General features: G+C 36.6%; 5 protein-coding genes across 7 annotated transcripts; 3 read left to right on the top strand and 2 right to left on the bottom strand.

Moving 5' to 3' along the window:
• The first annotated feature begins 8402 nt into the window (after positions 1-8402).
• On the top strand, positions 8403-11464 carry LOC138894932 (small ubiquitin-related modifier 1-like). Its single transcript, XM_070179670.1, has 3 exons — positions 8403-8744; positions 10554-10703; positions 11202-11464. The coding sequence occupies exons 1-3, from the start codon at positions 8541-8543 to the stop codon at positions 11265-11267; spliced, it is 420 nt and encodes a 139-aa protein (XP_070035771.1). The 5' UTR covers positions 8403-8540; the 3' UTR covers positions 11268-11464.
• Positions 11465-14583: 3119 nt separating this feature from the next.
• LOC108946727 (uncharacterized) lies at positions 14584-16118 on the bottom strand. The gene is made up of 3 exons (XM_070178424.1): positions 15330-16118; positions 15052-15228; positions 14584-15000 (listed from the first exon to the last, which is right to left on the bottom strand). The coding sequence occupies exons 1-3, from the start codon at positions 16116-16118 to the stop codon at positions 14584-14586; spliced, it is 1383 nt and encodes a 460-aa protein (XP_070034525.1).
• Positions 16119-27704: 11586 nt separating this feature from the next.
• LOC138893764 (uncharacterized) lies at positions 27705-28624 on the bottom strand. The gene is made up of 3 exons (XM_070178423.1): positions 28433-28624; positions 27900-28228; positions 27705-27714 (listed from the first exon to the last, which is right to left on the bottom strand). The coding sequence occupies exons 1-3, from the start codon at positions 28622-28624 to the stop codon at positions 27705-27707; spliced, it is 531 nt and encodes a 176-aa protein (XP_070034524.1).
• A 4220-nt stretch (positions 28625-32844) lies between these two features.
• Positions 32845-37454, top strand: LOC104105777 (probable beta-1,3-galactosyltransferase 4). 3 transcript variants are annotated; one of them, XM_009614165.4, is made up of 11 exons: positions 32845-33207; positions 34223-34283; positions 34402-34469; positions 34579-34790; positions 34892-34955; positions 35298-35370; positions 35477-35597; positions 35696-35783; positions 35875-36000; positions 36085-36194; positions 37067-37454. In XM_009614165.4, exons 1-11 carry the CDS (start codon positions 33083-33085, stop codon positions 37213-37215), a joined length of 1197 nt encoding a protein of 398 aa, XP_009612460.1. In that variant the 5' UTR covers positions 32845-33082; the 3' UTR covers positions 37216-37454. The 3 variants fall into 3 exon arrangements, with proteins under 3 accessions (XP_009612460.1, XP_009612461.1, XP_070033359.1); XM_009614166.4 differs by having other exon boundaries at positions 37128-37314; XM_070177258.1 differs by lacking the exon at positions 36085-36194 and having other exon boundaries at positions 37067-37314.
• Positions 37455-41410: 3956 nt separating this feature from the next.
• LOC104105778 (CASP-like protein 2D1) lies at positions 41411-42792 on the top strand. Its single transcript, XM_009614167.4, has 3 exons — positions 41411-41904; positions 41986-42097; positions 42268-42792. Exons 1-3 carry the CDS (start codon positions 41741-41743, stop codon positions 42538-42540), a joined length of 549 nt encoding a protein of 182 aa, XP_009612462.1. The 5' UTR covers positions 41411-41740; the 3' UTR covers positions 42541-42792.
• The last annotated feature ends 28863 nt before the right edge of the window (positions 42793-71655 follow it).

The following is a 71655-nucleotide window of genomic DNA, read 5'->3' as shown; positions in this document are numbered from 1 at the left end:
AACACGCACATCATCTCCAGTCGAGCAAGAGCTAGAGCCCCCTATTCCAGCCACTATCAGCGGTCGGGGCCGATGTAGGGGCCCAGGCAGAGCTCAACCTAGAGCACGTGAAACAACACCCATTGTGAAGCCTCAGATTGATCATGAGGAGGAGGTCCCAGTTCAGATCACACCAGTCAAACCCACTCAGGTCCCAAAGGGATTCATTATTAATCTCATACTTCAGGATGCTCTAGACCGCCTAACTGGACTCACTGAGAGTGTGGCTCAGACCGAAGTATTTCCCGTGGCACCAACCGTTTCTCAGGCAAAGAGAGGAGAACACACTCCCACCACTCATACTCTGGAGGAGATGTTTCTCCTATATATACTTCGGCAGCTCCAACAGTTGGGGTAGTTCAGCCCGTTGTTTGTACACACCCTAGGGAGAGGCCTACGATGACTTCTAAGGGATTGATGAGGTTGGATAAGTTCACCAAGTTCTTTCGTGTTCATTTTATAGGTGCACATTCAAATGACTCACAGGATTATTTGGACCGTTTCCATGAGTTATTGCGCAACATGGGTATTGTTGAGACCAATAGGGTCGACTTTGTAATGTTCCAGATGACTTATTCTACCAAGTGATGGTGGCAGGATTTTGAGCGGAGCAAACTAGTCGGTTCACCTTCACTACATGGGATTAGTTTTTGTAGCTATTTCTGGAGAAGTTTATTCTTTTCACTCTAAGAGAGGAGTACCGTAGGCATTTCAAGCAACTCCAATAGGATGGCATGACCATCACCTAGTATGAGACCAGATTTGTGGACCTAGCCCATCCTGCAGCTATTTTGATCCCTACTGATAGAGAGAGGGTGAGGAGGTTTATTGATGGTCTTACTTTTGGCATCAGGCTTCAGATGGCCAAGGAGACAGGGGATGATATTTCTTTTTAGAGGGCTATAGAGATTGCTAGATGTATCGAGATGATTCACAGTCAGGGTAGAAAAATGGTATCTAATAAGAGGCCCCGTCCTTTCGGTGGCTTCCATGTTGCCTTGTCTGGAGGCATAGGTTTATTTGGTAGAGGCCATCATCCAAGGCCAATTCAGTATGCTCTTCAGATATCCAATAGTGCTTTCGGCAGTCTTGGTCCGGAGCAGCCAGCATTCACTGCATCATCAGCTCCTATCACTGCACCACCGCTACAAAGTTACTATAGTGGTTATCCGGGCCGTCAAGGCCAGTCTCAGCTTCAGTAGCCCTAGCAGTCGAGAGAGTGCTTTGATTGTGGAGGTATATGTCACATCAGGAGGTATTGTCCTAGATTGATGAGCAGCAGACCTCAACAGGGTTCTCATACTATTATGCCGACACTAGTTACCCCACCACCCGCATAACCATCTAGAGGCGGGGGTCAGGCTTCTAGAGATGGAGGTCAGGACATTAAAGGCGGAGGCTAGCCAGCTAGAGGTATTTCGAAGGGCAGAGGTCAGAGTGGGTGGCCCCAACCCCGTTGTTATACATTCCAGATAGATCATGTTTATCGCTCGTGTGTGTTTTCTCTCGGGAGCTTTGAGACTAGTGTAGATGTTCTACTTCTTGACATGGTGGACTTTGATGTTATTTTGGGCATGGATTTGTTGTCACCTTATTACGCTATTTTCGACTATCACGCTAAGTCGGTGACCTTAGCCATGTTGGGGTTACCCCGATTAGAGTGGAGGGGGACTACTGGCCATTTTACTAGGGTTATATCTTATGTGAAGGCTCGGCGTATTGTCGAGAAGGGTTTCTAGCATATTTGGAATATATCTGTGATCCTAGTGCGAAGGTTCGTTCCATTGATTCAGTACTAGTTATACGCGAGTTTCTAGAGGTGTTTCCTGCAGATTTACCGAGGATGCCACCCGACAGAGATATCAAATTCTGTATTGACTTGGCTTCGGGCACTCAGCCCATTTCTATTCCATCATATCGTATGGCCCTAGCTTAGTTGAAGGAACTGAAGGAGCATTTGCAGGACTTCCTTGATAAGGGATTCATTAGACCTAGTGTCTCGCCCTAGGGTGCACCAGTGTTGTTCGTGAAGAAGAAGGATGGTTTGATGAGGAGGTGTACATATTATCAGCAGTAGAATAAGGCCACCATAAATAACAAGTATCCATTGCCAAGAATTGATGACTTATTTGATCAGCTTCAGGGTGCCAAGGTATTTTCTAAGATTGATATCAGATCTGGCTACTACCAGTTAAAGATTAGGGCATCGGATGTCCCTAAGATGGCTTTTCGGGCTCGTTATGGTCATTATAAGTTCCTAGTGATGTTATTTAGCTTGACAAATGCCCCGATAGCATTTATGGATCTGATGAACCGGGTATTCAAGACCTATTTGGATTCTTTTGTGATTGTCTTTATTGATAATATTTTGGTCTACTCCCGCAGTCGAGAGGAGCATGAGCAGCATATGCGGATCGTACTTCAAACTCTGAGAGATAGTCAGTTATATGTCAAGTTTTCAAAGTGTGAGTTTTAATTGGATTCATTTGCCTTTTGGGGCCATGTTGTATCTTCTGAGGGCATTATAGTGGATCCCAAGAAGATTGAGGCAGTTTAGAACTGGCCTAGACCTACTTCAGCTATAGAGATTCGGAGCTTCTTAGGTTTGGTGGGTTATTATCGCCGGTTCATGGAGGGGTTTTCATCTATCGCAGCCCCATTGTCTAGATTAACCTAGAAGGGTGCCCCATTTAGGTGGTCTAATGATTGTGAGTTGAGCTTTCAGAAGCTCAAGACTACTTTGACTACAGCTCCAGTGTTGGTGTTGCCTATGGGTTCGGGGTCTTATAGTGTATATTGTGATGCGTCACGTATTGGGCTTGGCACGGTGTTAATGATGGACGATAGGGCGATTGCCTACGCATTGCTGCGACTGAAGGTTCATGAGAAGAACTACACCATTTATGAATTAGAGTTGGCAGCTATTGTTCATGCATTGATGATTTGGAGGCATTACCTCTACGGCATGTCGTGTGAGGTACTCATAGATCATTAGAGTCTACAACACTTGTTTAAGATAAAGGACCTAAACTTGAGGCAGCGGAGCTGGTTAGAACTGTTAAAAGACTATGATATCACCATTTTGTACCATCCCGGGAAGGCCAATATGGTGGCCAATGCCTTGAGCATAATAGCTGAGAGTATGGGTAGCTTTGCATATATTCCAGTTGGTGAGAGATTGGTAGCATTGGATGTTCAGGATTTGGACAATCAGCTCATAAGGTTAGATGTTTCGAGGCCCAGCTGAGTTCATGCTTGCCTGGTTTCTCGGTCTTCTTTGTATGAGCGCATCAAAGAGCGTCAGTATAATGATCCCCATTTGCTTGATCTTAAGAACATAGTGCAGCACGACAATGCCAAGGAGATTTCTATTGGATATGATGGGGTGTTGCGGTTTCATGGCCGGATTTGTGTGCCCAATGTGGATGGGCTTCGTGAGCTGTTTATTGAGGAGGCCCACAGCTCGCGGTATTCCATTCATTCGGGTGCCACCAAGATGTATCAGAATTTGAGGTAGCATTATTGGTGTAGAAGAATGAAGAAATAAATAGTAGAGTATATGGCTCGGTGTTTGAATTGCCAACAGGTGAAATACGAACATCAGAGGCCGGGCGATTTGCTTCAGAGACATGAAATTCCCGAGTGGAAGTAGGAGCGTATTACCATGGATTTCACTGTTGGGCTCCCAGGGACTTTGAAGAAATTTGACGTAGTATGGGTCATTGTGGATAGGTTGACCAAGTTTGCATATTTCATTCCGGTGGTGGTCACTTATATTCGGAGCAGATAGCTCAGATCTATGTCCGAGATTTCATTCGCCTTCACGGTGTGCTAGTGTCTATTATTTCTGACCGCGGCACACAGTTCACATCATATATCTAGAGATCCATGCAGCAGGAGCTAGGCTAACGGGTAGAGTTGAGTATAACATCTCACCTCCACACAGAAAGGTAGTCTAAGTGCACCATTCAGATCTTGGAGGATATGTTACATGCGTGTGTTATGAATTTGAGGGTTCATGGGATCAGTTTCTACCGCTTTCCGAGTTCGCATACAACAAAAGCTACCAATCGACTATTTAGATGGCTCCTTATGAGGCCTTATATAGGAGGTAGTGTCATTCTCCAGTTGGTTGGTTTGAGCCAGGAGAGGCTAGGTTGTTAGGCACTGATTCAATTCGGGATGCCTAAGAAAGTCAAGTTGATTCAGGATCGGCTTCGTACAACCCAGTCTAGAGAGAAGAGTTAGCTGATCGGAAGGCTCGTGATTTAGCATTAATGGTGGGAGAGAGGGTTTGTTGCGGGTTTCACCCATTAAGGGTGTGATGAGGTTCGGAAAGAAGGGAAAAGTGAGCCCTAAGTATATTGGTCCTTTTAAGACTCTTAAGAGAGTTGGGGAGGTGTCCTAAAAACTTGCATTGCCACCCAACTTATCGGCAGTTCACTCGATGTTCCATGTTTACATGATCCGGAAGTATCATGGTGATCCATCTCATGTATTAGATTTCAGCTCAGTCCAATTGGACAAGGATTTGACTTATGAGGAGGAGTCGATGACTATTCTATACCGGCAGGTCCGGAAGTTAAGGTCTAAAGTTATCCTTCTATGAGAGTGCAGTGGAGAGGTCAGTCAATCGAGGCAACTACGTGGGAGTCCAAGTCTGACATGCGGAGTAGATACCCACACCTTTTCACCAGCCCATGTACTTTTCTATGTCCGTTCAAGGACGAACCTTTCTTTTAGAGGTGGAGAATGTGATGACTGTATAGGTCACTAGTCCTTATTTCTGTGTTTCGAGACCTCCGTTAGCTTCGCTTAATGTTTCTTGGTCTGCGTGTGCGGTCCGTGTCGCTTTTTGAAAAGCTCTTATGTGAAAATTTGAAGAAAATATAATTTTTGGCTTTAAAATAATTTGAGTTGACTACGATCAATATTTTAAGAAAATGACCCTAGATCGATGTTTTGACGATTCCGGTAGGTCCGTATTGTGATTTTGGACTTGGGCGTATGCCCGAAATTGAAATCGGAGGTCCCTAGGGTAATTTGACTCATTTTGCCAAAAGCTAGTAATTTGAAAGTTTGGAAATTTTTTAGGTTTTACCATAGGTTTAGTTCTTAGATATCAGGTTTGGATTTTGATTTTGGGACTTGGTATAGATCAGTTTTGCTATTTGAAACTTGTCTGCAAAATTTGGTGCAATTCGGAATTGGTTTGATATGATTCGGATGCTTAGTTGTGATTTTAGTTGTTCTTGAGTTCCCTTTAAAATACCATTCATTTTGCTGCTCGATTTGTAGTTATAGATATTATTTTGGTGATTTGATCACGCGAGCGAGTTCGTATGATGTTAATTCACTTGTGTGCATGTTTGATTTGGAGCCTGAGGGGGAGTTTCAGACGCGTTTCGGATGACTTTGGATGGTTTGACGTCTGCTGGTGTATTTCCAGTTCTGGTGTTCAATTGCAGATCTCGCATTTGCGAGGTCTGGCTCGTATTTGCGAGGTCTGGCTCGTATTTGCGAGGCTTGGCTCGCATTTGCGAGCCTCGCTTTTGCGGACAAAAGTTCGCACTTGCGAGCAGGGCTTGGGATGGGTGATCTCACATTTACGAGGATTGTGTTCGCTTTTACGAACTGTGGCAGTTCGCTTAAGGCAACTTGTTTCGCATTGCAAAACTTTTGGTCACATTTGTGATGGGTGGTTGTTCGCATTTGCGAATAATTTGTCAGAATTGAGGGGATCACATTGGTAAGCAACTTTAATCCATTTCTTTTCAATTCCCCATTACTTTTCATGAGATTTCAATATCAAGTTTAGAATTTTCATGGTAGAAATTAGGGATTTAGGTAGAAATTACGAATTATGTAAAATTAAGATTTAAACCTCAAATTGAGGTAGGATTTCGAAATAAATCAAATAACCGGACTCGAGAGTGAATGGATAATCGGGTTTTGGTTCGAATCTCGAGTTTTGACCAAGCAGGCATGGGGTTAACGTTTGTTGACTTTTAAAAAAATTATCAAAATTGAATCTCTTTTAATAATGGGTAGTTTCTAAAGCCTATTTTGAATCGTTTGATCAATAATTTTCTAGATTTGGTTAGTTTGGAGGCTTGTTCAAAATTCAAAGCCGTGGTTGATTGATTGCTTTGATTCGAGGAGTGAGATAAGTGTTGTTTCTAACGTTGACTTAAGGAAATTAGGATTTGCTGAATTATTTGTTATGTAAATTATGTGGGAAAATAGCGTATATGCAAGGTGACGAGTGTATTTACGTCATCATGGAATTTAGAATGCGGGATTTGGATATTTATTTCTTGTTTTTGCTTATTTCATGATGTGTTTTGTTTCATGTTTTAATTGTTACATGTCTTTACTTGGCTTCTATGTTATATTCGTTACTTGTTATTTAATTGTTAGTTGTCTTAATTTGTTCGTTACTCATATGATTTCTACTTATTTGTAACATGTTTCTACATGACTTAATTGCATATCTTAATTGTCACATGTTTAACCTGCTTCTAATGTTTTAATATCATTTATTGCACTCTAAAATATTGTTTCACTTGTGTTAGTTGTTTAACCGTTAGGTATCGATATATTGGTAAAGTTGAGATTTTCATATGTTCGAGATTCTCCGATTATTTTGTGGCTCTTTAATGTCTTGTAGATTTACCTTTTTGTTGTAGATATTTTATAAATATTGTTGCTGAATTGTGTATGTTGATGATTAAAAATGTTCGGGAAGCGGGTTGTACGCCGCAAAAATTGAAAGGTAATGAAATGAAATGAAGAAATAAGGACAGATTATGATATGAACGGATGATGATATGGTGGGATTGGGTTGCGCGCGGCAACGTATTCAATATAGTGTAATTATTTGTGATTGTTGAGTTATCCTCGGTATTATAATATGAGAATTAAGACTTTGTTATTCTAGGCTCTCTGATAGTTGAATTTCGGGTTTGTTTTCATGAGTTAATTGTTCTATTTCTATTTCCTGTTTTCTTGTTATTATTATTATTATTATTATTATCATTTCGTACAGCTTATTTGTAAGTGACTTGCCATAGCCTAGTCACTACTTTATTGAGGTTAGGCTTGACACTTACAGAGTACATGGGGTTGCTTGTACTCATACTAATTTCTGCATTTCTTGTACAGATACCGGAGTTGATCCCAGAAGCGCGTAGTGAGATTGCTCGGATTCAGCTACTTGTGGAGACTTGAGGTATAGCCGGCATCCGCATCCCTGAAGTCTCCTTCCATTTCATCATTATTGTTTATTTAGATGCAATTAGTTGTACTTGTTCAGACTTTATCTGTAGTACTCTAGACGCTCATGTATTCGTGACTTCAGATTCTGGTATATGTTTAGATTACGTTATTCAGTATTATATCACTCTATTTTCGGCTATTACGATTATTATTGTTAATATTTTGATTTGAATTGTTAAAACTAGTTAAGGAATTTAGTTCATGTTGGCTTGCCTTGCAAGTGAAATATTAGGCGTCATCACGGTCCCGAGGATGGGATTCCGGGTCGTGACATAGATAAGCAGTTGCCATTGATCATCTAACTAATCACAAAGCAAGAGATGTTAAGCACTCTAGACACCATAACTAATGCTAAACTCTTGGACTTATGTTTGGCACATGAATTTCACTAGTCATTGTATTATATAAGTTAATACGATGACTATATTTAAGAGAGTCAGTTTATTAATAAGATTAAATAAATGTGGGGATATAACTATTAAATGTACGAATTCAACTTTTATATATGCATAGATAAATTACTGCAGTAAATGTCAGATAGGGTAACCTTGAAAAGTATAATAAGCAACTTATTACAATAAAGTTACAATATGTCAAATTGTGAATAATGTAAACATATATCACATTGTAAGTGAATGTAATTCAAATACAAACCATGTCGAGAGTCAAATAGATGGAGGAAACAAAAAAAACTCCCACTCATGTTATAAAGTACCGTGGTAATAGTCCATGAGCTTACAAATCAAATAAAGAAGGGAATACCATCAAAAGTTGCGGGGTGAGGTAGAGTAAGTACATTTCATCTTTAACTAGAGTGTCATGAAATCATGAATTTACATTTTATCTTTAACTAGAGGTCTCATATCAGGTCTTATAATAACTGATTAAATATGCCGATTTACATAAAAAGCCTCGACCAATTTCTTTGTTGTTCTTATTAACAAAAATTTCAAATACATGATAAGCACGGCTAGAAAGGGAAATAAGATAAATGATCCTGGTTTTTATGGACAAAAAATCATCAGACGTTGTCTAGATTTAGCATGCTTATTAAATACAGGTCATATCCACACAGAAATAAAATCTTCCGCCAGATTACAATATTAAAAGCGCATTTGACCTTTCAAATCTTAAGAGTATAAGAGGAAGCTCACCACAACAAAATGTCTCTGATCCAATTAACGTGACATATTGGAGAGAAGTGAATTAGAAAGAGAGGAAGAATGTCGGTAGTCACTGGAGGGGAGAAGTCGGTAATCACTCAAGAGAATAATTTGCCTGTCGCCATTAAAGAGGACAGGAAAAGAAAAACATCGGCAGTTACTCAAGATCAGGAGAAGAAGAACGGAAAAATGTCAAAAACCACTCAAGAGGAGAAAAAGCCCGTCGAGGAGTCACCTTACATTGTCATTCATGTGACGGCACAGGTGTTTTGTTTTTCTCCCTTATTTTTTCTTCCTATGATACATGTTTAATTTATTCTTTCCTTTCGTCACTTTTCCCTTTTTGGTTTGATCCCCTTGTGTGTGTGTGTTTGTGTGTGTTGTGGTTGATCTCTTGATTGTTGATCTTCTTATGTTTGATGCTTCTGGTTATTTTCTGCACTGTTCTATTCGAATATGTCTTAAAAGTAGAAAATTCTCCATTTTAGTCATGAACTACACGTAGTAAATCTGAAACATGGGTTGCCTTAACTCATGTCTATGCTAAAATAATTAAATCGGATAATGACTAGATTCATTCCGTAGCACCAAGTCGATCCTTACTGAGGTTCTCAGACATCTTTGTTTTATTTTAAGTGTTGGGCAAATGATCAGGAGCACCCACACTCTATATCACCTTTCTGTTAGCCGTTTAGGGCACATCTAGATGGATGCATTATAGAGTTTATAGAAGATGGAGGGGCGTGAAGTTTGCCATTCCTCACCAATGTTCTATATTTTTTCCCGGGCGATGGTGGTCGGCAATGGTAATAAATAGGATAGGTATAAAATTTGGTGGTAATAAATCACCTTTCTGTTAGCCATTTGAAATAAACAATTCACAAGTCTTGGCGGGTCGTTACCAGTTCTGATGAAGGGACAAGACTTGTCTTGCCACAAGTTCTGACGATCACAAATTGTATCATAACTTTAGTAGAAATTGATAAATCTTAATGATTCGTCACAACTTAATTAATTGTGTAGAATTATCGCCTCGTTTCTTACTTGTTACAAGATATTGCACCCTGAGAAGAAATTTCTTGGTTAACTTCTATGTAGTATGTTGCTCCTGCGATGCACCATAGGTTCAACTAAAACTATTATGAGCTCTAGATAACTGTTTATGGTGCTGAATCTTAGGCTAAAGTATATGCGTTTAATTTAACCATAAAAAATTCTTTTCAAAATGGAGGTCTAAGCAATTAAGATTTCTCAATGTGGGATATTAACAAATATGTCGTAATCTAGCTGTTTATTGTTACTGCTTGCCGCAGCATAACTAAGATCCACTGATTGCTTCTTACGGATTTTTGTCTTTACATGACTTAATGAGTTTACATGTGATTTTATATTAGAGGAGTTTGAACGTAATTAGGTGATTTATTTTCTTCTTCTTCTCCCATGTTGTATGTTTTCTTATCTACCTCTCAATATTATGTGCACTATACTACTTGGGAAAAATATTAATACTACTATAACCGGATAAGTAAATTGTATGGACTTTCTGAAATTGTAGTACTTTGTAATAAATATCGATATCTTTATAATTGACAATAAGCAAAAGAGTCGAGTTCCACTTTAGTAACATCAAATATCTCGATCAAGAGAAACTAGGTTTACTTCTATATCATTACTTATATATATGGATGAAATTAGGTTTACTTAGCTTCTTCTTTTTCATTGATTATATACATAAAATTGAAAAGTAAGTTCTATGCGGATGGAGTAAGACATTTACACACTCAAATCACATAAAAAGTAATTACAGATAACTTTATTTACAATAAATGATAAATAATTTATTATAACAAGCTAATATGCTGGCAGTGCAAAAAATTGGAGTTGTTTCTTCTTCATACTTGTGCAAGCTATTTTTATTGATAGATTTGTGTTTTTTATCTTCTTTCTTTTTGGCTTGTCCATATAAATCCAAGGAGAATATGATATTTGTTCACTTGATAATTTTTCAGAAAGATGAAAATAATATAGTCACCCGTCTCTGGACTCTGGGTCTAAAGTTTACAATTTTTGTAGGATGGAGGTAAATTATTTTTCAAACTTCAGGTAACTACACCTTTGCAGAAACTTATGAAGGTTTACTGCGACAAAAAATTTATGAATATGGAACAAATTGTATTCTTGTTTGATAGCAAGAGAATCAGAGGCAAACAAACTCCAAAAGAGGTTTGTCTCTTCCTCTCTCTCTCTCTCCACCCCTCCTCTTTCTACGGAAAAAAATTTACTTACATCCAGTACAACAAATTATATTAATTTCTAATGGTCAAGTGTAAATTGAGAAAAATATATTTCGATTAACCATAGTTAATAGTTAAAATTGCATGTAACTAAAAAAACAAATGTAAGGTATTCATTCATTTGATATAAGTAGTTACCCTTTCTCACCCCTTAAAAGCGAATCACCAAGATATGGTGGATCCAGGGTATTGATTATCATTTCAAGTGAACTTCGTAACTTTTAAGGAAACCTTTAATATATATATATATATATTAAAAAATCCCCTAAATTATTTTTTTAATCTTTGATTGTGAATCTAATTTTTAGTTATATATTAACTTCATGTCCTTGTAAGAATTAAAATTCATAAAATTTAAATTTTGAATTTGTTTTTGTGTTCACATAACGTTTTTTTTCTAATTACTTCTTCTTTTTCTTATTAACAGCTAGAGATGATGGATGGGGATGAAATTAATGCTATGCTGCATATGAACGGTGGAGGTTTCGCTTAGCTTTTTAGTATTGGCTTGGATTCTATTAATGAATTTGAAGCAGTATTCAATACACATTGAGCCGGACTATATGGAATTCCCAGAACTAGTTAATTAGTTATTGATACTGGTAATTTAAACCAGTACTAATACATGGATCGATGTAGAAACTTGCATGCAAGTTTTTGATCTTTACTTACAGTTCATTACCTTTTATAGACCTCTTGAGTCTTGACTTCTGAAATTAGTTTGTGGTGTGTTCAGTTCCATGGTCTTCGTTGTTCATTTCTTGTGCAGCCGTACAACAATTTTAAAATAAAGCATAAAATAAAAGAGAATGTGATAGAATTTAAGGGTCCACCAAACTATATAGAGAACCAGGTTCTCTATTAATTCTCACAGAACAGACGCACACAGCAGTAAGTAAATGGCATAATGGAGTTTTACGTGGAAAATTCCCGGCTCAATGGAATTAAAAACCACGACCTACCCTTGTAGGATTTCAACTTCACTACTGAGCAACTTTAGATTACAACCTATTGTAACCTAGGAATTAACCTCTTAATCCCTCACTAACTTATAACACTATATTACAAGCCACTGTGTAATAACTCTATTACAAAGACTTTACAACTCGACTAACTCTAGCCAAGGCACAAACACAAAGGTTTATGATTTACAAAAATTTCCTACACAATGCTTCTAACTAAGCTAAGTAGGAATTACAAGTAGAGTGCTTTAACAAAGATACAACACAACTAAGGACATGTAATAACTTCAATACACGGAATTGGTCCTTGGTTATGTTGTTCTTCATTCTTGATGCCCTTGAGGATCACTTGCAGGATTGACACAGACTTGAGAGAATGCTTGATGAGTTCTTGAATGTGTAAGTCATTTGTTTTTCCTTTGCTTGATGTTAATATCTCATTTGTGACATCACTTGGATGATGCAAGCAAGTTAGGTAAAGGGCATTCCCTATAAAGTTGATTGTTGCACTATTCCTGTACTGTAGCGTGTGCAGGCAGCAACTTTATAGCTGTAAAGTTGACTTTGTACAGTCACCTCGGGAGCTGGTAGAGACCTGTTCCCTCTGCTGTTCCTTTGACTCTCAAGAGTTGAATAGTGTTCCCAACTAGAGACTTGTTGGTCTTGAGTTCTTGAGGATGTGTAATAGGTTCCTTATCTGGTTCTTAACAGTAAGTTTGTTAGATCATCAAAACATAACAGGGATACACATATAACCTATCAATTTTCCCATTTTTGATGATGACAAACTTATAATTCAAGTTCTCCCTGAGAACCAGAATGACATTCGCATTTCCTGTATTCACCCTGAATCTATTCCCCATCTCTGTTCCCAATCTTGTTACCCCTCAATTATTTTTCCTCCTTTTGGCATCATAAAAAGATCAGTAACAAGCATTAAGCAAAAAGAAGTCCAGCTTGGTTAACTCATGCCACATGTGTGCACACAAACATGACTAAAACTAGAACATAAGAGCGATGCATACACACTAAGAAGAAATTCAGTTCCCCCATCATACTCATTTCTAACTCACTTCCCATGAGTTTTGCAAATTCTTCACATAGAGATTCAACTGTTGCTCCAAAGATGATGTCATCAACATAGATCTGCACAATGAGTAGGTTCCTTCCTCGTTTCTTCAAAAAAAGAGCATTGTCAATTTTTCCTCTTATAAAGCCATTTTCTAGAAGGCATTTTGACAACCTTTCATACCAAGTATGGGGAGCCTGCTTTAAACCATACAAAGCCTTATCGAGTTTAAAAAATGTGCTTCCAAACTCATCAAGTTTGTTTCTGAATGCCCATCTAGTTCCTATAATAGTTCTGTTAGCAGGTCGTGGAACCAGGTTCCACACACTGTTCCTCTCAAACTGATGGAGCTCTTCTTGCATAGATGTAATACAATCTGCATTTTTCAATGCTTCCTTGATATTCTTAGGCTATATTTGAGAGAGAAAGGCTGAGAAGGCAAGTGAGTTTCTTGTCTTTGACCTGGTTTGAATTTCTGAATCAAGAGGAGTGATTATGTTTTGAAGAGGGTGTGAGCTCTTGCACTTCCAGTTGGACACCTGAATCATATTAAGAGAGGATCCAGGTTCTTATGGATTTGATCCATGTGTCATGTTCCTCACCTCAGCGGCTGGAGTTCCATGTACAGCATCCACAACTCTGTTTTCTGCTTCAGTTATTGTGATTGAGGGACCAAGTTCTTCTATGTCGGTTGGAGTCTCATATTTAGTTCTGAGGAACAAGGTCCATGTGAATCTAGAGTAGTCATCCACAATGACGAAAATGTACTTCTTTCCTCCTCTACTTGGTACTCTCATAGGTCCACATAGATCCATATGGAGGAGATCAAGTGGCCTTGAAGTGCTTACTTACTTTTTGAGCTTGAAAGAGGATCTGACTTGCTTTCCCTTTACACATGCATCACACACCCTGTGATCCTTGAATCTTGACTTGGGCAGACCACGAACCAGGTCCTTCCTGACCAATTTGTTCAGCAACGTGAAACTTGCATGACACAGCCTTATATGCCATAGTTCAGCATCATCATCAACAGTACTCAAGTAGCTTGTTGCCTTTGTTGCAGATCCAAGAGACACACAAAAAGCTGTACTTCAAGCCATTCACGTAAAACATATTCTCGATTGAGTGAGTGAGAGACTTCCCAATTCTTACTACTCCCAGAATGTATCCCTTTTTGTCATTTTCAAAGGATACACTCCCTCCCTGCAGGGCCTTCAGTGAAAGGAAATCATTTGTACTTCCAGTCATGTGCTTCGAGCAGCCGCTATCCATGTACCACTTTTGACTGCTCCCTTTCACTGTTCCCTGCACAAGAAAATCAAGGGTTAGACTTAGGAACCCAAATAAGTTTGGGTCCCTTGTAATGAGGAAAGGGGTGAATAAGGGCTCTTTTGGTCCAAGCAGGCATTATACGGTTTTTTATGTGAAGGAGCAAGTTCCCTAGCAACAGTTACTTATTCAGGAAAAACTTTATTTTTCTGTTGAGACTGAATTCTGGCCTTACAGTTTTCTTTAAAGTGCCCAGTGTTACCACAGTGAGTGCAAAGCCAATTGTCAGGTACAGTAATATACTTGCTATGAGGGTTGTAGGGAGTCTTTTCCCTTTGGAACCTGATTCCCTGCCTGTTTCCCCCATTGTTTGTGTATAAGGCAGTGATAGCATTAGAGGACCAGGCCCACTTAAGTAATTTTTCAAGATCACTCTTCACTCTTCTTAGTTCTTCCTGAAGTTGTTTGTTTTTCTCAAGCTCAGCACACAAACTAGATTTCACTGATCTTTACTCATTTTTAAGCATAAGGTGTGCCTCACTTGCAACTTCCTTTCCCTTTTTAGTATTCACAGGCCTATTTTCCCTTCTTAGTTCCTCAATTGTTTCCTTTAGGTCTACAACTACTACCAAATCTCTCTCGTGCTCTATGTTTGCAATTCTCTCAGTCAAGGTATCTTTTTCCCTTTTTAAACTCCCAATGGTCTCTCTTAGATCACCCGCAACCACCACTAGATCATCTCTCTCGTATTCTATTTCTCCTAGTTCCGTGGTTAGTGCATTTTTATCATTAATGAGACTGTGATAAGCATCGATTAAAATATTTTCCAAAGATATAATCTTCTTTTGAGAATAGGATTTCAAATTTCTTTGAACATCTAGAAGGTTTACCTCATCATCATCGTCGCCATCTCCATCATCATCAGACTACGCCATCAAGGTAAAAATAGAGTCATACTCAGCTGCTTCACTTTCCACTGCCATCATAGAGCTGTCACCTTGCCCATCATCTTCTCTGGATTCGCTGGAAGAGTCTCCCCATGCAACAAGAGCCTGTTTCACAACGTTGTCAGCAGCGTCTTTTCTTTTGAATCTTTTGTCAGGAACCTGGTTTCTCTTGGCTACTTTGTTAGTGTTGTGTTTGTATTGATCGTGCTTGAGAAGAGGGCAATCCTTGATGAAGTGTCCTGGCTTGCCGCACTTATAACATAGGTCATAACCTTTTGTCTTGCTGGAGCTGCCCTTTTTCGGAATACCTCTATTTTGCGGACCGTCTTCTGAAATCTCTTTGTCAAGTAAGCCATATCAGCATCTTCACTACTTGATTCATTGTTGTCTATCTTGAGTACCAGGTTATTCTTCCTTTTGGGCTCTCTTCTCTCATGATCCTTTTTCTTTTTCATTTCGTAAGTCTTTAAATTTCCAACCAGCTCGTCTATGGTCAGTGTCTGCAAATCCTTCGCCTCAGTGATAGCATTTACCTTACTTTCCCAAGAGCTGGGAAGCACGCTTAGAATCTTTCTTACAAGATTATTTCTGGGAATGATTTCACCAAGAGAGTGCAGCTCATTGATGATGGAAGTGAATCGAGTATGCATATCTTGAATGAATTCATCGTCCTTCATTCTGAAGAGCTCATATTCAGTGGTGAGCATGTCAATCTTGGATTGCTTCACTTGAGTGGTTCCCTCGTGAGCAGTCTGTAGAGCTTCCCATATTTCTTTTGCAGATTGACAAGCAGATATCATGTTGTATTCATCAGGACCTATTCCACAAACTAGAATTTTCTTAGCATGAAAATATTTCTCAATGGCTTTTCGATCAGCATCATTGAACACCTTTCTTGTCTTAGGAACTGTCACGGCTGGATCTCCAACCTTCTTTGTAGGGACAAAGGTACTGTCACATATAACGCCCCACAACTCGGAGTCTTCAGCCATGATGAAGTCGTGCATCCTTGTATTCCACCATCCGTAGTATTGACCATTGAACCTAGGTGGCCTGTAAGTAGACTGACCTTCTTCGAAGTTTGGTAGAGCAACCATGAGGATCCTTTCTAGGTGTTAGCCTGATAAAAAGAACCTGTTCTTATACCAATTGATAGAATTTAAGGGTCCACCAAACTATATAGAGAACCAGGTTCTCCATTAGTTCCCACAGAACATACGCACACAGCAGTAAGTAAATGGCATAATGGAGTTTTACATGAAAACTTTTCGGCTCAATGGGATTAAAAATCACGACCTACCCTTGTAGGATTTCAACTTCACTACTGAGCAACTTTAGATTACAACCTATTGTAACCTAGGAATTAACCTCTTAATCCCTCACTAACTTGTAACACTATATTACAAGCCACTTTGTAATAACTCTATTACAAAGACTTTGCAACTCGACTAACTCTAGCCAAGGCACAAACACAAGGGTTTATGATTTACAAAGATTTCCTATACAATGCTTCTAACTAAGCTAAGTAGGAATTACAAGTAGAGTGCTTTAACAAAGGTACAACACAACTAAGGACATGTAATAACTTCAATACATGGAATTGGTCCTTGGTTATGTTGTTCTTCGTTCTTGATGCCCTTGAGGATCACTTGCAGGATTGACACAGACTTGAGAGAATGCTTGATGAGTTCCTGAATGTGTAAGTCATTTGTTTTTCCTTTGCTTGATGTTAATATCTCATTTATGACATCACTTGGATGATGCAAGCAAGTTATGTAAAGGGCATTCCATATAAAGTTGACTGCTGCACTGTTCCTGTACTGTAGCGTGTTCAGGCAGCAACTTTACAGCTGTGAAGTTGACTTTGTACAGTCACCTCGGGAGCTGGTAGCGACCTGTTCCCTCTGTTGTTCCTTTGACTCTCAAGAGTTGAATAGTGTTCCCAATTGGAAACTTGTTGATCTTGAGTTATTGAGGATGTGTAACAAGTTCCTTATCTGGTTCTTAACAGTATATTTGTTAGATCATCAAAACATAACAGGGATACACATATAACCTATCAAAATGGTTCCTCCTTGAAATATATAAAAATGTTTCTTTTGGAACAAGCTTGCCTGACCACCTTTGAGTTCCATATACTGCATTGTTTTATATCATACCGTACTATTTCATTTTTTATCTGTTCCTAAAGAGAATATCATATTTTTATATTTAAAAATAATTTGACTTTAAATTTATTTATTTATTTTTAATGTCATAATTTTATAAGCACAAATATGTCAAGTTTTATATAAAAACATAAAATTCAAATATCTTTCTTTCTTTCTTAAATTATTTCTTTCTTCAATTATGCGCTCAAAAATATTGGTTTACATAAAGCAAAATGGGTGGACTTCAAGCAGCTGTTGTATTACTTTATTTTGGATAATAAAAGCACGTTTCTTTTCCTCTAATTTTTCCTTCCAAGGCACTGATGTTCGGCCAAAAATGCATATATTTATCTATTGTTGCCTCACATTCTAGTACTTTTAATCATCTCTTGAGCATTAATTATATTATATTATACTTAATATTATATTTTAACTGTGTAGGAATAAAACGATGTGAAGATGACGAGAAGTGGAGCAAAATTGGATAAAACGAGGAAGAAAAAGAAAGAAAATTAAAAGAATAAAAAAAAGGGGACACCCTTTGGGTTTTGTCCCCCCAAGTGAAAGATAAAGAATTGCAATTGAAATCAAACAAGTAAAGAAAACATGGCCAGCACAAGAATTGAAAGCGGGAACGTGAAAATTACTGGACTCAGCGCCAACGCGAGGCACTACCCTGGATGCTGGGTGACGGGATTTTCCTACTTCTCCGGGGACAAGGTTATTTCGGTCCTACACGGTTCTAACTCATATAAAAGTGGTCCTAAACCTAATTTGGAGGATATCTAACATACTTTGAAGGAGAATTCACGTGGAGGAACTCATACCATGCTTTGGAGGAGGCTTCTAACTAGTTTTTCTTCTCTTCCTTTCCTTTAATCTCATAGTTTATTAGTTCTAGAGTTTTGGGTGCTATATGAACGTTGTAGTTTGAAACTTGAATTGTTCTTATTATTTTATCATTTTGGTTTATTTATTCAATCTTGTACTTAATTATTTGATTGCTTGATCACCAATTGAATACTATCTACGAATCTAGGATTGAACTCGGGAGAGGGAATTTTAGATTGCATATAAGATTGAGTAGAGTGAGATCTTGAACTCGAGCATCGGGAACGGATTTGCGGTTAGGATAGGAATATACCTAATCGCCTTTCTTGGTTACTATATAGGAATTATTAATACTTTTTTGTTAATTCTAATTCCATAGGAATATAGGCGTTAGGTTAGCTTGAATAGACGAGTAGTACTTCGGGATAAGGCTACGAGTAATATTAACCCTGTCAATCAATAAAGTAGATACATTAATTAGACAATTTGGATAGAAAACTCAACGAGATTGTTAGCTAACCCATAGCTCTAGAATATTTCCCCTCATTGAATTCATCTCTAAGATTACAGAGTTGTTTCCTTTAATTTCATAGTTTACTATTCTAGATTAGTTTTAGTTAAATATTCATACTTTAGAAAATTTCTTGAGTAGATTAATTGTCTTAGTTTAATTTAGTAAATAGTTAATCACAACTCCTTGTAGGTACGATATCTAGATGTAAAATCCTATATTACTTGTCGACCACGTATACTTGCGTGTGTGTTTGGGAGCAATAAGTTTTTGGCACCGTTGCCGGGGACTTAGAAATTAACTATTCTACTAGATTAGATTTTTACTTTTTGTCTATTCAAGTTTTATTTATTTATTTTATCTTAGTTTAATATTTTATTATCTTTGTTCACATGGCATCTTGGAATGAGAATTGGTCGAATATTAGTTATTCTTATTTTGGTGATCTATGTCCATATTGTGGAGGACCACACTTGTGGCAAAATTGTGAATCTCAATCTTATGAGTGGAATTTTTGTAATTTGTGTGGTTGTCAAGGTGATCATTGGGATGGTTGTCCTAATTCTTATTATCCTTCTCAGAGCTCTTATTATGATGTTTCTAATAATGTTTATGAGTTTGATAGTAGCAATGAAGTGGAGGATGAGGAACGTGATGCCCGTATTATGGACATGATGAGGCAAGTAGCCGAGCAACAAGATGAAAATCAAAAGGCTATACAAAGAATTAGTGCAACAATCATGAGAATGAAGGCTGAGGCGGACGGAGTGGCTAAAAGGTGCGAGTTCCCACAAGAAGATAATTTTGAAGAAGCAGATATAGTGAGCCAATCTTGGCTAGAGGAACAAGCTCAACTAATAAAATCTCATAAGTTTCTTCGTGATGGTCTTTCAAATATAAAAGAACAACTAATAGAAAGAAGAACTGAGTTCATGCAAGAGATAGACCAATTTGTCTCAGATATCCATGAGCTGCAAGCTAAATTGAATTAAAAGGTTGAGGCGTCTGATGCCCTACAGCCAATTATTGTGGATACTGGCCAGCTTGTGGAGCAAAAAGAGGAATTTCAACTATTCGACCAAAACTTTGTTGATGATGCCAAGGTTGACGAAGTGTGTAAAAGTGAGGATGTCAAAAGTGAAGCGATTCTACAGTTGGAGTGCATTGGACCTCATTCTAACCATTTTTCAACATTATGCTTGGTTGGTGACACGAGAATTGATCTATTCAATCATATGGAGGAGTCAATGGATGGGGAACAAAGTGCATATATTCTGAAATTTACAATGTCAAGGAAACAAAATGACATCTCTCACTTAAAGGCCAAGAAATGCAAGATGCGATGCCTATTGCTTGGTTCCTTTATTTTCACACCACCGCCCCAAGAATGTGACAGAAAAGTTGATGCAAAATTGGGGGTGCAATTTATATCCTCAAAGTGGAAGGAAAAGTCATGAAAGTGATAGCGTCGTTCCGCGACGTTAAATCAAGCGCTTGTTGGGAGGCAACCCAATTTTATTTTTTCTTTTTATTTTTGTTTTTTAATTTTTTTTAATTGTGTTATCTTTGTAGTGCTATTTTTGTATTTTGTAGGAGTAGGAGCATGGAGTCAAAGGCAATAGGCGAGTGCAAAAGCGAGCAGGCGATTGAAACTGAGTGTGAGGTGCCTCCACAACGGATCATATCTGGGAGAAGTCTGAGTATACCGTGAGCTGCTAATGCTTAGGCCTTTGGCCTACCAGGGAGTCTCTTTTACCCTCTTGTTATTTATTGTATGCATAGAGGACATTGCACAATTTTAAGTGTGGGAGTGAGGAGATTGTCTGGGTGATTTTCTGTGCTATCTTAGCTTAGTTGTAGTACTCGTTCTTAGTGTAGTAGTTTTTGTTAAAAAGAAAAAAAGAAAAAAAATGAAAAAAAATCAGAAAATTGGAACTTTTCCTGATGATGGATTTTATGGACAGCTTTCTTGAGGGATTAAGGTCCAACAAAAAAAAATACAAAAAAATATTCTTTTTGTTCTAGTTAGTTTTAGCTAGGTAATAATCCCCTTGGTTTTTCTTTGTGCATCGGTTCTTTTTCAGGGGATGTAACTTGAACCGGATAAACTTTTTTTTTTTAGGAGAAGAAAAAGAGGAAGAAGAAAACTTTTGTGCCTTGTTTGATACTAGCATATTTAGGCCTGAGCTTGAGTAGTATTTGAGCCTGTAGCCTTTTGTTTGGAAGCCGTATTTTTGCCTTGATTCTTTTGTTGAATCTCTAGCTTTTGCACCCTACTTCCTTGAGCACTGTTGCATTGACTATGATATTAATTGATAAATTTAAAGAAAGGGATGATTAAATAAAAAATGGTGACCAACGATAACTACAAAGTGATGAAAAGGCCTTCTTGAAAAGAATGTGACAGGAAAAAAAAACAAGAAAATGAAAAAAATATTAATCGTTCTTGATATGAGGGAAGTACATGTGAAACAATTGATGAAGAGAGGGCTGAAAAATAAAGTAAAGAGTAGAAAATAATGGGTGATGAGGTCTAAGAGTGCAAAGTGCTTAGGAAAATGTAAGCCACTATTATATAATTCTCCTACCCGTCCCTTAGCCAACATTACAACCCGTTAAAGTCCTATTTGATTCTATTCAAGCATACTTAATTAGTAGAGATGTACATAATGGGCAAGCCTATGGTTCTTTGTGCATACATGTGAGTCTTAGTGAGTGCAAGAGTTATTCTTTGATGCTAAGTCCTTAAATTATATTCATTCTTTGATTTGAGTGTATGGACTATTTATTCTTGTGAGGGCACTTGTTTCATGATAGATAGGTGATGTTATTAGCTTTTTTGACAGAGTAGGTGAGCGAGCTTAAATTTGGTAAGTTAGAGTCCATCTCTGAGGTTAGGAGGTTAGAAGTTTGTTGTTTGTTTGTGACTTGTATATCTTGCACAATGATCAGGAAGCGTATATCCGATGGTTTGAGTTGCTATAGAGTCTAATTGTTAGTATCAACCGAAGTGGTGGTATTTTTAGGCGTGATTTTTTTAGAGTGATTCTAATGCTTACTCGAGGACGAGCAAGAGTTTAAGTGTAGAGTTGTGATGTTCGGCCAAAAATGCATATATTTATCTATTGTTGCCTCACATTCTAGTACTTTTAATCATTTCTTGAATGCTAATTATATTACTTTATACTTAATATTATATTTTAACTGTGCAGAAATAAAACGGTGTGAAGATGAAGTGAAGTTGAGCAAAATTGGATAAAACACGGAAGAAAAAGAAAGAAAATTAAAAGAATAAAAAAAAGGGGGACACCCTTTGGGTTTTGTCCACAGGTGGAAGACAAAGAATTGTAATTGAAATCAAACAAGTAAAGAAAACCTGGCAGCGCAAGAATTGAAAGAGGGAACGTGAAAACTTTACTGGACTCAGCGCCAGGGCCAGCGCGAGGTGCTGCCCTGGACGCTGGGTGACGGAATTTTTCTACTTCTCCCGGGACAAGGTTGAACTTTCACTCTAAGTTCAGGACCAATTGTCCTTAACTTATGAGCTTGTTACTCTAAGTTCATGACTAATTGTTCTTTAATTTATGAGCTAGTAAGTCTAAGTTCAGGACCAAGTGTCCTTAACTTTTGAACTTGTAACTGTAAGTTTTGGACTACATGTCCTTAACTTTTGAATTTGCAACTCTAACTTCAGGGCCAAGTGTCCTTAATTTTTGAACTTCCACTCTAAGTTTAGGACCAATTGTCCTTAACTTATACGCTTGTTACTCTAAGTTCATGACTAATTGTCCTTTAATTTATGAGCTAGTAAGTCTAAGTTCAGGACCAAGTGTCCTTAACTTTTGAACTTGCAACTGTAAGTTAAGGACATCCTGTCCTTAACTTTTGAATTTGCAACTCTAACTTCAGGACCAAGTGTCCTAAATTTTTGAACTTCCACTCTAAGTTCAGGACCAATTATCCTTAACTTATGCACTTGTTACTCTAAGTTCATGACTAATTGTCCTTTAATTTATGAGCTAGTAAGTCTAAGTTCAGGACCAAGTGTCCTTAACTTTTGAACTTGTAACTGTAAGTTAAGGACATCATGTCCTTAAATTTTGAATTTGCAACTCTAACTTCGGGACTAAGTGTCCTAAACTTATGACCTTGTTACTGTAAGTTCAAGAATAAGTGTCTTTAATTAGGAATTGAGAACTAACTTATAAACTTTCTAACTTTGATATTTTCAAAATTTTCAGGGGACAAACTGATATATATGCTGAGGATAATGGTGTGAGAATGAATCCATATAAATTGTACCATCAAAAAATCAGTAGAAAAATGTTCTTCCTTGTGCTTGCAGATAGTAGCTTTGTACGTTATGATAAGGTTTGATAATTCACAAGGCATTTGTAAGTCCTGGTTTTGAACAGATTATAGCATACTTAATGGTTACATCATTGGTTGCAATTGGGGAAATTCTTTACTTACCCTATAATGGTGACCAGAAGGTGACATGGAGTGAAGCCTGCAGTTCTTATGGAGAATTCTATAGTAGACTGAAGCTGGTTTTGGTTCTCCATGCCATCACACATAAGTTTTGAGATTGTAAGTCTAAGTTCAGGACTAACTGTCCTTAACTTTTTAAATTGTAACTGTAAGTTAAGGACTACCTGTCCTTAATTTTTGAATTTTCAACTCTAACTTCAGGACCAAGTGTCCTTAATTTTTGAACTTCCACTCTAAGTTCAAGACCAATTGTCCTTAACTTATGAGCTTGTTACTCTAAGTTCAGGACTTTAATTTATGCGCTTGTAAGTCTAAGTTCAGGACCAAATGTCCTTAACTTTTGAACTTGTAACTGTAAGTTAAGGACTACCTGTCCTTAATTTTTGAATTTGTAACTCTAACTTCAGGACCAAGTGTCCTTAATTTTTGAACTTCCACTCTAAGTTCAGGACCAATTGTCCTTAACTTATGAGCTTGTTACTCTAAGTTCATGACTAATTGTCCTTTTATTTATGAGCTAGTAAGTCTAAGTTCCGGACCAAGTGTCCTTAACTTTTGAACTTGTAACTATAAGTTAAGGACTACATGTCCTTAACTTTTGAATTTGCAACTCTAACTTCAGGACCAAGTGTCCTTAATTTTTGAACTTCCACTCTAAGTTGAGGACTAATTGTCCTTAACTTATACGTTTGTTACTCTAAGTTCATGACTAATTGTCCTTTAATTTATGAGCTAGTAAGTCTAAGTTCAGGACCAAGTGTCCTTAACTTTTGAACTTGTAACTGTAAGTTAAGGACTTCCTGTCCTTAACTTTTGAATTTGCAACTCTAACTTCAGGACCAAGTGTCCTTAATTTTTGAACTTCCACTCTAAGTTCAGGACCAATTGTCCTTAACTTATGCGTTTGTTACTCTAAGTTCATGACTAATTGTCCTTTAATTTATGAGCTAGTAAGTCTAAGTTCAGGACCAAGTGTCCTTAACTTTTGAACTTGTAACTGTAAGTTAAGGACATCCTGTCCTTAAATTTTGAATTTGCAACTCTAACTTCAGGACCAAGTGTCCTAAACTTATGACCTTGTTACTGTAAGTTCAGGACCAAGTGTCCTTAATTAGGAATTGAGAACTAACTTACAAACTTTCTAACTTTAATATTTTCAAAATTTTCAGGGGAAAAACTGATATATATGCTGAGGATAATAGTGTGATAAAGAATCCATATAAATTGTACCATCAAAAAATCAGTAGAAAAATGTTCTTCCTTGTGCTTGCAGATAGTAGCTTTGTACTTGATGATAAGGTTTGATAATTCACAAGGCATTTGTTAGTCCTGATTTTGCACAGATTGTAGCATACTTAATGGTTACATCATTGGCTGCAATTGGGGAAATTCTTTACTTATCCTATAATGGTGACCAGAAGTTGACATGGAGTGAAGCCTGCAGTTCTTATGGAAAATTCTGTAGTAGACTGAAGCTGGTTTTTGTTCTCCATGCCATCACACATAAGTTTTGAGATTGTAAGTCTAAGTTCAGGACTAACTGTCCTTAATTTTTAACTTATAACTGTAAGTTAAGGACTACCTGTCCTTAATTTTTGAATTTGCAACTCTAACTTCAGGACCAAGTGTCCTTAATTTTTGAACTTCCACTCCAAGTACAAGATCAATTGTCCTTAACTTATGAGCTTGTTACTCTAAGTTCAGGACTTTAGTTTATGAGCTTGTAAGTCTAAGTTCAGGACTAAGTGTCCTTAACTTTTGAACTTGTAACTGTATGTTAAGTACTACCTGTCCTTAATTTTTGAATTTGCAACTCTAGCTTCACGACCAAGTGTCCTTAATTTTTGAACTTCCACTCTAAGTACAAGATCAATTGTCCTTAACTTATGAGCTTGTTACTCTAAGTTCAGGACTTTAATTTATGAGCTTGTAAGTCTAAGTTCAGGACCAAGTGTCCTTAACTTTTGAACTTGTAACTGTATGTTAAGGACTACCTGTCCTTAATTTTTGAATTTGCAACTCTAACTTCAGGACCAAGTGTCCTTAATTTTTGAACTTCCACTCTAAGTTCAGGACCAATTGTCCTTAACTTATGCGCTTGTTACTCTAAGTTCATGACTAATTGTCCTTTAATTTATGAGCTAGTAAGTCTAAGTTCAGGACCAAGTGTCCTTAACTTTTGAACTTGTAACTGTAAGTTAAGGATATCCTGTCCTTAACTTTTGAATTTGCAACTCTAACTTCAGGACCAAGTGTCCTTAATTTTTGAACTTCCACTCTAAGTTCAGGACCAATTGTCCTTAACTTATGCGCTTGTTACTCTAAGTTCATGACTAATTGTCCTTTAATTTATGAGCTAGTAAGTCTAAGTTCAGGACCAAGTGTCCTTAACTTTTGAACTTGTAACTATAAGTTAAGGACATCCTGTCCTTAAATTTTGAATTTGCAACTCTAACTTCAGGACCAAGTGTCCTAAACTTATGACCTTGTTACTGTAAGTTCAGGACCAAGTGTCCTTAATTAGGAATTGAGAACTAACTTATAAACTTTCTAACTTTGATATTTTCAAAATTTTCAGGGGATAAACTGATATATATGCTGAGGATAATGGTGTGAGAAAGAATCCATATAAATTATACCATCAAAAAATCAGTAAAAAAATGTTCTTCCTTGAGCTTGCAGATAGTAGCTTTGTACTTGATGATAAGGTTTGATAATTCACAAGGTATTTGTTTTCTTTCTTCTTAATTTATTATTTTTTATTTATTTATGACTGATGGATTTTTTTTCTTTTTTTTTTCCTTTTTATGAAGCATATTGGCGTTGCCCTGTATTATTTGAGAAAGAAGGAATGCTACCACCCTTGCGCCCATCATTTTCGTTGCACAACTACAGATATACTTTTTGATAACTATATGCTAATTGTTTATAAGAATTTCAATGAAGATGCTTCAGATTTATTTTGGTGTGATGATAATCAGTTGGTTCTCACACCATATGTGTGGGGTGACAATCATAGATGTGGAATTGCTTGGACAGAGGTTGACAAAATCTTTTTTCCATGTCGGCTTCCTTCAGAAGATAATGATGTTGTGACACATTTCCTTTTGGGGGTATTGGACTTGAATGAGAGAAAGATTGATGTGTACTATTCCACATATAGTGAGCCATATGAGCAAGGAATGAAACACATTGAAATGTATGCACGTATGATCCCCCACTTGCTAAAGTTCTCACAGTTTGAGAAAAATCACAAGTCTTTTGGAAATGCATTCAACAAATTTGATATTCAGTGGCAAAGATCACCACACCAAACTGGATCGTACGTGTTGTCATTTGCTATATAATTTATATGTACTTTAGATTTATTTTATTAAAGATATTGTTTAATTGACTCTATATTTTTCTTAGGACTGATTGTGGTGCATTCCTAATCAAGTATGTGGAGTTGTTGATGATAGAAAAGGATGTGGAGAAATTCCAACCTGAGGACATATCAAACTTCAGAAAAGAACTTGCAGCAAATCTTTGGGCACATAGAGAGTGGAAAAGAAATTTTGGTTATGATACACCACCAGAAAATGTCGGCGATGACTATGATAGTGAAAATGAAACTTCCTACCCAAAAGAGCTGTAGTGTAATTGTAAAAAAAGTCAGCTGTAGTGAAATTAATATAAAATTGCTGTAAAGAATCCATATGAATTCTGAAATATCCTGTTAATTTTCATAAGGCACTTTATTTTGTTTGCATAGCATAATATTTTGGTCACAGCTATGCTAAATTACAGTTTCAGCAGTAATATGAAGGCATCGTGTTATTAATTTCTTTCTTTCTGTTAACTATTGATTTGTCCATTTTTTCACAGTTTTAAAGGGTCAATCTTTGATTAAATTGTCTTGAAGTTTTTAGAAATTCAAAGCAACACACATTGATTGTTGTAGAACTTCAGAATCTGTTAACTACATCCTTATTTGTTGAAGGATGAAAATAATATTCAAGACATATTTTTTAAATGTGCTAAACTTCTGGAATATAACTGAGATTTTCAGAAGTTAAGGATATTTTAGAAATTTATGTCCTATATATTAGATTCATACTTCAAATGTTCAGGACGTTTCAAAAAATTATATCCTGAAGTCTACTTGTACCAATCTCATTTTAAAAATAAGATGTAGCAAGCTGCAGATGTCAATTTTATAACTACTGATTTGTCCATTTTAAATTGCCAGTTTTTTATTAAATCTGTAGAGATATAGCAAAAGATACATTGATTGTTGTAGAACTTCAGGACATTATGTTCATAAACGTCCTGATTTGTTAAAGGATGAAAATAATATTCAGGACATATTTTTCTAAAATGTCCTGAACTTCTGAAAATCTAGATTAATATTTGATTCATACTTGAAATTTTCAGGACTTGTAAAAGATTATGTCCTTAAGTTTTACTTGTACCAATCTTATTTTAAAAATAAAGATGTAGCAAGTTGCAGGCGTCAAATTATATAAAGAAAAGGACTTTCTTGTTTACTTACGGCAAGAATAAAATCCCATAAACAATAATTTGTCCGACAAAGGTAAATTGAACTCCCAGAAAAAGAAAAAGAAACAAAGAGCAAGTAAGTGCAAAGAAACTTTGAAAATTTAGGAAATCTTTTATATAACCATCTGATAATGTTTACTTGCTCAAATAAAAATAATCTAAATGAATCTAATTTATAGCAAAAACTTAAAAGAGTAGATAAACATAAGTGGATATATCTATTATTCTCTATGCTTCCTTGAAAATGGATGGACTACCGGAGAATATATATACAAGATATTCTATTATGACCAATTCTTCTGCAACGACCACATTTGAATGTTATTTTTGATGATTCGGTAGCTGGAATATGCCTTTTCTTTTGCCTTCTACCAGGCGGAACTTTGAAATCTGGAGGTTTAATAATTTGTGACTTAACACTCTCTGGTACAATCCAAGAATCCGTATGTCCTACAGGATGTATTTGTCTTTCATATGTTTTCAGCCAAGATTCCTTTAAGTACCAGTCCGAGCAGAAATTGGACTTCTTGATATTTCTCTTCTCGATAGCTGCAATTGCATGTATACATGGTAATTCATCAAATTGAAACTGAAAATAATCACATGTTCTTTTGTTTAAGTCCACCAAGAAAGTAATTCCTTCTTTCTCAACTCTAGAACGCCATGAATCAACAGGGAAGACCTTCAAAGTTGAAAAACTATAAGTTAGTACATTATGTTAAATTATCATTAAAATAATAAGCTAAAGTAAGAACATAATACTTACATTTAAAGTAAAAGCTAAATCTATCTTTTTCTTCAATTCCTCTTCTACCCAACAAGAAATGTCATAAAAAGTTCCTTCTGCTTCATTTCTTCTTTCATAAAACCAACGTTATAGCTTCACTTGGATGAAATCCATCATTCTTAATATAGGCAACTCCCTTGCTTCTAATAGCACAGAATTCATTGACTCAACTATGTTTGTTGTGAGCATGTCATATCTTCGTCGTGGACTACAAGAACGTGCCCACCTTTCCGGTGGTTCTTCCATCAAGTAGTCAAAAGTCTTCTTATCAACTTTTGCTATATCTGACATGTATAGATCAAATTCTTTGCGCCTGTATACTCTTGCAGCACTTTGGAAAAGTTTTATGACCTCACATTTCACTTTCCTTCGCTTTAGGTTCTGCTCCAAATGATAGATACAAATCCCATGGTGGCTTTTAGGATATACCTTTGCAATGCCATGTGCAATAGATTGATGCCTGTCCGATAAAAAAATTTAAATTATCACGGCTCCCAATTGCATTGCGAAGCTCACTAAAGTACCACGCATAGGAATTGTTATTTTCAGATTCTGCAATTCCAAAGGCTAGTGGGAATATTTGTTTATTTGCATCCTTTGAAACTGAAATCATTAAAACACCACGATATTTTGACTTCAAAAAAGTTGCATCAACAACAATCACTGGTCTACAATGATTCCAACCAGCTATTGATGATCCATATGCATAAAACATATAAAGAAACCTGCAAATATAGTTTAATAGAAGGTTAAAAATACAGGACACCAAATTTTTAATATTTTCACTGCACATATCAAAGTTAAGAACACAATGTCCTTAACATTTTCAGTGCACACATCAAAGTTAAGGAGAACTTGTCCTTAACTTTTAGAATGCACACATCACAGTTAAGGACACCATGTCCTTAACTTTTACAATATACACATCAAAGTTAAGGACACCATGTCCTTAACTTTTACAATGCACACATCAAAGTTAAGGACACCATGTCCTTAACATTTTTACTGCACACATCAAAGTTAAGGACACCATGTTCTTAACATTTTTACTGCACACATCAAAGTTAAGGACAGCATGTCCTTAACATTTTTACTAGTAAAGGACACTATGTCCTTAACTTTTTTACTGCACACATCAAAGTTAAGGATACCATGTCCTTAACTTTTTCACTACACACATCAAAGTTAAGGACACCATCTCGTTAACTTTTTCACTGCACACATCAAAGTTAAGGACATCATGTCCTTAATATTTTCACTGCATACATCAAAGTTAAGGACACCATGTCCTTAACTTTTACAATGCACACATCAAAGTTAAGGACACCATGTCCTTAACTTTTTCATTGCACACATCCAAGTTAAGGACACCATGTCCTTAATATTTTCACTGCACACATCAAAGTTAAGGACACCATGTCCTTAACTTTTTCATTGCATACATCCAAGTTAAGGACACCATGTCCTTAGCTTTTTCACTACACACATCAAAGTTAAGGATACCATGTCCTTAACATTTTCATTGTACACATCTAAGTTAAGGACACCATGTCCTAAAGTTTATAAAACAGACTAATAAACTCTTTTTGATTATTTACCTGTTGTTGTCGTCTATCTTTATGTTAGTGTATGTTCCCGGATTTTTACTTTTCATCATATACAAGTATGAAGACAATAATTCATAATTCTCTTCAGGAGTTCCTCTTATTAAATCTGAAGCACGATGAATAGCACGCCACGCCTTGTGATAACCAATGTCTAGTCCATGCAATTTTTGTATTTCTGCCATGACAAAGGTTGGTGTAACTTCAAACCTTGGGTCGAAGATTGTCGATAATGTAACCACTAATCAACTTTGAAGTTGCATGCCTTTGATTAGCTTTCATAGTGTTAACTGAGCAGTCATGATTTTTCTCAATCTTTACTATCTTGAATAGTATTGAATCTTTAATTCTGAAAGCACGCACACACCACCCACACCTATCATCATTGCATTTCAATGAATATCTTGTTGAGCTTGATCTAACAATCTTGAATTCAAAATGTCCTTTAATTGCTATATTGGAAAAATAGTTAATTATACTCTTTTTTTGTCAAATATTGATCCCACTTTTATTTCATCCAACGAAGCATTTTCTCTTAATATCGTAGTTGGGGATTCTTTTTGTTTTGAATTTGAGCTTTGTCTAGTTAGTTGAGTAAAGGTTTTTTTAGCAACTTTTTCTATTACCGTTGCACTTTCTAAGACTTGAATACTCAAAGCTTGTTCGTTGTCAATCTCTATAATGCTTTGTCCTTCTACTTGAATAGAACCAAATGTTTGAAGAACCTCTTCAGTTATTGGTTGAGCTTCAACCACATCTATTTCCATTATCTGTTGGAATTTGTCTTGATTGTTTTGTTGAGTTTCTGTATTGACATGTTCAAAGGTGCTTGTAGAATCAAAAACTCTTTCCGAAATATCAATAATAAAACGACAGCCCTTGAAGAGTGAATGACTTATTAGTAACTCTATACATGTGTGAAGATCTAAATCTTTGGATACAAGCATTCCCTTGCTTGTTCCCAGATTGATATCAAACCATATCATTGCTTCAAACTTGTTTCTATCCAATTCAATAACTTCAAAGACCTGGTTAATGAAATCTTCAAATCGAATTTCCTCAGGTACTAGAACAAGCTTTGTTTGATGATCAAGATACTTATTGTCTGCAATCCATCTACCATTAAAAGAAACTATAATATATATTGTATCCATCCTGCAAGTCAAGAAAATGGAAAATTCAGGACATATTTATACAACAATCGTGAAGTTAAGGACAAGATGTGCTAAACTTTATCAATACAAGTTGTAAAACACAGGATACTATGTCCTTAATATTTAGAACAACAATCATGAAGTTAAGGATATCATGTCCTAAACTTTATCAATACAAGTTGCAAATACAGGACACTATGTCCTTAATATTTAGAACAACAGTCATGAAGTTAAGGATATCATGTCCTAAACTTTATCAATACAAGTTGCAAATACAGGACACTATGTCCTTAATATTTACACAGTAGTCATGAAGTTAAGGACATCATGTCCTAAACTTTATTAGTATAGGTTGCAAAAACAGGACACTATGTCCTTATTTTTTACACAGTAGTCATGAAGTTAAGGACATCATGTCCTAAACTTTATTAGTATAGGTTGCAAAAACAGGACACTATGTCCTCATTTTTTACACAGTAGTCATGAAGTTAAGGACATCATGTCCTAAACTTTATCATTACAAGTTGCAAAAACAGGACACTATGTCCTTAACTTTGATGTGTGCAGTCAAAATGTTAAGGACATGATGTCCTTAACTTGGATGTGTGCATTGTAAAAGTTAATGACATGATGTTCTTAACTTTGATGTGTGTATTGTAAAAGTTAAGGACAAGCTGTCCTTAACTTTGATGTGTGCATTGTAAAAGTTAAGGACAAGCTGTCCTTAACTTTGATGTGTGCAGTAAAAAAGTTAAGGACATTGTGTCCTTTCAGTGAAAATGTTAAGGACATGGCATCCTTAATATTTAGAACAACAGTCATGAAGTTAAGGACATCATGTCCTTAACTTTATTAATACAATTTGCAAATACAGGACACTATGTCCTTAATATTTAGAACAACAGTCATGAAGTTAAGGACACCGTGTCCTTAACTTTATTAATACAAGTTGCAAAACACAGGACACTTTATCCTTAATATTTTTTTAGAACAATAGTCATGTTAAGGACACCAAATCCTTAACATTATGTCCTCAATATTTACAGAACAATCACAGAGTTAAGGATGCGATGTCCTTAACGTTATCAATACAGAAAAGAAAAAAAATTAAATTCCTAGCATCTTATTCTTCAGTAACGAAATAAAAATCCACACAAACACACAAAAGCATATAGAGATATCTGAAACTTTAGAACTTACTGTAATTTTATGATGAATTTTGGACGAGAAAGTTGAATTCTGAACTTAGACAAAAAGTTTGAAATCGGAAGAGAAGCTTCTGCAATTTTGGACGATCACAACAATTCTCTGCACGTAAGTTTGCACGTAAGTTTGAACTGCTGCTGATCGTGAATAAGGAGCGTATGTATCAGCGAAATCCTATATAGCAGAAGGGTATTTTCGTCCGGACAGATAAAAGTTTATTAAAGTAATGACTAAACACTAAATATATTTAAAACAATAACTTAAAAGTAAATACATGTGTTATTACTGGCTATACGTGCACATCGCCCGAATTGGGCAGTGTCGTGGTTGTCCATGTATTTGGCCTTTTTTCAATCATCCAATTGGCCACCAAGTTGAAGCTGCCTTTTGTATTAGTAACGTTCACCCACCGACAAAGGCATATGAAGGACATACTGACTGTCAAGGACAAAAAAGAAAAGAGAAACATACATAAATGATAAAAAAAAGAAAAGAAAAAAAAAAGGAAGTGGGTATGGAAGAAGTCGTAAACGCTTATGTGGGTCTTGTATTCCTCAAATTCCACAAAACTGGCAATACCTTCTTCTTCTACTTCACCCCTACTGCTCATTCTCAGTTAATAGTACATAAATCTCAGAAACAATTCAAGGATCCATAAAAAAATTTGTTAGTCACTTCTCTTCTGACATCTTGTTTTGTAAGAGAAAAGCTGTACTAATTGGGTTGAGTTGAGAGTCTAAATGGATATTGCTAATTGAATTAGCTCTATTGAATTGGTTAAGCAAATGAAGAGTACAATGAATTGGAAAAGCAAAAGAGCAGAATCAGCTTTAAAAGTTGTTGCTTCTCGAAATTTGACTATCTTTCTGTGTATTGGCTTCTTCTGTGCTGGAATGCTCTTAACCGACAGGTTCTTTCTTTCATCTTTATATATGCATTTTCATTTCTGCTTTTGATTGGATTATGATCGTTTTGAAGTTTATTAAAGTATTTGTCTTCCTATCTCAATCTTGCTGTTTATGAAAGGTTTAAATTTATATTATTTTTAAATATAGAAAGTTGTCATTAATTTTTTGGACAAATTAGAAATGAAAGTGTTAGAAACAAAGGAAGTTTTTTGGTGTCAGTGTTTGTTATAGTTTGCTGATATGAATTATAATGGGGCTTTAGACTTTGTCTATACAATTTAGGAAATTATAGGTTCCATTTGGGCTATTGGTTTTAAGTATTGAGATGACTACTGTAGCAATGTTTGTAATGATTTAATCTTAAAGTAACTTTGTGACACAGTAAAATGCAAGTCAGTTGTTACGTTTATGCTTTTGTCCTTTGCATGAGGTTGTAGTTTCCTACTTGCACATGAACCGACAAAGGAGCCGATTGTGTGGTATTGAGAAAGTCCAAAAACAAAATCTGTTCTATTGTACATCCATTGTCAATTTCTTCACCGTTCACTGAAGCCGATTGTGTGGTATTGAGACTGTGATTAGAACCTGAAATTGCTAAAATCCGATTTCCTCCCATTGCTTGCAAAACTTTTCTTGTTGCTGTTGGTCTCATCGCTGGTGCATTAGAAGTTAAGCTTATTTCTTAATGGACATTTTCTCTTCCGTGGTCTGATTAGTTGGAGGTGAATGCTTTTCAAGTTTAAGAAAATTTACTGACATGGGTGTTTTAAAACACCACAGCTGTCACTGTCGTTAGCCTAGGTTTTTGCCTCATAACAGACTTGTTATTCCTTGATTTGAATAATGTGGTGTTGAAGTTAGAATGTTTGTTCCAGCTGTGCACTTCTCCGTTGCAACTCTATCCAATTTATTCTTTATGCCATGAGCATATGTGCGTTCACTGTTAATTGCATTAATATGGTTGTAGAATGTGGAGCATATGTGCGTTCACTGTTAATTGCATTAATATGGTTGTAGAATGTGGACAGTGCCTGAAGCTAAAAGCATATCAAGGACAACACAGGTTGATGATCAAAAGGTAGGGTTAGTGCTACAACTGTGAATTTTATGCAAGAAAAGTGGACAGCAATGTAATCTTAAGTAATCTGATATTCAAGCTTGTCGGGAATTAATGACTTTGGTCTTGTTGTTTTTAGCCGAAGGATGTAAAAAGTGAATCCAAGGATATTCTTGGGGAAGTTTCAAGGAAGGATCATGCTATACAGTTAGTTTCTTATGCTTGTTATTCGTAAATTTTACGAGGATCATGTTTTTCGATATAAGTATTGAAAAAGTAAGTGTTGCTTATCACTTTTTTATTTAACAAAATGCAGAACCCTGGATAAAACAATCTCAAATCTGGAGATGGAATTAGCTGCAGCGAGGGCATTGCAGGATTCTATAATGAGTGGTTCTCCAATAACTCAAGATCTGAACATCCCTGAATTAACCAAGAAGAGAAAATATCTAATGGTCATAGGGATAAACACTGCCTTTAGTAGCCGAAAAAGAAGAGACTCAGTTCGTGCTACCTGGATGCCACAAGGTTCTTGACACTTCATTAACAATGTGTCCTGACTTATTTGTGCACATATATTACAACAAGGTGCCTACTGAAAATCTCGTTATTGACTTGTGGTAAAGCAGGTGATAAGCTAAAGAAGCTTGAGGAGGAAAAGGGCATTGTGATTCGGTTTGTAATAGGACACAGGTATGTGACTCAATTAGGTCTGATGTCCTTCAGATATAGTTACCAAGCTTCATGTTGTAGCTGGTAATAATTTGCTGGTATTGGCCAATAATTTTCGTTTTTTCATTCTTCTATTTGTTTCTGTGTTTGGGAGAGGCCACTCCGTGAAAATATTACTTTGATTTTACTACAGAGGGTTCTTTAAGGAATGTGTTGATGATTAAAAAATGTGTTTCATAATTTCTTGTATTGTTCAGAACTCTATAATTATCAAAGATGTTAGGTGGATTATTTATATGTTTCCTACCTATTTTAGGTGTTTGGTTTTTTATATTATTACTCATTTAATCAGCATTTGACCAGTGCAACATCAGGTGGTATTCTTGATAGAGCAATTGAAGCAGAAGAGAAGATGCATGGAGATTTCTTGAGGCTGGTAATGTCAATGCTTTCTTGTCGACTCCTGCCCCTCTTCAAAACAGTGAGAAGGGGAGACAGTTAGTTGTTCCTCAAAAGCTGACATGTCAATTGAATTTCATTAGGAACATGTTGAGGGATACCTTGAACTATCAGCCAAGACAAAGAGCTATTTTACTACTGCTATTGCTCTCTGGGATGCAGATTTCTATGTCAAAGTTGATGACGATGTGCATGTAAATATAGGTAAATGCAGCCTTTATGGATTCTAAATACCATGCTTCTATTGCTACAAGTGAACTGTCTTTGCTTGCACAATTAATCTGCATATATTCAAACTTCAGGAGCGCTGGCGGCAACTCTAGCTAGACATCGCTCAACACCCAGGGTATATATTGGTTGCATGAAATCTGGTCCTGTCCTTGCGCAGAAGTAAGCAGAGTGTTTACTAGAAGTTGTCTGTAAATGCACGCTGAGGAAATTTCCCATAATTATTCCAATTTTTGTCGTCCTTTACTTATAGGGGAGTGAGATATCATGAACCTGAGCATTGGAAATTTGGTGAGGACGGGAACAGGTATTTCCGACATGCAACAGGCCAGCTGTATGCCATCTCAAAAGATTTGGCCACCTATATATCTATAAACCGGTAAGCATTTATTGTTTTCTTATGAACTTGAATTGTTTATTGTTAATCAAATATCATTTTCTTATCTTCAAATAAATTACCTAGGCATATTCTACATAAGTATGCTAACGAGGATGTAACATTGGGATCATGGTTCATTGGATTGGATGTGGAACATATAGATGACCGTAAATTGTGTTGTGGAACTCCACCTGGTAACAACTTCCAACTCCCTATTTCTCAGATGCAGTCAGCCCTAAGATTCACGAAAGTTATGACTTCTTAATCTACATCGACCATTGATGATTGTCAATTTCAGTGTCATCTGCTTCTATCTGTTATTTATCCAATAAGAAAGGGAGAGTCAGTTGATGATTATTCTATGTTCAAAAGGGGTTTTATCATCAGCCTTAAAGTCAATGTTTGATTTATGAGTCAGATATTCTTCAATAACAGAGACAAGAGTGGGTTGCTCTAGTGGTGAGCACCCTCCACTTCCAACCAAGAGGTTGTGAGTTCGAGTCACCCCAAGAGCAAGGTGGGGAGTTGTTGGAGGGAGGGAGCTGAGTGTCTATCGGAAACAGCCTCTCTACTCCAGGGTAAGGGTAAGGTCTGCGTACACACTACTCTCCCCAGACCCCACTAGTGGGATTATACTGAGTTGTTGTTGTTGTTGTATATTCTTCAATAACACTATTGTCCTTCATGATTTTGTGTAAACAAAAAGGCTTTCTTATATTAGAGTTCCATGCCTCTTTTCTTTTTTTTCCGCTTGATATGGAAGTGGAATTATATTGAATGTTGACATTGGGATTATGTCTGAACATGGTTGCGTGCACTTGCTGCTAAGAAATGACTGAAACTGTATACAAAAGTCTTCCAAATATGTTGCTTTATTCCATATGTTTGTAGAAATCACATTTACTGATTTAGCTTTGCTTTTTTCAATAAGCATATCTGGCGGATTCTTGAGTTGCTTCTCTGAGTATATCTCTGACCTCAGTTCTGTTCATAAATCTCCTAATCACCCTATTTGGTCCAAGTTGTGGAGTTGTTTACTCTTGTTTGATTATCTATATTTTAACAGATTGTGAGTTGAAAGCTCAAGCAGGCAACATCTGTGTTGCTTCCTTTGATTGGAGCTGCAGTGGTATTTGCAAGTCTGTAGAGAGGATTAAGGAGGTTCATAGCCGTTGTGGGGAAGGCGAGAATGCTTTGTGGAGCGCCATCTTCTGATATTTCTACATTTCTCCAATATCTGGAGCCTGCAAGTAGATTATAGGGACTCTTTAAAATCTATATCTCCAAGAAGTAAGTATAAATCAGCTTGTAAAATATGAACTGTACATCCATCAACATGTAAAGTCAAGTGTAAACAACCATTCTTTTTAGATCTTAGGAAACTAATAAATGTATTCAACTATATATCAACGAGCCTTTGCTGTTTTCATATATTGTAGTAAAACTTCCTCGGATGACTTTCTAGTTCTTATTTGCAGTGGACATGATTATGGCACTTCATCTTTGCCCCTGTTATAAATTTTCCTTTAATCACAGTTTTTGTAAAATGATATCTTGGTTTGAAACTAAGCTCCCGTTTGGCCATAAATTTTTGGTAACTTTTTTTCAATTTTTTTAAAAACATTGTTCGTTCATGAAATGCACAAGGTAGGGGTAAGGTTTGCGTATACACTATCCTCCCCAGACCCCACAATGTGGGATAATACTGGGTATGTTGTTGTTCGTTCATGAAATATGATTAGTTTTTGAAAAAATTTCAAGTTCCAAAAAACTGGCTTAGGGCAATTTTTGGATGAAATTTTTTCTTTCATTCACAAAAATTTAACTTTTTTTTTTTAATAAAATGCATGTCCAAACACAACTTCAACTTGTAAAAATTATTTTTCAACACAACTTTAAATTTTTTTTTTCAAGTTTCAACCAAATTTATGTCCAAATATAAATATATTTTGGCCTATCAATTGCTTCGTTATTTCATTTCATCCTCATCCATGAGATTGAAGTTGTCACAAAATATCTCTGAAATATATGAACCTGCAGTGGTTGGGAGACCTTTCTTACATTATCTGATTCTCTATGCTATTGGTCTTGCCAAGAATATGGCCTACACTAAGGACCGTTTAGTCATAGATTTTGCCAAAATAAACTTGGGTTTTATTTGGCAAACACATGTTTGGCCATAGATTTTGCCTATATTTTGGTTAAATTCCAAAATCCCAAATCTCAAATCTCAAAACCAGCTCAATAGCTGGTTTTTTGCCAAAATATCACTATTATATTTTTTAAAAATTGCCCCAAACTTTTATATTTTATAAAAGAGCCCACCATTTATTATTTTATAACGATGTTGCTTCGTCTTCTCGGTCATCTGATAGTGTATCATGTAGTTCATTATAAAAATGATAATTTTGTATCAAATTTATTTATGTTCAGGACTATGGTTTGCTATAATATAATGAATGTTATTGATAATGGTACTGTTGGGTATTTGTGATAATTTTTAGAACTTGTGAGTATAAGTCATGTTTCATGTTTTTCCAAACTAAACTTCACCTAAAACAGATGTCCAAACATATTTTTATCTTCAAACCAAACTTCACCCAAATCAGATATTTCAGAATAAATTTGAGAATCTATCAAAATATTTGAAGTGGAATAGCAAGTGTAGTATCCTTGTACTAATTTCCCCCTTTTGTTGCTTTGTTATATTACTGCCACGTGGACTAGAAAGATTATCTTTTGCAATACATATGTGACAGAATGATTATGCATACATGATGCATTAATAAAGCTTTCTTTAAGCACAACAAAGAAGTGGAGATTTGGCGTAACAGGTAAAGTTATTGTCATGTGATCAAAAGGTCACGGGTTCGAGCCGTGAAAATAGCCTCTTGCAAAAATGCGTAGAGTAAAGTTGCATACAATAAATCCTTGTGGTTCGGCCCTTCCCCGAACCCCGTGCATAACGGGAACTTAGTGGACTGAACTACCCTTTTTTTAAGCATAACAAGGACTTAGACAAATTTGATATTGAGGTAGGGTAATTGAACGGTGAAAATATTTTTTTGATACATGGACGTAATAAATAAAGAAAAAGTATACTTATCTCAAAGTTTAATTAATAAATAATAAATAAAAAAATGTTTTCACAAAATATTAGAGAAAATTTAATTTACATGGGGAGTAAATATTGTTTGACAAATCGCTTTAAAACCTAGGATGATTACAGTTCGCGACGATGGTTGTGTTTAGTGAAATGACTATCGAATTTAAGATTTGATTTCTGAAGTTGCATTGGATAAATAAAACAATTTAAGATTCAAATTTTTTAAAGTTGCATTTGAAAGATAGAAGAGGTTAAGATCTAATTTTTTAAGTTGTATTGAAGAGAGAACTACTTAAGATTCGAATATTTTAAAATTGCATTTAAAAGATAAAAGAATTTAAGATTTGATTTCTGGAGTTACATCGAATAGATAGAAACACTTGAGACACATTTGGTTCCTTGCAAAATACATGAATGTGCTTTCTTTTTGCAAGGAAGTTTGCACCAAGTGCTTGTAAAATAGTATGAATCGTACATCCATCAACATGTAAAATCAAGTGCAAACAACTATATATCAACGAGCCTTTGCTGCTTTCATAATGTAGTGAAGCTTCCTCGGATGACTTTCTAGTTCTTATTTGCAGGGGACATGATTATGATTTATGGCACTTCATCTTTGCCCCCTTTACTTGTTTCTCCTTTGTTTGATTGTTTCAGTTTTTATAACGTGATACCTTGGTGTGAAACTAAATGTATTATGGCACATAGTTCATTATTTCATGTCATCCTCATTCATGAGATTGAAGTTGTCACAACAATATTATTTCTGAAATACATGACCTGCAAAGGAATATTTCTTTCATTTTCCTTATAACGAAATTATACTAATACAATATGCACACAAGGGACTTGTACTTTGACCTTTCTTGCATTATCTGATTCTTTATACTACTATAAGTTGTCAAGAATACGGCCATTAAAGTATAGGAGAAGGGGAACAGCAAGTGTAGCAGGGTTCAATCACGTGGTATCCTTGTACTTTCCCCCCTTTTGTTGTTTGCTTGTGTAATATTACTGCCACGTAGACTGGAAATTAAAGAATCTGCTTTTGCAATACATATATGTGACAGAATGATTACGCACATAATGATGTAATAAAAGCTATCTTTAAGCATAGCAAGGACCTAGATAAATTTCAAATTGAGGTATGACTTATGAGTAATTGAATGATGAAACATATTTTTATCGATGCATGGATGTAATGATAAATAGAAGTATACTCTGTTACTATTTTCAAAATAAATGCATATACTTATTTAAATGTTGAAGACAATAAATAAAAAATCAAACAATATATTCATAAAATATCAGAGAAAGTTTTGTAAAAAATAGTGTTTGACGAGCATTCAAAAAAAGTTAGTGAAGGTTATGGTTGGTGATGGTTGTGATTGATGGAGTAGTTGTCGAACGATGGTTGTACAGTGGTGGCTGATTATGTTATGCATTGGTAGTAAGGAGTGAAGGTAGTTGATAATAGTGGCCGATTATGTTATGTATTGGTAGCAAAAAGTGAGGGAGGTTGATAATAGTAGCCGGTGGTGGTGGATATAACTGGTGGCTTGCACTAGAAGTGATAATTGGTGGTGGAGATGTTTGGGAATAGTCGTTGTGGTAATAGTTGGTGATGAAGGTGATTGATAGTGGTGGACATGTGGTGAAAGATGGTCTTTTGTCGATTTGTTTTTTAGTATATATGTATATACAGTAATAAGTAAATGGTAATATTGAGTAATAAATATAAAAAATAATACTACTTGTCATTATAATAATTTATATATTTGTTCTCTTCTATAAATATTAATATCGCTTACCAAAATTCTACTATTATGTGTTATTACTGATTAGTAATAGTAGTAGATAGAATCCAATAGAGAGATTTATTATCTTAGTGATTTTAAACCTCTATATAAATGAATCAGACCTATTCAGCGAAATAAATAATCGTAAAAGAAAAGATTACATTTAATAAATTAATATCTGAATAATTCATATGCAAATTTCCATCTAAGACAAACTAGCCTTAGTCACAAAATCCAACAACACGTATAAGTCATCTTTCACGGGTCTGAAGCCGAAAGCAAACAATATAACTCACCCCTCCCCACGGTTACAACTTATTATCCCAAATGTCGGGACAAGTGTTTGAGAATTCTTTAGGAATAAAAGTAGGCACGCGTCTATACAATGTGGACAAAAGTCAAATTTGTCATTGCCTATGTTTGTGTTTTTTTTTTTCTTTTTTCTTTTTTGGTAAATTATGTTTGTGGTTCTTTTCTTTTTTCTGGGTTGGTATTTTTTCCCACTATATTTGTGGTTACACGCAGAAAAGAAAGCCAAAGAGCCGTGTGGATTTAATTGTGCCTTTTGTTTGGTAGGATTAGAGAGATATCACCAACCCAACTCACTCACCCCTTGCCATGATTTCTCTTCTCAGCCACCCCACTTCTTCTCTTTTTTCCCACTATAGAGAAACTCGATAAACTACCTGGCTTCTTCTCCATCATTTCATTTCTCTTTTTTCAAGTAAAGAGATTAAAAAATAAACAGAATAACATATACACATACCCCATCTCACCATACATATATATGTAGGGGATGAACATTGTAATTTCACTGCTATTTTGACTGCAAGAGATGGGGTTTCTTGGAGAAGATGCATCAAATCTTAAAGTCGTAGACTGTTTACTGAGGTTGTTTGTGATTCCCTTAAGTGTGGCCTCCATATGGCTGTCTGTCTCCAACCAACAGGATAATAGCAGTTATGGGAGAATTGAATTCAGCAATCTCACGGGACTCAAGTGAGAAAATTGATTTGTATCTTCATGTTTTTTCCCCTTTTTGATGCATGTTGAAGTAACAATATAATTAATTTTGAACAGGTACATGGTTGTCATTAGTGCTGCATCAGGTGGATATGCTCTTCTTACTGCTATATCTTTGTGGGTCAGGAGTTTAGTCACTAAAGCATGCTTCTTCTTTCTTTCTGACCAGGTTTTCACTTCTTCCCTCTTTTTCTACAGTTTGGTTCTTGATTTAAATACTGTACTTTCTTTTTTCCTGAAGATATGGTGTGTCAAAGTTTACTTGGTCAAAATAGATAAAATAAGATGGGGTTGTCATATTTACTCTAATATAATGTTCTCCCATTTGGTTTTGCACAGATTGTAGCATACTTAATGGTTACATCATTGGCTGCAATTGGGGAAATTCTTTACTTAGCCTATAATGGTGACCAGAAGGTGACATGGAGTGAAGCCTGCAGTTCTTATGGAAAATTCTGCAGTAGACTGAAGCTGGTTTTGGTTATCCATGCCATCACACTTTGTTGTTTCCTTGTATTAGCTGTGATTTCAGCTTACAGGGTCTTTAGCAGATTTCAGCCTCCTTATGTTCCTATTAAAGAGAATGAAGAAGAAAAGGAAATGCATAAATGAACTCATTTGCCTGTTTCTACAGTCAACTAGTGTTAATAGTTTTAGTAACAAAAATTTCACATACATGGATCAACCCTTGATCAGTCCATTTCAGATGACATTATCTGATATTGTTGTTACCATTTGTGAGTGGGCAAACGATATAACATAATCCAATATTTGTGTCAACCCTATATTGTTACCATTTGTGAGTGGACAAACACTATATATTTGTGTTAATATAGTGTTTGATGAATAAAAGTGTTTTCTTTAGATCTCTGTTTTACATGGTTGCTTGTTAGCATAATCCAATATAACATACCACCTGATAATTTGTGGCACAAAAAAAGGGGAAAAACAAATTGATGAGCAGTCACAAGGAATGAAACTACAAGAGGAGAAAGCCACTTTTCGGCCGATGATTAGACATCTCTGTCTATGATATTACTAATTGTATTTTCAAGACTAATAGATTATACCCAAAACATAACTTTTCGCCTTCTAGTAACACACAAGTAAAAAGGAAAACTAAAGTGAAGCGGAATTATTTGAATATGAAATTCCACTTACTAAAATTAGAGTTTTTACAAATTTAGTCCTTACTCTGAGTTAACATTCCAAATGCGTTTTAAAATGAAGGAGCCAGTTGGAAAAAATCGACCATAAACTGTGGAAAATAATAAATCAAATTCTCATACTTTAAAGTTGCAGAAACAGTGATTTCAATATTTTGTGGAAATTATTCCAATTGTATCTGTATTATTTAATCGATCATATTTGACCTTTAATCAGTTAAAATGTACAATTTTTATCCATATAACTAATGGTGTTAAGCTGTGTTAAAAACTTAAAATACTCAACGAAATAATTATTTAAAAGATTAAAAATAAAAGGTGAAGGAAATGCTATCCTATCAGTGCATTAGATAGAACATTACTGAGGTTGTGTAGCTAATTGGCAACGCATCAGATTCGTCAAACAGGACTCGTTCTAGGAATTATCTTCCAACAATGTGTAAGCACGAAGCAGCGCCTTCATTTACTGTTCACCACTCAGCCAAAGCTATTTACTGATCATTTACTAATTTTCTTCCTCTTTTAACTGCGATTTTATGATGTCACCACTCCGTGCCAACACAAATTCAGTGTTAATTCTTATGCTTGGTGACATGGGTCCCTATACAACAGCTTAACATTCCTTCGTCCGGTACCGATGATGTTCGCCTAAAAAATTACTCTTTTCGCTTCAATTTATGTGAACAGATTTTTTTTTTAATCCGTACAAAAAAGAATGATCCATTTCTCTATTTAAAAATAATTTACCTTTATGCAGTGATTTGTAGCCACACAAAATATATGTGCCTCATTTTACACCACAAGTTCAAAAGTCTTCTCTCTTTTCTTAAACTTCGTGCCCAGTCAAATGAGTTCACATAAATTGAAACGGAGGGGATATATATTTAATCATTATTGCCTCATATTCTAGTACTTTTAATCGTCTTTTGAGTATTAATTATATTATTTTATGCTTAATATTATATTTTAACTATGTAGGAATAAAGCGGTGTGAAGATGAAGAGATTTTTTGGAGCAAAATTAAATAAAACGCGAAAGAAAAAAAAATTAAATGAATGAAAAATAAGGAGACAAAGTGGGACACCTTTTGGTGTTTGTCCCTCCTTGTGGAAGACAAAAGAATAGTTTGTTTGGTCAAGCTTCTAAAATCAGCTTATTTTGAGAAGTTCTTTTCTCAAAAGTACTTTTTAAAAAAGTATTTTCGGTGAGAAGCAGTTTGTGTTTGGCTAATTAATTTAAAAAGTCACTTTTGGACAGTAATTAGTATTTGGCCAAGCTTTTGAAAACTGCTTCTAAGTGTATTTTTCTCAAAAGTGCTTCTCAGAAAAGTGCTTTTGGAGAGAAACTACTTTTTTCTGCTTCTCAAACACGGCTTCTGTTTCTCCTTAAAAATACTTTTTTTTCCTTCCAAAAGCTTGGCAATACACCTCAATTTTTGGCCAAAAGTGCTTTTAGCCAAAAAAGCACTTGTGGCCCAAAATACGCTTGGCCAAACAAGTTAGAAATAAGATATAGAATGCAAAGCAAAACGTAGCAAAGAATGAAATTACAAAACGTTTCAGGTTTCAGTGGCGGGGCTAGCGTGACGCGCTACCCTCAAACGCTGGATGACGTGATTTTTTTTCACTTCATTCGGGACAAGGTTTTTCGATCCTACACATCCCTAACTCGTATAAAAAGAAGTCTAAACCTATTTTAAAAGGGGGGACATTTTTGAGAGGAAGTTTTGACCAAGGGAGAGTATAGAGCCGCTGTGGACTCTATGGTAAAGTTATGTAAGGCACTTGTTTCAAGCCCCAAACTTGAGGAACTCAATATTTTTAGCAATAATTGATTTATAGGTTTTCTTTAAACAATATTGAATACTTTTATTTGGAAATAACTTTTTTTATATAAACGGAAAGATAATTTTGTTACATTTTTGAATAAATCATCAATATCAGAATAATTATTAGGGGATATATGAATAGTTGTATTATTTTAGGATGCACATAGACACAAGAGGGGATGGGGAGGGGGTGAAATGTGTCGTACCCCATTTTCGCGTGCCAAAGAACCTGGTTCTTTGAATAAACTATTTTGACACAAAATTGAAAGTGAAGTGCGGAAATATAAATAACACAATAATATTTACGTGGAAAACTCCTTGCTCAAGGGAGTAACAAACCACGACCTACCCTCACAGGATTTGTTTTCAAAATTTTACTAACTTCTAAGAGCAATTTTAGGTTACAACTTAATAATCAAGGAGACTAGCTCTAGTACCCTACCACTACAATTAACCCAATTGTAGCTAAGCTTTAGGTTACAACTCTATAACCAAAGATACTAACTCTAGTACCCTTCCCCTACAATCAACTCAACTGTAGCAGTCCCTTTCTAAAGTAACTCTAGCTTAGAAAGCGAAAAAAAACTTCAAAATTCGATCACCTACGTTTACACTTTTCAAAAGCAAAATAGATTACAATTAAGAACAATTGACTCAACCTAAACAACTAAAGACCTTCAGCAGTTTCGTCTTCTGGACCTGGTTCTTCAGTTGAGCAGCTTGAATCTTTGAAAACGCCTTCTTGCTATGAATGCTATTTTCTTTGAATGATTATCTGTATTTTCGTACCATTAGCTTCAATAGAAGCAATGCAGTGCTTTATATAGGCATGAGGTTGGAAAAAATTCTTCTCCAATTTAGGCTCCAAAACCTAAAAGAAATCGGTTAGGGAAAAGAATCCTTTTAGGATTTGGCTTCCTTATTAATTTTCAACTCATCAAACCTTTTCCTTTAATGCAAGTACTTCCATAATTATTGAATCCAATTCCAACACAAATACCTCCTGCTAATATTTTCCTTGTAGCACAGAAATTTAATTCTTTACGAAATCTGACTTGCATTAGAATTTGACTTTCCTTAAAAGACTCCTTCACGTGTTTTTTCTTTCCATGCAAGTATTCTCATTATTAATGAATCCTTGTTGACCAAGAATTTCTCTAATTATTACCATACTTTCAGCCCACGAAATAATTTCTTCAAGGAATCCAAATTACAACTGAATTCCAGTTCAACCGTCTTGTACTGGGAATAAGCTTCCAGTTTCTGATCAGCGTTTTCAAGGGACCTGGTTCTGTCGATATTTGCATAAAATATCTATAACATTGTATATCAGCACAACAAATATCTTTACGAGATCTAGTTCATTGTCAGCTGTTAGTTATTCATCAAAACATTTTAAGCACATACTCTTCAGACATCTGCTTCACGGGACCTGGTTCTTTCATTGACAACATAACAGACCTGTACACAGTCTAGTAGCCTAGTAACCTGTTCATGAAACCCTGGTTCTCAGATATGGTTTGTTAATCATCAAAATATAATTTCATGCTCAGCTCAACAAATATTTTCTTTTTGATGATGACAAACCCATGTGCAAATCACTCAGCGGCTTCCCCGATTATTCATCAATCTTCAGCATAAGAACTAGTTTCATTTGAATACTCTTCTTCAAGTTGTCTATGTTTGCACAAGTATAAGAGACTCACCTTCCATTCATCGCAACCCTGTAGATGGCTAGGTATAATTCAATGTTAGAACCTGCAGAAAAACTCAACGACAACACCTTTTATTAGTCCAAGTGCTTAAGAACCAGTTTCATTGATTGCACATACTTCACTTTCCCCTTTTGGCGTCATCGAAAAATAAAATATTAGTAGAGTTAAAAGTGAGAATTAAGCAATATCAAGCATGGCCACTCGGGCTACACTAACATGCACATAAATTAAGAACTCAAACATTAATCCCATGATATTTTTCATCTTAAGAGACTCATCAAACCAAGAATACAAAAATTAATATATATGTACCATATTAAGCCTCTTAGACCTAAACTAACAAAATTAACAAGAACCTGCTTCAAATGCCACAAAAAGGAATGTTAAACCAGAAGAACACAAAAGATAGCAATTCAAAATAGGACTTGACTCGGAATGGACTGGGTTTGAACTTGTCTAGGAAAGACTAAGGACCAGGTTCACTGATTGAAAGATGGTTATTTCTGCACAATATAAATATTCTCATTCTATTCTTTCCATCTTACTTCTGTGAATCATCACAATGCCTCTTTACCTAGTGGTTTAGCTTTTCTTTTCACAAACATGATATTAACTTCACCTCATGATTTATTTTCATCTTTCTTGTTCCTTTGAGCTAGTCCCTACCTTAGTTTTCTCTTTCAAAGTAAAGGAACCTATTCTTTTTCAGATTGTTAATCTATTTCAAGCTCTATAGGCACAACAATTTTGTTCATCCATTAATCAGAACTTGCCCTTTATCTTCTTCTCATACTCCTTAGCAACTGAAATACCTTTATCGGTGGATACTTGTAACTGTTCTTCCCTATTAGATAGAGGTAAATTATCAATGGCATCTTCTTTGTTCACTTCTTCTTTTCTATCTATCATTTACCGTCCTTCACAATTTCAGTCCAACTGGACCAAGGAACCAGGTTCCTGGTTGGACTGCTTCTCTTTGTTAACTTCAATTTTACTAGCACTTTCGTTACTAGCACCCTCTCAAATCCTAGAGTACGAGATACATCATCTCTAACTTCTTCAACCTTTCTCTCAAACTCATTTTTTCACCCTTACCAGCACCAACACAACTTGGTTCATCGCTATGGGCTCGTGGGGCGCCTTTTCCCTTACTACTAACTCACTCATTACATTCTTTTCTCACTTCTTTCTCTTATCCACCTCTAAGTTTTTGCATTAATTTCACGCACATCATATAACACAATCAGAGGCTTTTTCAAAAATATATCCAATGGCACAGCATCAACAGTATTTGCATATTCTTCTTGAACTTATGTAGTATCAACCTTAACTCCTGAATCTTCCCCCTAAGGACTAACTACCATTTTTTCAGAACTTTCAGCTTTCGATTTTTCACTTTCATCTTCATTAGAATAATCAACAAGTCGTGATTTTTGTTTTATGGATAAAAGGTTCTGGGATTTAGGCTTTTGCACAACAAATCAATTTAGGGCTCAGTGGATGAAGCATCACCAACAAATTTGGTGTACTTAGATTCAACAAACACAGATTGAGAAAAATTTCTTGGTTGAGGACCGGGTTCTTAGACAAAGAGAGAAATAACTCAATTTTAAAGTTTAAAAGAAACCCTTCTAATTTGTCTAGAGTTGAGGAGGCTCATGATAAGTGGAGATTTTGACTACTTATTAGTACCTTTTTGCTTTTGTTTTAGTCCAAAAGTGTTTAATTGTGTTCCAGAAAACTAATGAAATATGCTTAATTGCAGGAATAGTGAAAAATGAGTCCCCAAGATGAAATCCAACTCAAGAAGGAGTGATATGAACTCAAGGACACAAACAGGCACAGAAGCTCAGAAGTGCGGACCGCATATTTTCATCTGCGGACGCAGATTGTGAAGAAACTCCTATCAGAGACAAGTGCAAAGTGTGGTCTGCACATGACATGTGCGGTCGCAGAACCTGGGCAAGAGCAAAAGTTCAGAGAACTTATATCTCAAGTTCAACAGATGTGCGGACCGCACAATTATTGTGCGACCGCAGAAGAACAGCCATGCGGCCGCAGACACATTTGTGCGATCCGCAGAAGAGCAATGTGCGGCCGCACTCAAAAAATTTCGGACCGCAGAAAGAGATAAGTGCGGCCGCAGGTTTTCATTCCTGTCAGGCTTAAGCAAAGTGTGGATTGCACATGGAATTGTGCGGCCGCAGAACCTCCGAAAGGGTATTTTTATCCGAAAATTCCAGCACTGTATAAATAGAAGACTTTCACTTTTTTAGAGGAAAGTTTTGACATCAACAACTTCATTAGACGTTTTCTTTTACTCTTTTTAGTAGTTTTTGCTATTTGAGCTTTTTGAATATTGATTTCATCATTTTAATTATCAATATGGGTTTAATTATCACTTCTTTTTCTTTTTCTTCCAATTTAAGCATGAGTAGCTAGATTTTCACTAGGGTTGTGACCCAACCCTAGTGTGTAAACTTAATGGGTGTTTGATTTATTGCTTGTTTATGGTTGGGTGTTGATTATCTAGCCTAGTTCTTGCTTTTATGTGAAGAATTAATAGTTGCAAACATTATTTCATGCCTATTTGACATGGTCTCTACTTGAGAAAGAGAGACTAAGTCTAAAAAAACTTGGCTAGTAAGAAATTGGGTCAATCGAGAGAATGATAAGCTCAATTAAAGGATTGAACCTAGAGATAGTAAAACCCGATTTGAGCTTATCATCAACTGTTTTGTTCAATACCCATTTGGACTTGAGAAAATCAAATTGAGCAAAATCACTCTCTGACCGAGAGGTATTGAGTGAGTATTTGGGTGTTGATATCTATAATACACCCCTACCAATAAAACAAGCTTTAAAGTTTACAACACATTAGGCGAACACCTAGGTGAAGGTCATAGCCCTAGGCCTTTCATATCATTTGAAAAACAACCAAAAAACACTTTCCTAGTTTAAATTCTTAGTTTGTAATCTTCGTTTAAATTAGACCTAGAAGCAACCCAAATTTGTGGAAGTACAATTTGAGATAATTCAAGCTCATACACTATAATATATATTCCTAAGACCCATTCATAGCTCCCTGTGAAAAATCGATCCCGACTCCATGTTGGATATTACTATTGTAACGACCGTATTCATATCCTCAAATAGAGGAGTGAAATTGGACGAGATCAGCTGACATGGAAAGAAATTAAACTAAATAGTAGCAACTAGAGAATGAAATATTTTTGGTGTTTTAATCCATTAAGGAAAAAGCCTAGGGGTGTAACTTTCACCTAGGTGTAAACCTAATGGGTAAAGTAAAGTAATGCTTGCTTGGTAGATTGGGGTGTGCTATGACTCTCAATTTTCAAGCACCCACTCAATACTTCTCGGTCACATAGTAGTTATGCCCAAATTGGCTTTTCTCAAGACTAAATGAGTAGCAATCTAAACAATTAATATGAGTCCAAGTGAGATTTTTCCTATCTCTAGTTCAACTCCTTTAATCAAACTAGTCATAACCTTAACTAGCTCTATTTCTTATTAGCCAAATTTTTCTAGATTAGCTTCCTCTTTCTCAAGTAAGAACTAAGTCAAATAGGCATGAATCAATATTTGCTACCATTAATTCTAGATATAGAGTATAAAAAAAACTAAATAACAAACACCCAATCATAAGCAAACATTAATATTAACAACCCATAAGTTTTACACACAACCCTAGATACAATCTAGCTACTCATGCTTGAAGACATAGAAAATAAAATAGTGGAAGTAATTGAAGACGTAAAACTATAATTAAAAGATAAAAGTAGTGGGTCTTCTCTAATTTTGATCACAACTTTTCCAAAGTAGTAAACTATAACCGCTAATGCTACTAGGAATAAAAAAGTTACCCTAAAAAAGTGTTTCTTATCTATTTATAGTGTCCAAATATTTATTGATAAAAATGCCCTTAGGGAGGTTATGCGGACGCACAATTTGGTGTGCGGACCGTACTTTCTTCTTCTCTTGCAATTGGAGGAATTCTGCAGCTGCATAATAATCTATGCGGCTTCAGCTTCTGCGGCCGCACATTTTGGCTGCACATCGCATTCTCAAGAGGCTTCACAAGTAACATGATCATCGTCAATAACATTACTAATTCACAAGACTCGAGTATCGTCAATAGCATTAGTATTGTTATTGACAATGATCATGTTACTCGAGTCTTCTCCAATTTAGGCTCCAAAACCTAAAAGAAATCGGTTAAGGAAAAGAATACTTTTAGGATTTGACTTCCTTATTAATTTCTAGCTCCTCAAACCTTTTCCTTTAATGCAAGTACTTCCGTAATTATTGAATCGTATTCCAACACGAATTCCTCCAACTAATATTTTCCTTGTAGCAAACGAATTTAATTCTTTAAGGAATCCGACTTGCATTAGGATTTGACTTTCCTTAAAAGACTCCTTCACATGCTTTTCTTTTTCATGCAAGTATTCCTATAATTAATGAATCCTTGTTGACCACGAATTTCTCTAATTATTACCATACTTTCAGCCCACGAAATAATTTCTTCAAGGAATCCAAATTACGACAGAATTCCAGCTCAACCGACTTGCACTGGGATAAGCTTCTAGCTTCTGATGAGCATTTTCAAGGGACCTGGTTCTGTCGATATTTGCATAAAATATCTACAACTCAGTATATCATCACAACAAATATCTTCACGAGATCTAATTCGTTATCATCTATTTGTTAATCATCAAAATTATTTTAAGTACATATTCTTTAGACATCTGCTTCACGGGACCTGATTCTTTCATTGACAACATAACAGACCTGTACACTAGTCCAGTAACGTAGTAACCTATTCATGAAACCCCAGTTCTAAATTACGGTTGGTTAATCATCAAAACATAATTTCATGCTCAGCTCAACAAGTTGTAAATCCTTACACTCTCTTCCTTATTTTTTCCAAGTCACAATTTTTCTTTTCTCTTCTTTCATAAGTTACATACTTTCTCGAGTGGAATTGCTATAAAGACCTCTCCAAAAGCTTGATAAAGAAAATGACCTCCATTTTTCTTTCTCACTTATTTTCGGGCCAAAAAATCCTAACACGTGGTTTACTGGCTGAAAGGGTAGTCGGGGGCCAAATTAATATTTTTAAAAGTTGGAAATTAGCTATTAAATTATAGAAAAATTCTATTTCGCTCGCTTCATCTCTCTCTCTCTGTCACGACCCCAAATTTTCTCCGTAGGATGTCGTGATGGCACCTAATCTTTAAAACTAGGTAAGCCTATCAATGCGGAAAAATAATAAATATTTGAAATAAATAAACTACAATTCAAATAATTTCAACTCCCAAAACCCGGTAGAAATAAGTCACAAGCTTCTAAGAATTTATCCCCAATATCTCTATATAACAGAGTCAAAAGAAAAAAAAATAAGGAAGCAACATAACAATAATAGAAGGGGACTCTGGAGTCTGCGGACGCTAACAGATATACCTCGAAGTCTCCGTGCACAGGTACTCACTGATATCTGGGCTAGTAAGAAGTACCTAGATCTGCACAAAAAGATGTGCAGAAGCGTAGTATGAGTACACCACAGCGGTACCCAGTAAGTGCCAAGCCTAATCTCGGTAAAGTAGTGACGAGGTCAGGTCAGGCCCTACTGGAAAATAATAATGGCATAGTAAAATGTTTAATAATATAATAAAATAAATTAACAATGGAAATGAATCAAGTAGCATATCACCATTTAATTACACAAAATAATGGCAAATAATATCTCGTGGAATCAAAACAGAATTCCTTTCAACTTTAAGAAAATCACAACAAATAATCAAAGGCAACTATGGCCATAAATCAATATCAACAAGGGTACTCACGAGGTACCGCCTTGTAGTCCCAAATCATAAATAAATTCACAATATCTCATTTCCTTATATTATCGCGGGAGCCTTCACAATTTATTTTAAAGAAAATATTTTTTCCGAAATAGCATCCCGCGTTTTAGCCATCCTTATCACACCGCATGATTTCTAGTAGTTCCCCCTACTAGCCACGCGTATCAAGCCACCCTTATCTCACCGCATGCGTTTCAATACCCAGATCTTATACCACCGCATGCGTATCAATATCACAATATATCACAATTTGCACCTCCAGTGCTCAAATAATTTAACTTGCCAAAATAATTCAACAATAATATTTTTTCACAATAAAGAGCTCACGGCTCCATCACAATGAGTACGAAAATCTTACAAAATATTCGGGAATAAATAACTCAACAAAATAATATTTCAAAATTTTAATACATTGCTTAAATACCAAATTTAAAATGTCAAATAATTTATATTAATAATATTTAATTTAAGAAAAATCACCCTTCAAATAATGCACAGAATAAAAGAAATCAAGTTTCAACTAAACAGATAAAACAATTAGTAGGAAAAGGTCAAGCAAATTTAAAATATAAACATTAAATCAATGATGAAGAACATAACAAAATAAAATAATTTAATTAATGCGCAACAGTGATCCACACAATTTAAAAACATAACTTCCACATCTAGCCCGTGTACACACTCGTCATCTCGTGTACACGGCTTTCCACACATTACAATTATCAATCCTAAGGAAAATTTCCCCACACAAAGTTAGACAAGTCACTTACCTCGACTTGCTCCAATTTAATCAAGTAGTATGCCTTTTTCTCGATTTTCCGACTCCGATCGACTCGTATCTAGTCATAATTAATTCGATACAGTCAACAAAAATTATAGGAATCAATTTCATAAGAAAATACTATATTTTTTAATAAAATCCGAAATTAGCTCAAAAATTGCCCGTGGGGCCCACGTATCGGAATTCGGCGAAACTCACAAACATACCAGTTTCACTTAAATTTGACTCCGAATCGACACCGAAATCTCAAAAATTAGTTTCTATGAGATTTCTAAAATTTCTCAAATTTCAATCTCAAAACACTAATTAAATGATAAAAACAATGATATATTCGTGTATATTGACCAAATCCGAGTTAGAATCACTTACCTCAATGTCTTTCCCTTGAAAATCTATCAATAATCGCCTCTACTCAAGCTCCAATTTGTTAAAAATGGTTAATGGGACGAATGCCTTCCTTTATAATTCCGCCCCAGGCAGTCCTCGATCATGGCCTCGATCCTGGGGCTCGATCATGGCCCTCGATCCTGGGGCTCGATCATGGCCTCGATCCTGGGGCTCGATCATGGGCCTCGATCTTGGGCTCGATCACAGCCCAGAATTTCCAGGAGAGGAGAAAAATTGCAGCAGCTGTTTTTAGTCCAACTTTTAATCCGTTAACCATCCGAAACTCACCCGAGACCCTCGGGACCTCAACCAAATACACCAACAAGTGCTAAAATATCATACGAACTTATTTAAAACCTCAAATCCCATCAAACAATGCTAAAATCACAAATCACACCCCAATTCAAGCTTAATGAAACTTAAGAATTTCCAACTTCTACATTCGATATCGAAACCTATCAAATCAAGTCCGATTGATCTCAAATTTTGCACACAAGTCATAAATGATATAACGGAGCTATAAAAAATTTTAAAACTGGATTCCGACCCCGATATCAAAAAGTCAACTCCCCGGTCAAACTTCCAAACTTTAAATTCTTATTTTAGCCATCTCAAGCCTAATTTCACTACGGACTTCCAAATAAAATTCCGATCACGCTCCTAAATCCAAAATCACCATACGGAACTGTTGGAATCATCAAAATTCTATTCCGGGGTTGTTTGTACATAATTCGACATCCGATCACTATTTGAACTTAAACTTTTAATTTTTCATCAAAATTCCATATCTTGGGCTAGGGACCTCGAAATTTGATTCCGGGCTTACGCCCAAGTCCCAAATCACGATACAGAACTACCGGAACTGTCAAAATACTGATCCGAGTCCGTTTGCTCAAAATATTGACCAAAGTCAACTCAATTGAGTTTTAAAACTCTAATTCACATTTTAATCCATTTTTCACATAAAAACTTTTCGAAAAATTTTACAGACTGCGCATGCAAATCGAGGAATGATAAATAGTACTTTTCAAGGTTTTAGAATACAAAATTAATTATTAAATTTAAAGATGACATTTTGGGTCATCACACACTCTCTCTCTAGTCTCCATAGACCCACTCCACTAGGTCAATTTCCAGCGGTGAGTGACCCAAAAAGAGGCAGCGATAGACTTTCTCTCGTCTATACCCCCTTATAGCTATGTATTTCCTTAGAAATTGTCAATTTTGGTAAATTCTAAATTTTTTTTTCATAAATCGGAGATTTGGGGGTAGATGAATTTATATGTTTAAAAGTGAAGTGCATGTGCATTTGCTATTTGTATTTGGTTTATATCAAATCAGATGTTGATGTTGTTCATTGTTCGGCTAGCTTTGGACTTAATGTTTTCGATTATTCTCGGTATTGTGACCTAATGTATACTAATAAACTTATGGTCGTTATTATCAGAATTCAGTTGTTCGCCAGAATTGAATTTTTTTTAATTACTGAAGTTTTAAGTATATGTTTCAAGTTTTTAACTGTGACATTACTTATTTGCTTGTAGTAAAACATGAGGAAGAAAAGTTCTCTTCCTAAGCCGAGTTATAAACCAAAAAGGATCGCAGTTTTTACATGGTTGGTCATTTCTTAAAAACTATTCTCATAAATAAAATTACTTTTTGTTTATTCCAAAAATAGCAAATTCTTTTACATTTTTAGCAGTATTGAAATATTATGATATTGATTAAAACATTAACAGGTCCACAAAATCAGAGATTAGTTAAAAAGAATATTTGACTCACTAATTAATAGTAGATTTTATACCCTATTAACCTATTATCATCTCTTCCCTCAAATTTCTCGTATTCCCTACCCCATATCTAACCCCCCCCCCCCCCCCCCATCTTCCACCTTCACCCTTTTCAACCTAACCACTATAGTCCCTCCATTTTTAACCTCTGAATCTGTTAACGATCAGCAAACGAAAATGGTGAATCCATCACCTTCAGAGATCTGAAAAAGGAACATCGTCAGAAAAGCACCATTATTTACCCATGCTCTTCTTATCTGTTTTTATCTCTTCTCACTTTGGAAGAAAAAGGAACAAAGAAAATAAAAAAGAAAAAGAATAAGATGTATACTTTATAGTTTATCTAATGTATATTTGATAAAAATTACCATGTTATACCATTTATATATTTAAACATTTAATATACCATAATTATTATGTAAATATACCAAGATTATTCTAAATAGAAGACTCAAATATACATAGAACACATATACATTATACCATTATTATACCATTTATATAATTGAGTATGAAATATACCAAAATTATTCTATAAATATATAATGGCATCGTTTGAGTATTATACCTTTTATATAATTAATGTTGCTAGTTGAATATATATTATACCAATAATTATTTCTTGTGGAAGTCATTCTTGCGAGAAATTAAGAAACGATTGTGTGAGAATTAAAAGCTTATGCCGTTATGCATGATTTTAGGAAGACTTTGTTTGTGATACATACGTTTCTGATTTAAATGAAAATATGTTGTTGCCATTGGATATAAATATCATTATCCTGCTAGGATTTTGTATTTAGTTTTGAAAGCCTGGATAATTTTGAAACTATAGCAAATGCAGAGCCTTCAAAGATACCACTAGGAAAGCAGCAAATGCATTGCCTTCAAAATCTGCCACAAGGAAACGAAGAATGCTCCAAAAATTGGTAGTAAAAAAGGAAATACAGATAAGTTTGAAGCTTTCGCCCGTAAAGTAAACACTGGGCCTTCTAAGCATGATAGGAAGAAGGAAAAACAGAGGCATTATTTTTATATTTTATTTAATAAAATGTAACACTTAATTATACTCTTTCATAATAAATATTTAAAATTATATAATACATGCGCTTTAATTGGTTTGAACCTTTTCGGAGTACGATGGCCAAGTTGACTAACTTTTGTGTGAATTCGGACATGGATTTTTTTTAAATAAAATTTATATATTTTGATCTACATAAAAAATACGTAAGTCACAATATATAGCTAACAATTTAAAATATTTAAAAGTTATTTGCAAAAGATATGGTGAAATAACCCTATTTGACTCCCCAAATAATAAATGGTTCATTCTTTTTAAAATTGAATGGAGTATCTACTTTAATAATACTTATTATTACGTAGTAATCTGTTTATGTTCTTACTTGTAATTTGACACATAAAATATTTTTTGAAAAGTTTGACCAAATATAAATTGTTACTCAAAACTGCTTTTCAATCCTAAGTTGCGGTGTTACCTGCCACATTATCCAAAATTATATGCAAAGTTAATGGAAGAAGTTCGACCTATTGTCCTGAAAACTTTTCCTCAATTTTTTTTGACTACACATTATCCAAACTATATGGATAGTTAATGGAAGAAGTTCGACTTATTGTCCTGGAAAATTTCCATCAAAATTTTTTGACTACACATTATCCAAACTATATGCAAAGTTAATGGAAGAAGTTCGACTTGTTGTCCTGCAAAATTTCCTTAAAACATTTTGACTATACCTGTCTTCTACTCCTACTCGGCGCCGGCCCGATGGTAAGGCAACTCAAGCAACCGTTTGAGGCTCCATATCTATGGGGCCCAAAATTTTTTAATATTAAATAGTTGCATATGATATTTTTTTAAAAAAATATCTAATATATCAAAAAAAAATACATTTTTCATGAAAAAGCAAATAAGAGATAATTTGGTAATATGAATAGTTACTTTTGGGATTCAGCCCTAAACTTTAGGTGTGAATATATTTCTTGACTCCTTTATACACTATCATCATTATCATGAGGCCCATATTACTTTGATTATTTTGTCTTTCTTTACAAGTCCAATATCTTATAAAACATTCCGTCATGTAAGATAGCAAAAGGCAATTGCAACCCTTTTTTGTCAAGCTTTTCCGGCATTGCACCAAAAATATTGAAGCAACAAAAGTAATATCAAGTTATCTATAACTGTTTGTTAAACCAGGTTCAATTGTTCCGTACTTTTCTTATTACTTTGCATCTAGAATTTGTTATTTTTTTATATCTTTTATCTGTAAGTATATGTATCATCTTTTTATTTATTTATAATCCTAGTCAAGAAATCGATTATAAATAAATTATTAATAATTTACATCTCAAAAAACTAGAAAAATAAACTATAAATAAAGTGTTACTAAATGAGTTTTTTAATACCGAAAAACTTAGGGCCCCTCATTGAAATTTGGCTTTAGGCCCCAAACACCGTTGGGCCGCCCCTGCTCCTACTGGATACGCTTCACGAATTGCTGTCCCTCCGAAACACCATCTGTTAGGGACCTAATGTGTGTTATTCCTGTTGTCCAAGCAACTAGTAATTGATGAAATGATCTCCTATTATTAGTTATAATTTAAATAGAAAAAATGAGTTTTACAAAGTGTTTACCCGAAAAACGGATAGAGTTGAATTTATACGTAGTCCTAAGAATATGTGATAAAGCTCAATACAAATCGTAAGGATAAAAGGGAATATCAAATATCGACTACGAAGAATGTAAAATGGACAAAGTTGTAAAGAAGAGGATTTTTAGGACTAAGCAAGATGAATCAGTTTTTTCTTTAGGCTCAAAATAGTAGCTCTTGAATATAAGAGGATCTGGTGCTTGAATTACAATGTGAGCTCTATATCAAAAAACCTGCCTCTCAGAAATGATAAAACCCCCCATTATAATAGAGAGACCTTACTTTAAATATAATTAAAAAATACTCAATGGGAGATCCATGATAAATCAGCTTTTTCACAAGATTTCCTAATCTAGTGGAATTGCAACGGCTTATGTCTGTGAGTCCGATCAGACTCGGGCTTTTGATCTCGGCTTGAGCCCGATTCTAACTCGAGCTCTCGATCTTTGGCTTAAGCTCGATTCTGACTCGAACCCTTGAATTGATTCGGGGTCGATATTGGTTGGTCTCCACCTCATAAGCTTGATAGCTTTACTCTGCATCATAGTTCGATTAGGATTCGAGCTCAATAACGATATCGAACTCGACATTGATCGGCCCCTCGGGTTCGAGGCTTTTTTGCTCCATCTTCGGAAACCATCTCGAAGTCTCACTTCGATCGACTATCATTCGAACTCGAGCAGACGTGTGAAGGATGAAATCTATTTCGACTGTATACAGATAGTCCCCTCGTTTCTCGGAAAGAATATGGTGAGAAACGATATGATCTTTTAACGGCTCGATCGGATTATAACCTGACGTTTTCATCGGGCTCGACCATGACGCATGTGATAGCTGTTCCGTCGGTTTAGTCTTTCAAGGCTTTTAATGCATGTCAGATGGTGGTCGGCCACCGCTGATACTGAACCGCCATCGCTTGAACCTATAAATAACTCTTCCTTTTATCATTTACCACTTTTACATCTTCTATCTTCCAAATTTCCCAAGTCCCTTTTTGTATTCTCTAACTTACCCATAAATCTGTGATTTCTTTTTGCAAAAGCCCCTCTTTAATTCTACCAAATCTTTGTCACTTTCTTTTATTCCTCACCTTTGAATTCGAAAATGGCAAAAACTTCACAAACTATTCCTCAGAAAGAAAAGGCTTCATCTTCACAATGTGCCGCCGATGATACACCGGCAGGACCACGGCCTGAGGAGTGCGTTCCCTGGGCATGTATTCTTACTTCTGATTTTTAGGTCGATAAAGGCTCATCGGTCCCAGGCCGATGTGAACCAGTATCGAGGTACATATGTTCGATAACCGAGAAGCACCTCCAACAGCTAAAGAAAGATTGCAATTGGGATAAAAAAGAAATAATGATTCCTTCTTCTGACGAAGATATCATTTCTTACGTGAAAGGGTTTTTGAATGTGTATACTTATCCTTTCACGTTAGGTTCCCTCGATTCTGTTATTATTGACTTTTGTCATCAATACCAAATAACCCTGGGCCAGGTCCATCCTTCTTTTTGGCGGATCATTATCCTAATCCAATATTTTGTGAGCAAAATCGAGGGGATGCCATTCACCCTCGACCATCTTATACGATTGTATCGTCCTAGATGTTTTCGAGGAGGGTTAATAAAACTTCAACGTCGGGCTACCAAGACTCTGTTCTCGAGTATTGACGAGGACAGGGATCGAGGCTGGATGGGCAGGTTCGTTCGAGTGAGGACTTCAGACCTGATTCCGACCGAAAAGATGCCCTTTCCCGAGGAGTGGAATATGAAACGTAAGTGTGATCCTGATGTTGCTTCTATTTTGTTCTTTCATTTCTTTTCTCAACGACATTCTTCTTTTTGTGATGTAGCGGTTCCCTCGATGCCCGGAGCAGTTCACGATCTCAAGAACTGGGTACGAGCTTTTGTTTCGACCTTCACAGACACCGAGCGCTCATGGCGTGATTTGTCAAAGGGTCGGCGGGAGGCCAAAAATCATGGTAAGCCCCTTTCTCGTACTCTTTGATAGTTCGAACGAGGTAGTTTCCGAATATCTTAATAAAATTTTTCATATGCAGGTCTGGGTAAAGATGCGGTTTTGAGGCCCTTGTCCAACGAGGAAGAAACTTTGGCCTCTGTCCCAACGCCGGTGAAGGTAAATAAAAGGAAAAGAGCCACCATTCCCGGAGATCCAAAACCGAAGAAGAGGACAGCTCGTAAGCCGAACAAGAATGGCATTCCTTTGACCGTGGAATTAGTTCTGCGTCTAAGGGATGAAGATGAAGAAGAAGAATAAAATGATGGGTCTGCGCTGGCGGCCCGAACAATGAGAACCACCGATGCCCCATCGGCTGCTGGATCGATGATGCTTCATGAGGCTCCGCCTCGAACTGAGGATATACCGGAGAAAAATTCAGGTGGAATCCCTGAATTATCGGAGATCAAAGACTCATCTCATCGGAGCCAACATATGGGGGATATGTCTGAAAGGGCCCTCGAATCCCTTCGAACCGAAGAGAATGCTCCAAGTGATTCATTTGGGGCAGCAGCAATCGAAGATTCGCCCACCTTTCCCGCTTTTTCCGAAGGGGTGATTTGCCAAGCCCAAACTCTGGGGGACCTCGATCTAGACAGGCCTCACGATGGAGAGGATCCCTTTCATGACATGTTTACCGGTGTCGAGGACGTTGCCGGTACAGGTGATGAACCGGATCCTTTTCACGGGGTGCGACAGGCTTTGAATCAGGTAAGCCTTAAAATTATTTTGTCGGTACTATCTTTATGTTTACTTTTTGTTAACTTCATTTCCTGTTTCTTTGTAGGCAGTGGCAGTTCATCGAGAAACATGTTCTCGGTCCCAAAACGGGTTGCGTCGATACGAGGCCGACCTTCAACGGGTTACTAATGAGAGGAACTCCCTAACACGTCTCTTAGGGCAGAGAGAAGAGGAAATAAAAGATCTCCGAGCTGAGTTGGCCAAGGCTTATCGAGATCAGACCGATTTGTCTGAGCAGGTAATGATACTTTTAAAAGCTTATGGGCTTGATACCGTAACAATGGCTAAATTTTCGGTCTCACAGTTGCAGCAAAAAATTGAGATGGTCGGGAAGCTTCGTGAGGAGGTCGACATGATAAAAGCGGAGTCTTTGCAGTGGAAAGAAGGTATGGACCGCTTTGCTGCAGAGAAAGAAACTGCTCAAGCCAAGTTATCATCGGCCGAAACCCATCTTCAGAGAATGAAGGAAAAAGGCCTGGTTCAAGCAAGAAGAATAGAGGAGCTCGAGGCTCGGTTGGCCTCTGTACTTGCCAAGGCTGAATCTTATTTCGAAAAGGCAAAGGCCGATGCGGATGCACTCGTGGCCGTCTATCGGGCCGATGCTGAAGCTTCCCAGGTCCAAGCAAGAAAGGCAGCCGAGACCGCCGATACTCGAGAACATTGGGTTGCCGAACTTGCTAAGTGCCGATCTCGAAGGGAAACCCTCGAGGAGATCCATGCTCGTGGTTTCGATCTTGCTAAAGAAATAAAAAGGGCCAAAGAACTTGAAGCCGATGCTGAAGCCCTAGTTTCCAATGACGACGATGATGATGATAGGAGTGAGAGCGGATCCGAGAACGGGGGGGAGCCCAATAGAGAAGAGACCGCTCCTGAGGATGACCAGGAAGCTTAGTCCTTAATTTTTTACGTTGTAATCAATCATGTAAACTAATTTGTATAAAGAAAATTTTGCTGACTTGCTTATATTTTGTAAAGACTTTATTCATGCCTTATGAAATGTTTTCACAATGATTTAAACAACATAATCAAATTTGGACTTCGTAGCCTTTATAATCGAGCAAGAACTTGAAGTGATGTAGCCCTTAGGCTTATTAGTCAAGTCAATGATTCGAGCTCGATGTAATGTAGCCCGTAGGCGTAATGGTCGAGTGAGTGCTTGCTCGAACTCGAAAAAAAAGTAGCCTGTAGGCTTAGTAGTCGAGTGAATGATTCAAATTCGAAGTAATGTAGCCCGTAGGCGTAATGGTCGAGTGAGTGTTTGCTCGAACTCGAAGTAAAAGTAGCCCGTAGGCTTAGTAGTCGAGTGAATGATTTGAACTCGATGTAATGTAGCCCGTAGGCATAATGGTTGAGTGAGTTCTTGCTCTAACTCGAAATAAAAGTGTCTCGTAGGCTTAGTCGTCGAGTGAATGATTCGAACCCGAAGTAATGTATCCTGTAGGCGTAATGGTCGAGTGAGTGTTTGCTTTGAACTCGAAATAAAAGTAGCCCGTAGGCTTAATCGTCGAGTGAATGATTCGAACTCAAAGTAATGTAGCCCGTAGGCATAATGGTCGAGTGAGTGTTTGCTCGAACTCGAAATAAAAGTAGCCCGTAGGCTTAGTAGTCGAGTGAATGATTCAAACTCGATGTAATGTAGCATGTAGGTGTAATGGTCGAGTGAGTGCTTGCTCGAACTCGAAATAAAAGTAGCTCGTAGGATTAGTCGTCGAGTGAAGGATTCGAACTCGAAGTAATATAGGTCGTAGGCGTAATGATCAAGTGAGTTCTTGCACGAACTCGAAATAAAAGTATCCTGTACGCTTAGTAGTCGAGTGAATGATTTGAACTCGAAGTAATGTAGCCTGTAGGCGTAATGGTCGAGTGAGTGTTTGCTCGAACTCGAAATAAATGTAGCCCATAGGCTTAGTAGTCGAGTGAATGATTCGAACTAGAAGTAATGTAGCCTGTAGGCGTAATGGTCGAGTGAGTGTTTGCTCGAATTCGAAATAAAAGTAACCCATAGGCTTAGCGGTCGAGTGAATAATTCGAAATCAATGTAACGTAGCCTGTAGGCGTAATGGTCGAGTAAGTGCTTGCTCGAACTCGAAATAAAAGTAGCCCGTAGGCTTAGTCGTCGAATGAATTTATCTTAATTCTATTTGCGTAATAAATCTCCAAATAGAGGAATTTTTCTTGGATATAAGATGTCGGTAAAGAGGAGAGCTTTCTTTGCAAGTCACTATACATGTGTTCATGTTTCGCACCTGGGTTCGGGCCAACTAGATGATCATGGTTCGTTTTGATCATTTGGCTCTTACAACTTTTCCTATTGGAACCCCGTTGTTGCGAAATAACTTTCTTGCATCAGAACTTTATATTCTTATATTCGAGGTCGATTTTAAAGAGGCCTCGGATACTGTTGTAAGTGCAGCACGATCATTGGTTGCCTCGTTAAAAACCTTGCCGAAAAACCCATTTGGGATAAAACCGGTCTAAGGGAAAAAGGTGCAACGCGTGCTTTCAGATTTATGGCTTCATATCGAAGGATCCATCTTAGCTCCTGATCGGACTTCTGCATGGCTCAGTTTTGAAATGTAAATGAATATGGAAGGGTCGTACCTTAGCAGTATTATCGTTTTAGATGTGACGCATTCCAAATGCTTGATAGTTGTTTTTCATTTATAATGCCGAGCTTGTATGATCCCTTTCCGACGTTCTCGAGAACCTGGTATGGTCCTTCCCAGTTCGGTCCTAGTTTTCCTTCGTTCGGATTTCGGGAATTCAGGGTGACTTTCCTTAGCACTAAGTCCCCCGGCTTAAAATGGCGGAGCTTGGTTCTTCGATTATAGTATCTTTTGATTCGTTGCTTTTGGGCGGCCAATTGGATGAGAGAAGCTTCTCGTTTTTCGTCTGATAATTCGAGGCTAGTGTTCATAGCCTCGTTATTTGATTCTTATGTCGTGTATCAAAATCTGGCACTGGGTTCGCCGACTTCGACTGGTATCAATGCTTCGGACCCATATACTAAGGAGAACGGGGTTGCCCCTGTACTAGATTTTGACGTTGCACGATATGCCCAAAGGACTTCGGATAAGATTTCTCTCCACTTTCCTTTAGCGTCGTTCAGCCTCTTCTTTAGGTTTTGAATGATAGTTTTGTTCGTTGATTCGGCCTGTCTGTTCCCGCTGGGGTGGTACGGTGTTGATAATATCCTTCTTATTTTCTGATCTTCGAAGAATTTCGTCACTTTGCTGCCAACAAATTATTTCCCATTGTCACATACTATTTCGGCGGGTATCCCGAATCGACATACGATATGATCCCAGATAAAGTCTATAACTTCTCTTTCTCTTATTTTCTCAAACGCCTGTGCTTCAACCTATTTAGAGAAATAGTCAGTCATAAATAAAATGAATTTGGCTTTACCTGGGGTCGATGGCAGAGGGCCGACGATATCTATTTCCCATTTCATGAATGGCCATGGGGATAGGACTGAGTGAAGTTGCTCTCCGGGTTGATGGATTATTGGCGCAAACCTTTGACATTTGTCACATTTTCGAACAAATTCCTTCGCATCTTTGCCCATATCGATCCAACAATACCCTGCTCTGATTATTTTTCGGACTAATGGATTGGCGCCGGAGTGATTCCCACAAGTGCCCTTGTGTACCTCTCGTAGGATGTAATCAGTATCTCCCGGACCCAAGCATACTGCCAATGGTCCATCGAATGTCCTTCGGTATAGCGTTCCATCTTAAGCCAACGTGAATCGAGCAGCTTTAATCCGTAGGGCCCTTGAATCTTTAGGGTCCGATGGGAGCTTTTCGCTATTTAAGTATTCAATATACTTATTTTTCCAATCCTAGGTTAAGCTCATAGAATTTATCTCGGCGTGACCTTCTTCGATCACGGATCTCGCGAGTTGAACGACAGTCCCCGAGCTAAAGTTACCTTCCTCGAACGACGATCCCAAATTCGCAAGTGCATCAGTCTCACTGTTTTGCTCTCGTGGAATATGTTGTAAAGTTCATTGTTTGAAATGGTGCAAAGTGACATGTAGTTTGTCCAAATACCGCTGCATTCTATCTTCTCGAACTTCGAAAGTTTTATTTACTTGACTTACCACCAGCAAAGAGTCACATTTGGATTCAATGACTTCTGCTCCCAAGTTTTTAGCTAGCTCGAGACCTGTAATCATGGCCTGATACTCGGCCTCGTTCTTAGTCAACCTGGTAGTTTTAATAGATTGCCTAATAGTGTTACCTGTGGGTGGCTTTTAAAACTATGCCTAGCCCGGACCCCTTCACGTTTGAAGCCTCATCCGTAAAAAGGGTCCATGCCCCCGATGACGTACCCGATTTCAACAGGAGTTCTTTTTCGACTTCAGGTACGAGGGTTGGCGTGAAATCGACCACGAAGTCTGCTAAAATTTGAGACTTCATGGCCGTACGGGGTTGATATTCGATATCGTACCTACTGAGTTCGACGGCCCATTTAGCTAATCGGCCTGATAGTTCGGGCTTGTGCAAAATATTACGAAGCGGGTAAGTGGTTAATACGCATATGAGGTGACATTGAAAGTACGGTCTTAATTTTATAGAGGCGCTTATCAGTGCAAGTGTCAGTTTTTCTAGGTACAGATATCTAGTTTCAGCTTCTCCTAAGGTCCGACTTATATAATAAATGGAAAATTGTGTACCTTGCTCTTCCCGAACTAGGACGCCGCTTACTGCTATTTTCGATACTGCCAAGTACAAGCAGAGTTTTTTGTCTATTTTTGGAGTGTGAAGTAGTGGTGGGCTCGATAGATTATTTTTTAGTTCCTCTAATGCATGTTGGCGTTCCGAGGTCCAAGCGAAATCGTTCTTCTTTTTAAGTAGAGAGAAAAATTTGTGACTTCAATCTGATGATCTCGAAATGAATCGGCCTAAGGCTGCAATCCATCATGTTAGCCTTTGTACAGCTTTCACACTGTCCACGATGGTGATGTCTTCGATGGCCTTGATTTTATCGGGGTTAATTTCGATTCCCCGATTTGACACCATGAAGCCGAGGAACTTGCCTGAACCGACCCCGAAAGCACATTTTTTGGGGTTGAGCTTCATGTTGTATTTTCTCAAAATCTCAAACGTTTCCTGCAAATGGGTCAAATGGTCATCTGTGCGCAAGGACTTAAATATCATGTCATTAATATAAACTTTCATTGATTTACCTATTTGTTTTTCGAACATTTTATTTACTAGGCGTTGATAAGTAGCCCCTGCATTTTTTAGCCCGAAGGGCTTCACATTATAACAATATGTTCCATATTTGGTGACAAATGAAGTTTTTTCCTGGTCTTCCGGGCTCATCTGGATTTGATTATACCCGGAGTAGGCATCGAGAAAAGTGAGGATCTCGTGGCCGGTCGTGGCATCGATCATGCGATCGATGTTGGGCAGCGAAAAGAATCTTTGGGGCATGCTTTGTTCAAATCCTATAGTCCACACACATTCTAAGTTTGTTCCCTTTTTTAGGCACTACAACTATATTGGCTAACCATTCGGGATATTTCATCTCCCGAATGGACCCTATCTTGAGGAGTTTGGTTACCTCGTCCTTTATGAATGCGTGCTTTACCTCGGATTGGGGTCTTCTCTTTTGCATTACCGGTCTGAACCTAGGGTCCAAGCTTAGCCGATGTGTCGTTATGTCCGGTGGGATCCCTGTTATATCTAAATGGGACCAGGCAAAGCAATCAATGTTATCGATAAGAAATTAAATAAGTTTCTTCCTGAGTTCGGGGTTCAACCCCGTTCCCAGGTATACCTTCCGTTCGGGCCAGTGTTCGATTAGTATGACTTGCTCCAGTTCCTCAATCATTGATTTGGTAGCATCGGAGTCATCGGGAATCACGAAGGATCGAGGGATCCTCTGACCATCATCTTCTTCGATCTTCTGGTTATCTGGTTGGGTCAAAGCCGATGTCTATGATTGCTATTTGGTATCTCATTCCCCTTCTGGGCCCGATCCCTTTACTGGCGAAGGCGAGGATATTGGTTTTGCTTCCTCGACGGCGAACATTTCTCTTGCTGCTGGTTGTTCTCCGTACACTGTTTTGACTCCTCTCGATGTTGAGAATTTGAGGACTTGGTGTAGGGTCGAAGGTACAGCTCTCAAGTTGTGGATGCATGGCCTTTCGAAAAGGGCGTTGTATCTCATGTCGCCTTCAATTACGTGAAACTTCATTTCCCGGATGGTTTCGGCCACGTTTATTGGTAGAATTATCTCGCCTTTGGTGGTTTCACATGCCATATTGAATCTGTTTAGAACTAGGGTTACGGGTACGATATGGTCCTGCAGGCCGAACTGTTTTACGACCCTCAATCTGATGATGTTGGCCGAGCTACCTGGATCAATCAACACACACTTAATTTTAGTTTTATTCATAAGTACGGATATTACCGGTGCATTGTTATGAGGTTGTATGACTCCTTCTGAATCTTCATCACTGAAGGACAACGTTCCTATGGGTGTGTAATCTTGAGTTCGAGATCGCTTTTCTCTCACAATCGACGTCTTAGTACGTTTAAGCACTGGTCCCTGAGGGGTATCAGCGTCGCCGATGATCATGTGAATGACGTGCTGTGGTTCTTCTTGTTCGTTGTGGTTGCCAAAATCCCTATTTTTAATATGGTTATTCGCCCTATCGCTCAAAAATTCTCGAAGGTGCCCTTTGTTGAATAACCGGGCTACTTCCTCTCTTAGTTGCCTGCAATCTTCCATTCTGTGGCCATGGGTGCCATGATATTAGCACATTTGATTGGGATTCCTCTAGGCAGGATCGATCTGCATGGGTCGAGGCCATTTAGTGTATTTGATGCGTCCGATAGCCGATACGATGGCGGATGCATCAATGCTGAAGTTATACTCCGATAACCGAGGTGCTTCCTTAGATCCGGCAGGCCTATCGAACCTACTTCTGTTCATCAGCCCCAGGGACCCTTGAGCTCGATCGTTTCTTTTGTTATTTTTCCTGAGGTTATGTCTCGATTCACCGACTCTGTGTCTCCCGTTGTACGGTTGGTATCGATCCCCGATCAGACCTCGTTCTCGATTAGTATCCCTTCGAACAGCAGGTTCAGACCCCAATTGATCATCTTCGACCCTAATTTTTGATTGGTACCGATTGTGCACATCGGCCTATGTGATGGATGGGTATTCGATCAGGTTATGCTTTAATCGCCGTGAAACTGTCGAACTTCATTCGTTCAAACCTTGAATGAAAGCCTGAACAACCCAATCGTCTATGATTGGTGGTAAGTCTATTCGCTCCATTTGCAAACGAGATACGAACTCCCTCAGCATCTCGTTATCTTTTTGCCTTACCTTAAAGAGGTTCGATTTCCTTGTTTCGACTTTTATGGCGCCGGCACGTGCTTTCACAAAAGAATCTGCTAACATGGCGAACGAGTCGATGGAATTTGTTGGTAGGTTGTGATACCAAATCATTGCCCCTTTCGAAAGGGTCTCTCCGAATTTTTTTAACAACACATATTCGATTTTATCGTCTTCTAAATCATTGCCCTTGATGGCGCATGTATAAGAAGTGACGTGCTCGTTGGGATCGGTCGTTCTATTATATTTGGGAATTTCGGGTATACGGAATTTTTTGGGGATTGGTTTTGGGGCTGCGCTCGAGGGAAAAGGTTTTTGTACGAATATTTTCGAATCCAACCCTTTTATCATTGGTGGAACTCCCGGAATCTGATCGACTCTAGAGTTATAAGTTTCTACTTTTTTATCGTTGGCTTCGACTCGCTTTGTGAGTTCCTCGAGAAATTTAGCAATTTCGGGAGTAGTCCCCAATTCCTGGTCATTTGACTTCACTATGGCTGGCTCCGTTTTGTGGGTGATTTCTCGAGGTAGATTGGGCTCCGGCCTGCTTTGCAGCTGGGTTTGGCTCTGCAACTAAGCTATTGCTTCCTGTTGGGCTTGCAATATTTTGAAAATCACACACAAGCTAAAGCCGTTTTTCTCGACGTTGTGGGTATCTCGAGCCGCAGACCGAGTGCCACCATGAGTTCCTCGACATTGTGGGTATCACACACAAGCTATTCTCGGGTTCAACATGTAGGTTCACCTCAATGGCTATATGCGAATTGATGTCTATTGGCGCTCCGATTCGAGCTCCAACGGCGTTTACAAATGGTCTTTCAATACCGGGTGTCAAGTTGTTATTTTCGTCTTGAAGACCGGCCCCGTTGTCGATTGGTGAAGCCATTTGATTGATGGTTAGTCGTAGCTAATCTGAAATCCAAGATATTTTTGGAAACAAACGCAAAACACAATGGCGTGTTTTTTCAAATTCGTATCAAATAACCACTGTTATCCTTAGTCCCACGGTGGGCGCCAAACTGTTTACCCGAAAAATAAATAGAGTTAAATTTATACGTAGTTCTAAGGATATGTGATAAAGCTCAATACAAATCGTAAGGATAAAAGAGAATATCAAATATCGACTACGAAGAATGTAAAATGGACAAAGTAGTAAAGAAGGGGATTTTTAGGACTAAGCAAGATGGATCAGTTTTTTCTTTAGGCTCAAAATAGTAGCTTTTGAATATAAGAGGATCTGGTGCTTGAATTACAATGTGGGCTCTATATAAAAAAACTGCCTCTCAGAAATGATAAAACCCCACTTTATAATAGAGAGACCTTATTTTAAATATAATTAAAAAATACTCAATGGGAGATCCATAATAAATCAGCTTTTTCACAAGATTTTCTCATCTAGTGGGATTGCAACGGCTTATGTCTGTGAGTCCGATCTGACTCGGGCTTTTGATCTCGGCTTGAGACCGATTGTAACTCGAGCTCTCGATCGTTGGCTTAAGCTCGACTCTGACTCGGCCCCTTGAATTGATTCGGGATCGATGTTGGTTGGTCTCCGGCTCATAAGCTTGATAGCTTTACTCTGCATCATAGTTCGATTTGGATTCGAGCTCAATAACGATATCGAACTCGACATTGATCGGCCCCTCGGGTTCGAGGCTTGTTTGCTCCATCTTCGGAAACCATCTCGAAGTCTCACTTCGATCGACTATCATTCGAACTCGAGCAGAAGTTCGAAGGCCGAAATCTATTTCGACCGTGTACACAAAGATATCATATGTTATTTAACATCTTCAATCTTATATTGTATATGGCTTCGGTAAAAACGACTATATAACTAAAATCACATAAACTTGTAATAGGTCATAAAACTAGTAATAATTGACTATGGGTATATGCCCTAATTAAAATTGAATTTGATGGAAAATGAGAAACCATTAGAATCTAAAGGGCGACTCGAACCTAATTAATTTGTGATCTTCATGGATGTTAAAACTAGATTACATGGTAAAAAAGATCGAAATCATGACAAATCTCCCTTATTCATTTTTTTTTTCAAATTTCTTAATTTTAATAATTATGAATTTTTAGATCTATATCTATTTTTTTGCATTCGTAAATCCACATCTATATACTAATATACTAAAATAAAAGTGGGAAGCCCCTAAGAAAAAATATTAAGCGATAAAAATACTCCTCTAAAGTTTATGGATATTTATACTCTAAACTCAATTTAAATCCCAGAATGATTCTTAATTAATTCAATTCATTTAAAAAAGGAAGTAGAAAGCCTAAAAAGATTTATTTAACGGCGAAGGGCCAAATATACCCTGTACTTTCGAAAATGGTCTAAAAATACCCCTCGTTATACTATTGGGCTATATATACTCTTCCCGTCATACTTTGGAACAAATATACCCTTATTTTAGATGGAGTGCCACGTGTCAGCACCAGATGAAAATGACCCTTTTTTTTTTTACCCGTTCCGTTTTAAAAAACCCACCACCCAACCCGTTTTAAAATTTAGTTTTTTTAAAGCATATATTTTGTAAAAACTGATTTTCTTTTTGTAAAAACTAAAAAAAAAAAAAAAAGGAATTTGCAAAATATATATTTTAAAGTCTTTTCAGTTTTTTTAAAGTATTATTTTTGTTAAAACTGAAAAAAAAATATTTTTTTTAAAAATGCTTTAAAAACTGAAAAATATATTCTGTAAAAACTGAAAAAAGAAATTTGTAAAATATATATTTTTAAATCTTTTCAGTTTTTTTTAAAGTATTCTTTTTGTAAAAACTGGAAAAAAAAATATTTTTTTAAAAAACTGAAAAAAAAAAGACTCTACCTAAAGCAGTGGACTACATATGCATTAGTTTTAAAAAACTAAAAATATTTTGTAATTTTTTTTTTCCAGTTTTTACAAAAACAATACTTTAAAAAACTGAAAAATATACATTTTGAAAATTTCTTTTTTTTTTTTCAATTTTTACAGAATATATATTTTTCAGTTTTTAAAGCATTTTTTTAAAAAAATATTTTTTTTTTTTAAAAAAGTTTTGCAAATTCCTTTTTTTTTTTCCAGTTTTTACAAAAAGAAAATTTCAAAATAAAGGTATATTTGTTCCAAAGTATGACAGGAAGGGTATATATAGCCAATAATATAACGAAGGATATTATTAAACCATTTTCGTAAGTACAGGGGTATATTTGGCCATTTAACGTTTATTTAATTACCTCTTTGAATACGAAAAGTAAAAACAATGTATTTGGATCAATTAAATAAATATAGATATAGAATATGCAAGGCAAGTTGTCAGTCATTGCATCCAGAGCATTAATTATATAAGTTGATTAATTGATTATTTATACTAATAAGGTTCAACCGTTTGGCGTACTAC

The sequence above is a fragment of the Nicotiana tomentosiformis genome, chromosome 6, assembly GCF_000390325.3.
Source record: "Nicotiana tomentosiformis chromosome 6, ASM39032v3, whole genome shotgun sequence".
Classification (NCBI taxonomy): Eukaryota; Viridiplantae; Streptophyta; class Magnoliopsida; order Solanales; family Solanaceae; genus Nicotiana; species Nicotiana tomentosiformis.
This window is presented reverse-complemented; position numbering and strand designations above follow the sequence as displayed.

Bases quoted from the DNA above. Each gene is read 5' to 3' on its own strand.
- LOC138894932 (XM_070179670.1), top strand. From the start codon at position 8,541: ATGTCGGTAGTCACTGGAGGGGAGAAGTCGGTAATCACTCAAGAGAAT. The intron at 8,745-10,553 runs GTGTTTTGTTTT...CAATTTTTGTAG, and splicing joins TCATTCATGTGACGGCACAG to GATGGAGGTAAATTATTTTT. The intron at 10,704-11,201 runs GTTTGTCTCTTC...TCTTATTAACAG, and splicing joins GCAAACAAACTCCAAAAGAG to CTAGAGATGATGGATGGGGA.
- LOC108946727 (XM_070178424.1), bottom strand. From the start codon at position 16,118: ATGGTTGCTCTACCAAACTTCGAAGAAGGTCAGTCTACTTACAGGCCA. The intron at 15,229-15,329 runs GTATTCCGAAAA...CCTCTTCTCAAG, and splicing joins AGACGGTCCGCAAAATAGAG to CACGATCAATACAAACACAA. The intron at 15,001-15,051 runs GTGGAAAGTGAA...TTGATGGCGTAG, and splicing joins GTGACAGCTCTATGATGGCA to TCTGATGATGATGGAGATGG.
- LOC138893764 (XM_070178423.1), bottom strand. From the start codon at position 28,624: ATGTCAGATATAGCAAAAGTTGATAAGAAGACTTTTGACTACTTGATG. The intron at 28,229-28,432 runs GTGAAGCTATAA...TCAACTTTGAAG, and splicing joins GAATGATGGATTTCATCCAA to GTCTTCCCTGTTGATTCATG.
- LOC104105777 (XM_009614165.4), top strand. From the start codon at position 33,083: ATGAAGAGTACAATGAATTGGAAAAGCAAAAGAGCAGAATCAGCTTTA. The intron at 34,470-34,578 runs GTTAGTTTCTTA...AACAAAATGCAG, and splicing joins AGGAAGGATCATGCTATACA to AACCCTGGATAAAACAATCT. The intron at 34,791-34,891 runs GTTCTTGACACT...GTGGTAAAGCAG, and splicing joins TGCTACCTGGATGCCACAAG to GTGATAAGCTAAAGAAGCTT.
- LOC104105778 (XM_009614167.4), top strand. From the start codon at position 41,741: ATGGGGTTTCTTGGAGAAGATGCATCAAATCTTAAAGTCGTAGACTGT. The intron at 41,905-41,985 runs GTGAGAAAATTG...AATTTTGAACAG, and splicing joins AGCAATCTCACGGGACTCAA to GTACATGGTTGTCATTAGTG. The intron at 42,098-42,267 runs GTTTTCACTTCT...GGTTTTGCACAG, and splicing joins TCTTCTTTCTTTCTGACCAG to ATTGTAGCATACTTAATGGT.